This window comes from Bufo bufo, chromosome 7, assembly GCF_905171765.1.
Source record: "Bufo bufo chromosome 7, aBufBuf1.1, whole genome shotgun sequence".
In the NCBI taxonomy this organism is placed as follows: Eukaryota; Metazoa; Chordata; class Amphibia; order Anura; family Bufonidae; genus Bufo; species Bufo bufo.
In genome coordinates, this window is record NC_053395.1 from 4,709,762 (window position 1) to 4,781,850 (window position 72,089).

General features: G+C 48.5%; 1 protein-coding gene across 1 annotated transcript; it reads right to left on the reverse strand.

Moving 5' to 3' along the window:
- Positions 1–1,039: 1,039 nt before the first annotated feature.
- On the reverse strand, positions 1,040–28,744 carry LOC121008944. The gene is made up of 4 exons (XM_040441779.1): positions 28,349–28,744; positions 7,812–7,938; positions 5,105–5,178; positions 1,040–1,721 (listed from the first exon to the last, which is right to left on the reverse strand). Exons 1-4 carry the CDS (start codon positions 28,671–28,673, stop codon positions 1,264–1,266), a joined length of 984 nt encoding a protein of 327 aa, XP_040297713.1. The 5' UTR covers positions 28,674–28,744; the 3' UTR covers positions 1,040–1,263.
- Between the last annotated feature and the right edge of the window lie 43,345 nt (positions 28,745–72,089).

Here is a 72,089-nt window from a genome sequence, read left to right on the forward strand (position 1 = left end):
TACACTCACCACCAGTGTATTCCGCCATCCTCCAGCCTCAGTAAGCTCATTACCAGTATATACCGCCAACCTCCAGCATCAGTACACTCACCACCAGTGTATGCCGCCATCCTCCAGCATCAGTACACTAACCACCAGTGTATCCCGCCATCCTCCAGTATCAGTACACTCACCACCAGTGTATGCCGCCATCCTCCAGCATCAGTACATTTACCACCAGTGTATGCCGCCATCCTCCAGCATCAGTACACTCACCACCAGTGTATGCCACCATCCTCCAGCATCAGTACATTCACCACCAGTGTATGCCGCCATCCTCCAGTATCAGTACACTCACCACCAGTGTATTCCGCTATCCTCCAGTATCGGTACACTCATCACTAGTGTATGCAGCCATCCTACAGCATCAGTACACTCATCACCAGTGTATGCCGCCATCCTCCAGCATCAGTACACTTACCACCAGTGTATGCCGCCATCCTCCAGCATCAGTACACTCACCACCAGTGTATGCCGCCATCCTCCATCATCAGTACACTCAGCACCAGTGTATGCCGCCATCCTCCAGCATCAGTACACTCACCACCAGTGTATTCCGCCATCCTCCAGCATCAGTACACTCACCACCAGTGTATGCCGCCATCCTCCATCATCAGTACACTCACCACCAGTGTATGCCGCCATCCTCCAGCATCAGTACACTCAGCACCAGTGTATGCCGCCATCCTCCATCATCAGTACACTCAGCACCAGTGTATGCCGCCATCCTCCATCATCAGTACACTCACCACCAGTGTATGCCACCATCCTCCAGCATCAGTACACTTACCACCAGTGTATGCCGCCATCCTCCAGCATCAGTACACTTACCACCAGTGTATGCCACCATCCTCCAGCATCAGTACACTCACCCCCAGTGTATGCCGCCATCCTCCATCATCAGTACACTCACCACCAGTGTATTTTAAGAACCTGTTATAATGTTATAATTAGTCAGACTGAATCCAGTGCTCACAGTGTTGTCAGTTGTCAGTTTTAATCAGAGATCTCAGTAATACAGAATAGAACAGATCAGTGGAGACAGGAGCGGCCAGTCAGGGAGTCGGTGGCTTCTCTACTATTATATATAGATATAGCAGTGGTGGCGGGTAACTACAACCCCCAACATCCAATCTACAATTCACCAGAAACAGAAGAAAATGATGTGGAGGCGACGCCTCCTGCAGCCGTCATTTATGTAGTCGTATGAAGATAGTGCTGCTTCTACATTATTGAGCAAATTCCTTCATTTTTTTTCCGTTCTTCCTCTTTTATCCGTTCTTGCTCTCTTCCCCGTTCTTGCTCTCTTCCCCGTTCTTGCTCTCTTCTCCGTTCTTGCTCTCTTTTCCGTTCTTCATCTCTTTTCTTTACTTCCTCTTTTATCCGTTCTTGCTCTCTCTTCTCCAGGTCAGCGTTATATATGAACTCCAGCAGGAACGTCTTCCTTTCCACCCATTCTGTCTGGGCGTCTCTTCCTTGTCCCAGACGGTATCCGACTCCGTCCAGGGCTTTCTGAAGGATGGTCAGGATGTCCTTGGTTCTCCGCAGGGTTTTGATTTGGTCTTTCTCGGTGTAGTTCTCTATCGCTATAATCTCCTCGGCTCCCATCAGCCTGAACTTCTTGTCAAGTTCAATGAAATCTCCGCTCTCTTTTTTGGTGATGACAACGATGGGGACGACTCCTGCAAGAGACACAGAGGTGACCAGATGTTGTGTGTGACAACCTGACAACTACCATAACCAGTGCCACAGATTCCACAACAGAAGACTCTCCCCGATACGGCCGTCCTGTCTGGTTACTCAGACCTGTATACTGTATATACTGTATATTTACTGGAATTATTTTAGAAGCTTCCTGCCGTGCACTCCCCTCATAGGATAAGCTACATTCCACTTAATCGACTCCACATGTTCCCATAGGTGCCAGTAGATCTATGTATATATACTAATACATTCATTAGTGAGCATTTATTATCGTGATAAGTGTATACAAGTGCATATAATAAAGTGCAAGGTGCGCTGAATCAACTTAAAACCACTTTTCTGATACCTTGCTGAGGGTTTTCACGGAGATATATCAGGGGAGGACGTCTAAGCTTGTGTGGAAGCACGCTATTCTTCCGCGTCTCCTCCTCCTCAGTGCGCATGTGTCAGTCCTTCCCCCTCTATGACGCAGTACATATCTACAATGCGTCTATACTGGGCGGAGACCCAGCGTAGTGACGCGCGATCATCCAGGTCAGCACCCAAGGCGCACGTCATTCATGCGTCAGCGTACTACACCGGACGTCCGCACCACATCACCAGTCTATTCCACCATTTTACATTCGGGCGCTCATCAGGGCAATATATTCCATCTCTATTCCTCCCTATAGTCTCCATTACATAACCCCTTCAGCAAGTGCAGAAAAAAATCTAAATGACTATTCAGATAATACATGTATACAAACATCTCACATTTTGACGTGGATACATCCCTGTAACTTTCATTGGGTCCACCTCATACAACTAACGGGACATACATCAGACTACAGATCTCATGGACAGATATCAGCTGACCATTCCTCCTGTCACCCTAAATTCGACATTTAACCCTTTGGGTTTTAGAGTATCCAGCCGGAATATCCATCTAAGCTCAGTTTTTTTCAAAATATTCAGGCGATCCCCACCTCTATCCAATGGTTTAGCATGGTCTAAAATCATAAATCTCAGATCACTTTCTTTATGATTTCCTTCTACAAAGTGTTTTGACACAGGCAAGTCCCTTCTTTTATTACTAATGGACTGTCTATGGTTATTTAGCCTCGTTTTCATATCACAGGTGGTTTCACCCACATAGAGTTTTTTGCAAGGGCACCACAGAACATATATCACCCATGACGAATCACAAGTGAGATAATGCCTTATGTTAAAGATCTCGCCCGTGTCTGGATGTGCGAACACCGATCCTTTATCCATCAGTTTACAGTTCACACATCTGCTGATATCTGTCCATGAGATCTGTAGTCTGATGTATGTCCCGTTAGTTGTATGAGGTGGACCCAATGAAAGTTACAGGGATGTATCCACGTCAAAATGTGAGATGTTTGTATACATGTATTATCTGAATAGTCATTTAGATTTTTTTCTGCACTTGCTGAAGGGGTTATGTAATGGAGACTATAGGGAGGAATAGAGATGGAATATATTGCCCTGATGAGCGCCCGAATGTAAAATGGTGGAATAGACTGGTGATGTGGTGCGGACGTCCGGTGTAGTACGCTGACGCATGAATGACGTGCGCCTTGGGTGCTGACCTGGATGATCGCGCGTCACTACGCTGGGTCTCCGCCCAGTATAGACGCATTGTAGATATGTACTGCGTCATAGAGGGGGAAGGACTGACACATGCGCACTGAGGAGGAGGAGACGCGGAAGAATAGCGTGCTTCCACACAAGCTTAGACGTCCTCCCCTGATATATCTCCGTGAAAACCCTCAGCAAGGTATCAGAAAAGTGGTTTTAAGTTGATTCAGCGCACCTTGCACTTTATTATATGCACTTGTATACACTTATCACGATAATAAATGCTCACTAATGAATGTATTAGTATATATACATAGATCTACTGGCACCTATGGGAACATGTGGAGTCGATTAAGTGGAATGTAGCTTATCCTATGAGGGGAGTGCACGGCAGTTGTATTAGTTAATGAATTAATTGGACACAATGTGGAAATGTATTTAAACATGCACCATGCACTTTATGTTCACTTGACTTGAGAAAGGTTCTGTGAGAGAACTGAAACGTTGTCATTTTTCTGACATGTGTGAATAAACTGCACATTTTTTACTTCAAGGAATGCTGCAGACTTTCTTTATTTGTTTATCCGTCCTGTATCGAGGGACCACCGCATAACAGAGAAAAAGGAGTGCTGCCTGACCTTTGTTATGGATCTATATATATATATATAGATAGATAGATAAAAAAAATCATACTTCTGATATGTATGAATGCATAATATGTGGGAAACTACTACAGATGTTTTTAGCCATAATATATGTACATATATTATAATATATTATATATTCTAAATATATAATAATATATTATGGCTAAAAACTTATATTATAAATGGTTCTGCCAGGATTTGAACTCCCAACCTTGTACATTAGAGTTAGGATGTTAACCACTACACTATAGAGGTATTTGTTAACCTGCACAGAAATATAAAATAATTCTTCTGCTGAATAGGAATAGTCACTACATCAGAAACTACTATGAGGTTTTTCTGACACAGTTTTGCATTCAGCTTTATAGCTGAGTGGATAAGGTCCTTGCCTCTAATGTACAAGGGGTTGGGAGTTCAAATCCTGGCAGAAACCTTTCAGAAAGTGGTGTTTGGCCAAGCAGGCTCACCCAACAATATCCAGCATGCAATACCCTATTAGAAGGAGAGCCATTGTCAGAACATCTATTGGGCCCTCTGGGTCAGGGGCAGCCCGGTCTTCTCCCAGGGCTTTTAAATGGAAACCTTCTAGAACAGGGGTCAGCAACCTTCGGCACTCCAGCTGTTGTTAAACTACAATTCCCAGCATGCTCCATCCATTACTATGGGAATTCTGAGAACAGCAGAGCAAGTATGCATGCTGGGAGTTGTAGTTTCACAACAGCTGGAGTGCCGGAGGTTGCCGACTCCTGTTATAGAACATTGTCCTTACTGGATTGCACAGTTTATCAGGCTGCAGTGCATACATGAAGCCCCAGAGGAATCTGATAACACAGGGACTCTGAGGTCACCAGAGTGAGAGGACTCTGCCGCTTCTCTGGTCATGTTCATGAACCTCATAAGTCACCAGGAAATACATCTACATTAATACAGGACATGGAAGACGGGGCAAGAGGGGGATGCAGCTGCAGTCTGCCACTTAATGCTTTACTGGGAAATAAAATAGCACTGACGTCTTCATATTAGTCATTCCTGCACTGGATCAGGTCAGGAGGAGGATAGCAGCCTCAGAGCAAGAGAGAAGCAAGTTCTAGGAGCTCTACGTGAGAGTCCTCCACACACAGCACACCACGTACCTGTCATCTGCACACAGTTTTTCATAAATGTTTGCACTTCTTTTCTTTCACTGTCAGAAAACACAGATGCAGCGCTGTAGAAATAAAAGATAGATGATGATAGTGGTGACAGTGGTGTGAATGATGATCAGTGTGCTAATGATGATAGTGACCATGGTGGTGAATGTGAAGATGATGCTACTGTATGATGATGGTAACCACCATGATGGTGAGGGTTGAAATGATGATTATGCTGGTGATAGTGATGTTGATGGTCATGATGAAGGTTGTGGTGATGACGGTGTTCATGAAGATGAAGGACATAAATCCTGGCAGAAGATGTCTGATGTTCTCCATATCTGAGGTTTCTCTGTTGGTTTCTAGCTGTATCTTCTCTGCCTGTATTATCACATTTCTGGTACAGCCTCGTTGCAGTAGACACCATTATGAGGGATGCTGCTGTCAGCTGCCGGGCAGTCCTATAATCTGCCTCTCTCTTGGTTTCTGCCCTTATAATGCCCCAGAGGTGCATTACCACCTTTTACACCTCTTCACTATCTTCTATGGTTAATATAATGTCATTGTGAGGAATATGGATTATCATTTACTGGCAGCCCTGATTTTCATTTGATTCACCTTTTGCATGTACACAGTCAGTGTCACCTTCTGGCCTGGAGCTATGAACCCTAAAGGGTTTTGTGGGTCATTTGCTGCCAGCCCAGCAGAGGGAGGGGTGGACCTCTCCCAAAGGCCGGTAAGGGAGGGACCGACTACAGTTTAAAAGGCTTGTGCCAGCAAGCGGGCGTGACTTTTTCTGAAAGGGGATCACATCGTGCCATGTGTTTGGAGAGACCTGGAAACAGCTGACATCACTGCCCCCCACGTGACCGCAGCCAAGGACTTTTACACCATCCTAACCCAAAGGAACATTCATCTACCCGGTAACTGACTTGTACTCTGTGTAATCCTGTGTGTACCTGTATTTGTAACCTCAGACCACTGTGTATATTCTGTGTGTATATTGTGTTATATCTAGTGTTCCCTTAAGGCGATTAAATATATAATTTAATCTTGTGCTGTCTTGTATCTCGATCACGAATCCCCACGTCCGTGTTTAGGCCTAGTTATAAGCTACCGCGGGTTGGTTTTTTCACGCCATATAATCCCGTTAGCGGACCGGGCTTATATCAAACAAGAAGCTGGTGGCAGATACCCGGGCTGAGACAGCGCTGTTTGCACTGCGGCAGTAAAAAGGCTCTCTCATCTTGTTGTCTCTCTGTGCCCGCGTGGACCGGAGGTGTCTGTGTAAACTGTACCAAGCTGACCTTACCTGCTACTCTGGAGGGCGTAACGTCACGTCTTGGTAACGAGGGAATATACCGCGTCTCGTGAGCTTAACGTAGTTGACATCAAGTGGGCACGAGGGGTGGTATTCATCACAATCATCATCTATATTAATTTCCATATCCTGCAAAATGTGCATATTCTTTTCTGTGTAAATGTTATGTTAAATGTAATGTGTCTGGTTCACCAGCAGGTGGCGGCAACAATGGCAGAGCTACAGGGACAGAGGATGGAACCTTCTTTCCATCCTCTTCTCTCCCTCTAGGGAGGAGTTTAGTTAGTGAAGGTCAGAGTTTGGCCTACCCCCTGTCCCGGGAGGTTGTGCAGCGGGGAGCTCGTCCCGGTTGGGCGATCCCTGCCTTAGCCAGCAGAGCACCATCAGCTCTGTTGGACCTGGAGGCCCAAGATACAAGCCTCAGGAGCCAGGGAGAGAAAGGTCCCTTGGATAAAGCAAGACAGAGACAGACCAGATGACAAAGTTAAGTTACAGCATACAGCGAAGGAAACGTTCCTATATAATCCTTGTATGTCTCACTCTCCGGCGCCATCTTTGCTTCCCGCGCTGCGCAGATGGCAGCAGCTTTTTTAATAAACTTGTCCATTTCTCCACAATTGGTCGAATGCTTTTGGGAGAGGGACGAGTCCCCTGATTTCTGCTGGCCGATTTTGCCCATTTATATGCCAGGCAGCTAATGTATGGTGTGAAATAGCCGGGTCTGAGCAGCAGAGCTCAAGCACACACGTCCATGCCGGTCAGGCGCTAGCTCCGCCCCCCTTCCTATATAATCCTGACAGCACAGCAGAGCTAGAGAGCAACTGATGTAGCAAAGCTGAGTGTGTATCGCCTGCCAGAATTTATGCCAAAGCTTGCTGGTGACTAAGATAAAGTTGGAAGATTGTTCGCTGATGAAAATTTATTCAAGTAAAGCTGTTATCAAGTTCATCACAAGGTCTGGATTTATTTCATCATCTCATCATTCAACTACCATTTTTCTGCAGCAGACCGGTGTGTACAGGTGGGAGCACCGTGAAAAGTGCAACACCACTAAGGGACATTAGGCCACCCTACATCACTCTGGCATTCCTATCCTGGGTACCCATCACCAACCACCATCTACACAAAAGGGGGCCTTGTGCCCTCGTTGCTGAAATGCAACTGGCGTCACGACAAACTTTATTATAACACCTTAAGGGACCCATTGCCAGTGCCAGCTCTCCTTGCTGCACCCTCGTTATGGCCTCAGCATTGACCAGCAGTTGGTGGGACATGTCCACATGGATCTAAGCTAGGATGGGAATGAGCCTACGGGTCTTGTCAGGTTTGTTCTGTGATAACATTGGTACTTACATAACTAGAGAAATATTTCTATCTGCAGCCCCTCACCTGTGTACTAGGATGGGGACGATGAAGTCGGAGTAGTTGGGGTTCAGTTCAGCATCTTGCAGCCGGTTCATCATATCTGTGTAGTTCTCCATCCACTCCACCTTCTCACCGATGGGGATGAAGTTTCCTGGAGATAATCACATTTACATTATGTATTGATGAGGGTCACCATGAGTGGACAAGTTGTGCGCCCCTTAGGAAAGATGCATTTGAGGAAATAGTCCTCTGATGTGGTGTGAGGGGAGACGTTTTATATTGGCCAGCTAGTCTACTTTCCCGAGCTTCTCATTTCTGGTCTCTTTGTATAATGTACATTCATTAACTCCTTAATGAGGGAGGGAGGTTAGATAGGGTTAATTTTAAAGAAGGCAGTAGTTCGTGGGAGGAGTGGTAGTTATAGTAACGGAGGTGGGTGGGGTAAGGTTTTAAATTGGTGAGGAGGTGTGGGGAAATCGACATTTTGGGGTTCAGGCAGAAAACGAGCACCTGCGTGAGAGATGTCTGCCTTGGATCTGTCAGTGGAGGAGCTGTTGGTGTGACTACGCCGGGAGGCTGAGGTGCGTGGGGCTGGCTGCGTGAGCAAGTGGGGGAATTCATGGAGGAACCCGCAGCAGCTGAGTCTCCACCTAATGTGCGGGCTACCCGGCCGTGGCGGGGTCACCCACCAGAGCGACTGAGCCCGGAAAGCACCCCCAGGGTTCGGCGCCGTATTAGGAGCCCCTCAAGGGACCCTCCGCAGCGGGGAGTGCCGCACAACCTTTCGGTATGCGCTCTCGCCGCGGGAGGAATCCAGAGATGCGGCGGGACCCCGAGCAGAGTGGGACGCCCCTCCCCCACTCTCTGCGGTGATTTCAACTGGATTGGGACCAGGATCTGTGGGCCGGCCCAGCTTACCTGGAAAAGGGCGGTCCGCTCGGCGTGCTTAACAGGTCGGTCGGGCTGCACAGAGGGGAAGAGAAGACCTGTGCAGGCCCTCAACAGCGCAGAGTGAGGAGGGATCTGGTCACCACATGGCAGGAGCCATGTGTTCTTAGGTCGGAAGGGGGTCCAGTGTAGTCCAGACTGCATCCCCGGCTGTCCAAGAAGAGATGCCTGCCACATCAGGGAGCTCCATCCGAAAGGAGAGGCCTTCTACATCCAGGAGCTGGACATCGGGATCCAGGGATCTTCAGGATGCAGGACCTGCGGCAGCGGGAGTCACAGCGCCCGTGGTGCCTGGTGAGATTCCATGTGGTCCCATATTATCTCAGCTTAGCTCCCCTGGGGGTGGTATGCTCACTGAGGATCGGGGGAGGGGGTTAGGTCAGTTGTTGGGGGGATTGGCGGGTTGGTTGACTAGATTTGGGGCGAGTAGAGGGTCTCCGTTACCAGCCTGGGGGGGGGGGGGGGTGCAGGGGGCAGGTATAGGGGTTGGGCCTGTTGGGGGTGCGGTATCGTCGGTTTCTGTGGAGACTCAAGCGGGGGGGAGGAGGATAGGCCTAGGTTGGATGATAGGGCGCATGGGGAAGTGTATGTGTGTTTTGAGGGCCCACTGGGTGCCCATTTGAAGCAAGAGATTCATTTGAAGTGAAAAATTTGAAAGGGGGAGTATGTGGAAATTTTTTCACTACTCCCCTTGGAGCAGTTTAATCTGGATAAGAGTAGGAGGGAAGAAGGAAAAAAGGAGGAAGAAGAAAAACAACGCTACCGGTTGATTCTGTGGACTTTCGCCAATTAATTGCAAGCGTTTGCTATTTTGGCAAGCGTTATTGGTGAGAAGTCGCCGGAGTGCTGCTCAGCATTATTTTGTTATCAGGATGCCATAGGTGAGGCGTACCGGGTTTACGGCGGGGTGGGTTGGCTCTGGTATGACGAACAGTTTCGTCATCGTAAGGCGGTGAGGCCGGATATCCGGTGGGATCACAAGGATATTGGCCTGTGGTTAAAAGTTACGGCTCTGACCCGGCTAGTGCAGTTTGGTTTCCGTATCCCGTCCGTTAGACCGGCGGGACCGCTGGTTCACAAGAACCTGAGGTCCTCGCTTGATCACCCGGGGGTAGTTTGATCACCCGGGAGAAGTTGAAGGCAACAGAAAATTGCATTAGACTTGTCAGTAAAAGCAAAAAAAGGAGGAGACCAATGTGGTACTCAGCAGAAGTGGCCCAAATCATTAAAAATAAAAAGCTAGCATTTTGTAATTATAAAAAAACCCAGAGCAATGAAGATAAGGAAATCTACAAGATTAGGCAGAGAGAGGCCAAGCAAGTTATAAGAACTTCTAAAGCGCAGGCAGAAGAAAAACTAGCTCAGTCTATGAAAAAAGGGGATAAGACCTTCTTCAGATATATAAATGAAAAAAGGAAATTAAAACAAGGAATAACTAAATTAAAAACAAAGGACGGAAGGTATGTAGAAGAGAATAAAGGGCTAGCCGACTGCCTTAATGAATACTTCTGTTCAGTTTTTACAAAAGAAAAAGGAGAAGGACCTCCACTAGAAAGGATGACTATTAAATCGTTTGATGCATGTATCTTTACAGAGGAAGATGTTCTAAGTTTGCTGTCTAAGGTGAAGACAGATAAGTCACAGGGGCCTGATGAGATACACCCAAAATTATTAAAAGAGCTTAGTGGTGAGCTGGCAAAACCGTTAACAGATTTATTTAACCAATCATTAGTAACAGGAGTCGTCCCGGAAGATTGGAAATTGGCAAATGTCGTGCCCATTCACAAGAAAGGTAGTAGGGAGGAATCGAGCAACTATAGACCAGTGAGTCTGACATCAATAGTAGGCAAATTAATGGAAACCCTATTAAAGGATAGGATTGTGGAACATCTAAAATCCCATGGATTGCAAGATGAAAAACAACATGGGTTTACTTCAGGGAGATCATGTCAAACAAATCTTATAGATTTTTTTGACTGGGTGAATAAAATAATAGACGGTGGAGGTGCAGTAGACATCGCATATCTAGATTTTAGTAAGGCTTTTGACACTGTCCCACATAGAAGACTTATCAATAAACTGCAGTCATTGAGCATGGACTCCCATATTGTTGAGTGGATTAGGCAGTGGCTGAGTGACAGACAACAGAGGGTTGTAGTCAATGGAGAACATTCAAAACAAGGTAATGTTACCAGTGGGGTTCCACAGGGATCTGTACTGGGACCGATTTTGTTTAATATCTTCATAAGTGATATTGCAAAAGGCCTCGCTGGTAAGGTTTGTCTTTTTGCTGATGACACAAAGATATGTAACAGGGTTGATGTTCCTGGAGGGAAACGCCAAATGGAAAAGGATTTAGGAAAACTAGAAGAATGGTCAGAACTCTGGAAACTGAAATTTAATGTGGATAAGTGCAAGATAATGCACCTGGGGCGTAAAAACCCAAGGGCAGAATATAGAATATTTGACACAGTCCTGACCTCAGTATCTGAGGAAAGGGATTTAGGAGTAATTATTTCAGAAGACTTAAAGGTGGGAAGACAATGTAATAGAGCAGCACGAAATGCCAGCAGAATGCTTGGATGTATAGGGAGAGGTATAAGTAGTAGAAAGAGTGAAGTGCTTATGCCGCTGTACAGAACACTGGTGAGACCTCACTTGGAGTATTGTGCGCAGTACTGGAGGCCATATCTCCAGAAGGATATAGATACTCTAGAGAGAGTTCAGAGAAGAGCTACTAAACTAGTACATGGAAAGGTTAAAGGACCTTAATATGTATAGCTTGGAAGAAAGAAGAGACAGAGGGGATATGATAGAAACTTTTAAATACATAAAGGGAATCAACTCGGTAAAGGAAGAGAGCATATTTAAAAGAAGAAAAACTACCACAAGAGGACACAGTTTTAAATTAGAGGGGCAAAGGTTTAAAAGTAATATTGTAATGACCGACGACACGCACAGGGAGGAAAACAGGGAAAGCCCTGCCCAAGGGAGAGGGAAAGGTGGTGGCCCCTAACTCACCTTGCGGCTGGCACCTGACTGCCCTGACGTCCCTAGACGGGTTCCTCACCCGTGCGGCGATCGCGTGCCTAAACCCTGGCTTTCCCTAATATGAGCCCTGGATAGTGAACAGGCCGGTGGGATCGCTAGTCCACACCACTATCACTAAGAGGGAAACACCAGGGAGAGGACAGACAAAACATACAAACACATACACCCAGGTGGGTGACCACAATAGACCAAAAAGGTCCAACAGGGATCTGGAGGGTAGCGTACTGGACCAACTACCAGCGAACGCAGCAACACAGCTCCAGAAGGTCAGAATAGATGTCCAGGCAGGAAGCTCTATCTCTGGCAACCAGAGAAGTGTGAGAGAGAAATATAAGGAGGTCTGGGAGTGCTGGACAAGGAACAGCTGAGGAGAAGGAGCTACGGATCCCTGAGTGAGCCAAAAGGGTTTGCTAAGCAAACCCAGAAAGCTACCATAAGGAAAACAGCCCTATCTTAAATAGAGCGTGCAGCCAACCGCTGCGACTTCCTGACCCCGGGTATAACGGAGTCAGGCGTGGTCCTCGACACCCTCGTGACAGTACCCCCCTCTCTACGAGGGGCCTCCGGACACTCAGGACCAGGTCTCCCAGGATGAGAGGCATGAAAAACCCGAACTAACCTGTCGGCGTTTACCTCAGACGCAGGAACCCACATTCTTTCCTCGGGACCGTAACCTCTCCAATGCACCAGATATTGAAGAGAGCGGCGGACCCGACGAGAATTAACAATTTTGGATATCTGAAATTCTAGGTTACCATCCACGACAACAGGAGGAGGTGGCAGCGGTGATGGTTCTAGAGGTGGAACATATTTTTTGAGTAACGACTTATGAAAAACATTATGAATTTTAAAAGTCTGAGGTAACTCCAGGCGAAAAGCCACGGGGTTGATGATGGCTACAATTTTGTAAGGGCCAATAAACCTAGGACCCAGTTTCCAAGAGGGAACCTTCAATTTAATATTCCTAGTAGACAACCACACATAGTCATTCACTCCTAGGTCCGGACCTGGCGATCGTCTCTTATCAGCCATGCATTTGTATTTACCTCCCATATTTTTCAAGTTAGCTTGCACCTTCTGCCATACCGATGAAAGAGATGACGAAAACCGTTCCTCTTCGGGAGCCCCAGAAGACCCCCCCTCTTTGAAAGTACAGAATTGGGGATGAAAACCATATGCACCAAGAAATGGTGACTTGCCAGTGGATTCCTGACGACGATTATTTATGGCAAACTCGGCTAACGGTAAATATGATGACCACAACTCTTGGTTTTCAGACACAAAACATCTTAGATATGTCTCAAGGTTTTGGTTGGTACGCTCAGTCTGTCCATTCGACTGAGGATGGAAAGCTGAGGAAAAGGACAAGTGTACCCCCAAATGGGAACAAAAAGCTTTCCAAAATTTAGAAATAAACTGGGTACCCCGATCCGAAACAACATCGGAGGGGACTTTCACTGACGAATACCTGAGCAAGAGTCTTAGCATTAGGTAGTGCGGGTAACGCAATGAAGTGTACCATTTTGCTAAACCTGTCCACTACTACCAAAATAACTGTTTTACCCGCAGACAAAGGTAAGTCAGTGATAAAATCCATAGACAGATGTGTCCACGGTCTATTGGGAATGACGAGTGGTAATAGAGACCCTGCAGGACGTGTATGTGAAACTTTTGCGCGCGCACAGGTAGAACAAGAAGACACAAAATCCAATACATCCTGACGCAACCTTGGCCACCAAAAACGACGAGACAATAGCTCCAAGGTTGCTTTACTACCCGGGTGCCCAGCAAGTGCCGAATTATGATGTTCCTTTAATAATTCGAAACGTAAGTTCAACGGTACAAACAATTTCTCTGAGGGGCAAGAGACCGGGGCGTCCCCCTGGGCCTCTAACACCTTCCCCTCCAAAACAGAGTGTACCGCAGAAACAACCACTCCTCTTTGAAGAATGGGTACCGGATCACTCACATTACCCCCTCCAGGGAAACAACGAGATAGTGCATCAGCCTTGGTGTTCTTTGCCCCAGGACGATAGGTAATCACAAAGTTAAACCTGGTAAAAAATAGCGACCACCTAGCCTGTCTAGGGGTGAGACGCTTAGCTGATTCGAGGTACAGAAGATTTTTGTGGTCCGTAATTACAGTGACGGGGTGGACTGCCCCCTCTAAGAAATGACGCCACTCCTCAAACGCAAGTTTAATAGCTAATAGTTCCCTATTGCCAATATCGTAGTTCTTTTCTGCTGCAGATAGTTTTTTAGAAAAGAAAGCACAAGGACGCCATTTGCCAGGAGACGGACCCTGAGACAGCACAGCTCCCACTCCCACCTCTGATGCATCGACTTCAACAATAAAAGGCTGGGAGACATCAGGTTGGACTAGTACAGGTGCTGAGGTAAACCTCTCTTTTAGAGAGGAAAAAGCAACTTTAGCGGCGTCAGACCATTTAGAAAAATCAGTCCCCTTCCTAGTCATGTCGGTAAGCGGTTTTACAATAAGTGAATAATTTTTAATGAATTTTCTATAGAAATTCGCGAAGCCCAAGAACCGTTGTAGTGCTTTGAGGTTCTCAGGAAGATCCCAATCTAAAATTGCCTGGACCTTCCTAGGATCCATACGGAAACCTGAAGCAGATAAAAAATAACCCAGGAATTGTATCTCCTGAACGGCGAAGACACATTTTTCAATTTTAGCATATAATTAATTCGTCCGTAGGACCTGCAGTACTTGTCTGACATGCACCTCATGTGTTTTCAGATCCGACGAATAAATTAAAATATCATCTAGGTATATTACCACAAACCTGCCGATTAGATGACTAAAAATGTCATTAACGAAATGTTGAAAGACGGCAGGAGCATTGGTCAGACCGAAAGGCATAACTAGATTTTCATAATGCCCCTCAGGGGTGTTAAACGCTGTCTTCCACTCATCCCCCTCCTTAATACGAATCATATTGTAGGCCCCCCTAAGATCAAGTTTGGAGAACCACCTAGCACCCGCAATCTGATTAAACAGGTCAGGAATGAGAGGAAGAGGGTATGGGTCTCGGATGGTTATCTGATTTAATTTGCGAAAATCTAAGCAAGGACGCAGGCCCCCATCTTTCTTTTTAACGAAGAAAAACCCTGCAGCCACGGGTGAAGAAGAGGGTCTGATGTGTCCCTTAGCCAAGCTCTCGGAGATATAATCTTTCATGGCTTGTCTCTCTGGACCCGAAAGATTATATAACCTGGTCTTGGGTAATTTTGCGCCGGGAATAAGGTTAACTGGGCAATCATAAGGACGATGAGGTGGTAACTTCTGACAACCCATTTCAGAAAAAACATCCTCAAAGTCCGAAATAAATGTAGGTAGGGTAGTTATGGAGGCGACTAAGCAATTGCTATTTAAGCAATTTTCTCTGCACTGCTCACTCCACTCCAATATCTCCCTGGCCTGCCAATCCACCACTGGATTGTGCGCTACCAACCAGGGAAGACCCAGCACCAGGGATGGACTGGGACAATAAAGTGGCCCTGGACTTCAGCCAGACCGGCCCACTTTATTTTTCCCAAACACACTCAAAAAAAAACATAAGTAAAAACATTCCACTGTAAGTATAAACAGGTTTTTTATTTTTACTCTTAATTTAGAAAAAAAAAAATGCATGCCAACATTACAGATGCCTTTAGAATGACATGTGTAAGTTACACTCCATTCAATGGCGGGTGTCATAAATAAGGAAAACAGTTATAAATAACATCTTATTTTTAAATATAACAACAAGAAACAGTTCATCCACAGATCCCCCCATAACAGTGTCATCCACAGATCCCCCCCATAACAGTGTCATCCACAGATCCCCCCCCATAATAGTGTCATCCACAGATCCCCCCCATAATAGTGTCATCCACAGAACACTGTTATGGAGGGGGATCTGTGGATGACACTGTCATGGGGTGGATCTGTGGATGACACATATAGCATAAGATGTTATATACGGTATGTATCATCCACAAATTCCCCATAACGGTGCCATCCACAGATCCCCCTCCATAATGGTGCCATCCACAGATCCCCCTCCATAACGGTGCCATCCACAGATCCCCTTCCATAACGGTGCCATCCACAGATCCCCCTCCATAACAGTGTCATCCACAGATCCCCCTCCATAAGTGTCATCCACAGATCCCCCTCCATAACAGTGTCATCCACAGATCCCCCTCCATAATGGTGCCATCCACAGATCCCCCCCATAAGTGTCATCCACAGACCCCCCTCCATAACAGTGTCATCCACAGATCCCCCTCCATAATGGTGCCATCCACAGATCCCCCCCATAAGTGTCATCCACAGACCCCCCCCCCATAAGTGTCATCCACATGACAGACCCCCCCCATAACAGTGCCATCCACGGATCCCCCGCCCTCCCTATAACAGTGCCGTCATCCATAGATCCCCCTCCCCGCCACTCACAGTAGTATACATTAATAAATCGGTATCCTGCAGGCTGCAGACAGTAACTTTAATTTTAACACAGCGCTCATCTCTTTACTACCTTATATTCAGCTCCCTCCACCCTCCAGCCTCCAGTAACAAGTGCGGGCGGCAGCGCTCACTCACTGACGTCACGCGCCTGCGCCGCCTAGTGGGAGGAGCAGGCGTGTGACGTCAGTGAGTGAGCGCCGCCCCCACACTGCCTGCTGTTACTGGAGCTGAGTCAGTGTAAGATAGTAAAGAGATGAGCGCTGATTTTAAAGTTAACACACTGACAGCAAAAAAATTAAAATGGCTCGGGACCGGCCGGGCCCCCCCGGGGTCCGGGCCCCTTACTGGGGTATCGGCTTTACCCCCCTGATGGCGGCCCTGGCCGGCCCATAATTCGATCGGCCCACCGGGATTCTCCCGGTACTCCCGATGGCCAGTCCATCGCTGCCCAACACCACCGGAGTGGGAAGCCCCTCCAGAACATAACCTGAAAGCATCTCGTTATGGTGGTCCCCTACCCGAAGGTGTAAATTATGAACCATGTGCGTGAGGTTTCTCTGAGACAGAGGAGCAGAATCAATAGCGAATATGGGAATCGGTCTCTGTAAAGTACAGAGAGACAAACCCAAAGTGCGGGCAAAATGGGCATCTATCAAATTTACCCCTGCTCCACTGTCTAGAAAGAAAGAAATAGTCTCCGTCTTATCACCAAAAATAATAACCGCTGGCAACACAAATTGCGATGTACGTATGGAGGAAACGTATACCCCCCGGCTGACATCCTCCACACATCCTGGGGTTAGTAGTTTTTCCGACGGTCTTTTGTTTCTGAGGAAAGAAGGACAGACATTAATGAAATGACCCCTCTCCCCACAAAAAAAACAAACCCCACGCCTACGGCGAGCCTCAGGAGGACGGACCTGACGAGTAGTTCCGCCTAGCTGCATAGACTCGTCTAAGTCCGTACAGACTAACTGCTGCTTGGGAGGGGTTACCAATTGCTCCGTTTTTTTCAACCTGACCCTAAGGCGTCTGCAGTGTACTCAAGTTGTGCGTAGTAGGTGTTTCTGGGTGTAGTAGTGCAATATACACTAACCTGGTACAGCTGACTCTCTGCAAGGGCAGGTATAGAATTAGAAATAGTTCGTGACGCCAGTGCCAAGTAAACGGTGGCACGCCGTTTGCGGATGCAGGAATAAATTGAGGAAACGTAGGATTAAAACAGAACTCAAACTTTAGTAGGTTTTCCAAGCAGAGACAATAAAGGAAATGCAGTTCCTCAGCATACAGTCGATTTTGCAATTCGGTCGATGCAGGCAATTCAGTACAGCAGGGTAATTACAGAGTGTTGAACACAGGACTTGCAGCAAAGGAGCTTGCACTCTAACTCTGTCTGATCCTGGAATGTAGCAATTCTTCACCAAGGCCCATTAACCTAAGTCTGGCTTTATATCCTTGATTATGGCTTAAATAAGTACCTCCTCTGTCTTTCTTAGTACCTCTGGCTCCTCTGATCTTTGCCTCTGTCTCTCTTAGCTTCTGAATGGTTCCTCAGGCTCTTAGGCTAAGATATTCCTGCTTCTGCATATGGGAATTCAGGAGGGAATCTTCTCCTGGACAGCAGGCTTCAGGCCTGGACTTGTCTCTGACATTGTCTAAACTCCAACTGTAGATTACAGACACTAGACTCCGTCTGCCTTGCACTTCCCTGACTGGCCTTATATAAACTAGGGCTCCCTAGCTCCCTCTATGGACTAGAAGTAGGAATGACACCCCTAGCAGGCCTGTACATGCAAGTTTCAATGACAGGGAAATACACACATTACATTACATTTTATAAAACTGACATACACCAACTTCTCCATAATTAAGGAGGGACGACAGCACACCAAGTAACACTTTGGTAGTGACGGGTATTACAACTCCCGTACACTACACGTCTATCTATTCGGATAGAAAGGGACATAACCGCATCAAGGGAAAAGGGGGTCTCATATAATGCAAGCGCATCCTTAACCCTTTCGGATAACCCAGAGCAGAACTGACTCCTGAGAGCCGGGTCGTTCCATTGGGTATCCGTAGCCCACCTACGGAATTCAGAGCAATACTCCTCTACCGGCCGCTCTCCTTGTAAGAGTCTCCGTAATCTTGATTCAGCCAGGGCGACTCGGTCAGGGTCATCATATATAAGACCCAAGGCCCCAAAAAACTCATCCACTGACCGAAGAGCCTGGGAATCAGTAGGTAAAGAGAACGCCCAGGACTGCGGGTCCCCCTGCAGCAGGGAATTAACAACCCCCACCCACTGATCTTCATTACCAGAGGAGTAAGGGCGCAGTTTAAAATATAATTTACAGGCCTCACGGAATGTCAAAAACTTGTCCCTTCCCCCAGAAAATCTGTCAGGGAGAGGGACCTTGGGTTCCGCAACAACCTGGTTACCTGTAGCAACCGCTGGGCTTGCAGTTGTAATTGCTGCTGTTGCTGGAGGACCGACGCCTTCAATCCTGCCACATCCAAAGACAGGCCATGAAATTGTTTGGACAGAGCAGCAATTTGATCCATACTGGATTTTAAGTAGGTAAAATTTTTTTTTTTTTTTTTTTTTTTTTTTACCTACACAAAATAATGGCCAGAGATAATGTAATGACCGACAACACGCACAGGGAGGAAAACAGGGAAAGCCCTGCCCAAGGGAGAGGGAAAGGTGGTGACCCCTAACTCACCTTGCGGCTGGCACCTGACTGCCCTGACGTCCCTAGACGGGTTCCTCACCCGTGCGGCGATCGCGTGCCTAAACCCTGGCTTTCCCTAATATGAGCCCTAGATAGTGAACGGGGCGGTGGGATCGCTAGTCCACACCACTATCACTAAGAGGGAAACACCAGGGAGAGGACAGACAAAACATACAAACACATACACCCAGGTGGGCGACCACAATAGACCAAAAAGGTCCAACAGGGATCCGGAGGGTAGCGTTCTGGACCAACTACCAGAGAACGCAGCAACACAGCTCCAGAAGGTCAGAATAGATGTCCAGGCAGGAAGCTCTATCTCTGGCAACCAGAGAAGTGTGAGAGAGAAATATAAGGAGGTCTGGGAGTGCTGGACAAGGAACAGCTGAGGAGAAGGAGCTACGGATCCCTGAGTGAGTCAAAAGGGTTTGCTAAGCAAACCCAGAAAGCTACCATAAGGAAAACAGCCCTATCTTAAATAGAGCGTGCAGCCAACCGCTGCGACTTCCTGACCCCGGGTATAACGGAGTCAGGCGTGGTCCTCGACACCCTCGTGACAAATATAAGGAAGTATTACTTTACTGAGAGAGTAGTGGATGCATGGAATAGCCTTCCTGCAGAAGTGGTAGCTGCAAATACAGTGAAGGGGTTTAAGCATGCATGGGATAGGCATAAGGCCATCCTTCATATAAGATAGGGCCGGGGGCTATCCATAGTATTCAGTATATTGGGCAGACTAGATGGGCCAAATGGTTCTCATCTGCCGACACATTCTATGTTTCTATGTTTCTAAGTTGAGGAGGGAGGTGGAGTTGGGGCGGATGGCCAGCCCGTTCAGTGGGCCACCGTTGGCTGACTTCAGGGTTTCTCCGCTGGGGGTGATGCCAAAGAAGGAGCCAAACAAGTTTCGGCTCATTCATCATTTATCATTTCCGAAGGGTGCGTCGGTCAATAAGGGTATAGATCCGGATTTATGTTCAGTGGAATATACGTCATTTGATGCGGCTGTCCGTTGGGTTAGGCATTTGGGTCAGGAAACGTTGTTGGCAAAAATTGACATCGAGGCGGCATTTAGTTTGTTCCCGGTTCATGCAGATAGCATGCATTTGCTAGGTTGTTTTTGGGACGGGGGTTATTTTGTGGACAGATGTCTGCCCATGGGCTGTTCGGTTTCTTGTGCGTACTTCGAGACGTTTAGTTTCTTTTTAGAATGGGTCGTGGTTGAGGTGTCTGGTTGTTCATCAGTCATCCATTATTTGGATGATTTTTTATGCCTCGGGCCGTCGGGTTCTCGGGTTTGTTCTTTGTTGTTGCAGACGTTGTGGTCGGTTTTTGCGCGTTTTGGAGTGCCTTTAGCGGAGGAGAAGACAGTGGGCCCAGTGACGGAGTTGTGTTTTTTAGGCATCGACACGGTCAGAATGGAATGTAGGCTACTGAAGGACAAGCTTGAGAATTTAAGAGGGGAGGTTAGTCGGGCAAAAAGAAGGGAAAAGATTATGTTGAGGGATCTGCAGTCCTTGCTGGGCAAGCTTAACTTTGCCTGCAGGCTACTGCCGATGGGGCGAATTTTTTCCAGGCGGCTAGCGGTGGCTACGGCGGGGGTGACGGCGCCCTAACCATTTTATACGCTTGGGGAAAGAGTTAAAAGGGGATCTAAGTGTCACGGCCAGTGGTATGTTTTGTGACACTTTCCTTCACTTGGTTGCCCGTGGCAACGTGTGGTGTTGTGTGCATGTGCTGGCAGTGTCTCAGCCCTATGGCTGATCCCCAGGACATGATTGCCACGCATGTCGTTGCCCGCGGCAACAGGTGAAGTGTGTTTGTTTATGTGTGTATTCCCCTTTAGGAGTCCGTCTTCCCTTGCCTGGTGTTGGAAGGGTTAAATCCCTTCTGTGTGTGTGTACATTGGGTGTGTCTGTGTGGGTGTGGCTCCTTGGGCTATAAAGCCTCAGTGGATATCACTTGTCTGAGGGGTACTTCAGCCATGGTTAGCTGGAGCAGCCTCCTGTGTATTCCATCTGCCAGTGGGGGCCACCCTTGTGGTCATAGGTTTATGTATGGGGTTTAGTAGATGTTTGTTTGGTCTCTTTGTTTTTGCAGCATATGGTTTCCTGGGTTCCCGTGTGATGTCTGTGTGTGCGGTGTCCTTTGTGTTGTTCTGGACAGCAGCACTTGTACTTGGGTTCCAGGTTGTGTGTCTGTGGCAGGTAAGTGTGGTACTAGCCTCACTTACCTGTCATTGCCATATGTCTGTTCATGTTCCCCTTTCTATGTAGCTTGGCCACTTTAGACTCCTGTTTCTCCGTGTCCAGGAGGAACGGGCTGTCTACCCAGCTCCTAGTTCAGGGATCGACGGAGGGTCAGAAGGGATCCAAGGTTCCTGATCATGAGCCCTCCTACCTTCAAGGGCGGCTCATGCAGCTAGGAGTCAGGGTCAGATTAGGGAAGCTCTAGGAGGTGACCTGCTCCCTAATTCTGTGGCACTGGCCACGTAGCGACCTAACATCTCCTGATACCGCACGGCTGAGGGTTTTCCCCATCCTCAGCCGTGACACTAAGGGTGTGGGAGGAGTGTTTAGAGCGTTATAACGGTAGGTCGGTGGTGATGGGGGATTCACGAGACAATGTGGATTTTGATTTATACACGGACGCGGCTGGGGGGGTTGGTTTTGGTGCTTTCTGTCAGGGACGGTGACCAGAATCCTCGGTGATACGAGGATGGGTTAGGAATTTGGTTCTTTTGGAATTGTTTCCCATTGTCATGGCAGTGGTGTTGTGGGGGGATAGGTTTGGAAATAGGAAGGTGCGGTTCCACTGTGATAATTTAGGGATAGTACAGACTATCAATAGTTTATCAGCATCTTCCCCACCAGTGGTTCGGCTCTTGCAATTTTTGGTTTTGCGCTGCTTGTCGATTAATGCTTGGGTAGCTGCGGTACATGTGGCCGGTGTGTCAAATTCTGTGGCGGATGCTCTTTCTCGTTCACAGTTGGAGCGATTCCAGCTTCTGGCACCGGAAGCGGAGGACAAGGGTCTGGAGTGTCCGGATTGGCTTTGGGGGATCCTAGAAGAGCGATAATGGGGCTTTTGAGGGATTCGTTGAGCCCAGGTACTTGGTTGGCATATGGTAAGGCGTGGGAGCAGTGGGGTAGTCGGCTTCGCATGGGAGTTAATGATGGTGAGATGGCGTTATTGCTGTTGCAAGGGCATCTGAAGGAGGAAGGGTGATCAGTTTCGCGGTTGAACCGTTTCATGGCTGGTTTGGCGTTTGGTTTCAGGTCACGCGGTTCCGTCGATATTACTAAGACGTTTCTAGTTCGACAGGTTTTAAAGGGATGGCGCAGAGTGAAAAAGGTTGAGGATCAGAGGAGGCCAGTGTCTTTTAGATTGCTTTTGGGTTTGGGTGAGAAGGTGGGTTTCATATGTAGTTCAGTGTGGGAAGTGGGTTTGTTCAGGGCGGCGTTTGCATTAGCGTTCTTTGGGGCTTTTAGGTTAGGGGAGTTGGTGAGCAGCAGTGTGTCTAGAGCTGGTGGGATTAGGGGTGAGGATGTGGATTTGTATTCAGATAGGGTGGTTGTGTGGGTAAGACGGTCGAAAACCGATCCGAAAAGTAGAGGTTGTCAAATCGTTTTATTTGCGGTGCCGGGTTGTACCATGTGTCCGGTTCGCAGTGTGGTAGGGTACAATGGGGCAGGAGGGGGCGCCACTTCTCTGTAACGGGGAGCAGAAGGCACACTCAGTCTACCACCAGCCGCAGACCTGCTGCTTAGCTTCGGGAGCGAGGATCTGTGTTCAGCCTCGCTCCCAGGGCGGCTTTTGCTAGCTGGGAGGCTCCCTGCTCCTAGGTCTGCCTTGAGTGCCGAGCTGATCACTCGGTGTTCGACTTGTTTGTCTGTCGGTCATGTGACGCTGGCCACGTCACATGACCCTCACTCCCCACTATAAATACAGCCAACCTGCTGGCTACAGGTTGCCTGTGATTTTGGTCCCTTAGGCTGTGTATTATTATTGTTATTTAGCTTACCTTTGGATTTGACCCTTATTCTGCTTCCTGACACCTCTTCTACCTGCTCCCTTAATCTTGATGCTACCTCTTGGATTTTGACCTCGGCTTGCTTTTGGATTTTGTCTTTGCCTCTTCTCTTGTACTGACATGACCTCCTGGACTGACCCTGGCTAGTTGACCCGCCTCGCCCTTCCGTTTTTTGGTGGTACCTTGCTTGTTCCACCTCTGTCCGCTCTAGTGCTACCTCTCATTGGCTGTCCGCTTCCCTGCTGTCTCTATCTCTCTGCTTGCACTTACTCAGGTCAGGGACTGTCGCCCAGTTGCGCCCCGTCACCTAGGGCGGGTGGTGCAAGTAGGCAGGGACAGGGGACCGGGTGGCAGCTCAGGGGGTGCACCTCCGCTCTATCTTTATACCCGTGACTCTACCCCGTGACATTCTCCTTTTCTACGGCATGAGGACGGGTCGTTCCTTTCCTGGTTCCAGTTTTTGGCGGTGTTTAAAAAATGTTTGCAGGCCTTGGGTATAGTTGACAAGGGGTATTTGGGCCATTCCTTTTGGATAGGAGCAGCGACAGAGGTGGCCAGGTTGGGTTTAAACGAGCATGTCATAAAGAGGATTGGGAGGTGGGAGTCGCGCGGTTCCGGTTGTATATTAAGCTAGGGTTTTGTGATTAATATGTTGTTAATGATGTTGCAGGTTTACTACCTCTATCGTTCATTTTCAGGTTCATCGGCAGCCCTGATGTGGATTTTGGGGCACTCCTATGTTTTTTGGGGGGCGCTTAGGGCTGAGGTCAGAAACGGACGACAGCTTGGTTTTGGGGCTGAGGTAGCGGCTGTCCGGTGGATAGGGGTTAGAGGTATGTTGTGGGGAGGGGTGATGCGAGAAGTTCACTGTTTTGTTGAAGTTTGATCTGCTCAGGCTTTGGGCCTTATTTCCAGGTCTGGTCACAGTGTGGTCGGACATTGTTCCGAGGCAGTCCTGGAGGGGGGCTAGGTCGGTTGATGGAATTAACAGGGCCCGTATAAGAGTGAATAGGGCTGTCGGTAGGTTTATGGCAAGAAACGGGGCGATTGCGGTACGAATTTTTGGAGGTCGGACGGTGTACACCTCAATGCTGTGGGGATCGACTTATGGTCCTTGGGGATTCAGGGGGGGATTGAGACAGCTTTACGGATGTGGAGGGACGCGCATGCTTAAGTAGGTCAAGATGGGCGTTCATGGAGGCGGGGGAGGTCCTCGAAGTTGGAAAATATCGTGGTACTTGAGGATGGGAGGGCCCCGCGGGAGGGGCTGGACTCTCATGGAGGATCTGGAATTGAGGAATTAAAGGCGGCCATCAGTTGGTGCCTCTGAGCTGGGCTGAACGGCTGGGGGTAAGATGGAATCGCTGCTTTGGTTTGAGTTCTCTGGTTATTTGGGGCTTCTAGGACCTCCCTCGTCAGGGGTTAATTGTTTTGGTTATTTAACTGTTATGTTGTTATTTATTTATTTATTTAAATAAACAGCTGCTGTGGCCGATTATAATCCGAACTGTGGTCTGTGGTTATTTGGTATGGGATTGGGAAAGTCGGTGGTGGTAAAAAAGGGGGTTGTCGTATAGATAAAGGAGAAAACCCGAACAAGTGCCTAATACCATTTTCCAGAGCAGTAGAGTTCCCCCGTCAGATGGCAGGAACAGGACCACTATCACATTGCCTCCAGTAAGGGGCACATTTGGCCCCTGCCTCTCTCAGCTCTGTCTAACAGCTGTGGTGGAGGCAGGAGAGGGACTTACTAGGCCCAAGGAGCTGGTCCTCCGGGTCCTGCATTAAATGTCAGCTGGATAATTCTTCTTAGGAGGGTTCAGAGCAGAGAGGCCTAAATTGGGTTTACAAATGAATGGTGGAGAGAAGATCACAGCAGGGTATGCTGCGCATGGATCAGTCTGGTGTAAGGCATTCATGGACAAATGGAATCTAAGTGCGTCAGTAATCTGACACTACCCCAAAATTCAGTTAGCAGTAAGGTGATATGACCCAACACACTGAACACATACAGTACAGACCAAAAGTTTGGACACACCTTCTCATTCAAAGAGTTTTCTTTATTTTCATGACTATGAAAATTCTAGATTCACACTGAAGGCATCAAAACTATAAATTAACACATGTGGAATTATATACATAACAAACAAGTGTGAAACAACTGAAAATATGTCATATTCTAGGTTCTTCAAAGTAGCCACCTTTTGCTTTGATTACTGCTTTGCACACTATTGGCATTCACTTGATGAGCTTCAAGAGGTAGTCCCCTGAAATGGTTTTCCCTTCACAGGTGTGCCCTGTCAGGTTTAATAAGTAGGATTTCTTGCCTTATAAATGGGGTTGGGACCATCAGTGGCGTTGAGGAGAAGTCAGGTGGATACACAGCTGATAGTCCTACTGAATAGACTGTTAGAATTTGTATTATGGCAAGAAAAAAGCAGCTAAGTAAAGAAAAACGAGTGGCCATCATTACTTTAAGAAATGAAGGTCAGTCAGTCAGCTGAAAAATTGGGAAAACTTTGAAAGTAAGGGCTATTTGACCATGAAGGAGAGTGATGGGGTGCTGCGCCAGATGACCTGGCCTCCACAGTCACCGGACCTGAACCCAATCGAGATGGTTTGGGGTGAGCTGGAACGCAGAGTGAAGGCAAAAGGGCCAACAAGTGCTAAGCATCTCTGGGAACTCCTTCAAGACTGTTGGAAGACCATTTCAGGGGACTACCTCTTGAAGCTCATCAAGAGAATGCCAAGAGTGTGCAAAGCAGTAATCAAAGCAAAAGGTGGCTACTTTGAAGAACCTAGAATATGACATATTTTCAGTTGTTTCACACTTGTTTGTTATGTATATAATTCCACATGTGTTAATTCATAGTTTTGATGCCTTCATAGTCATGAAAATATAGAAAACTCTTTGAATGAGAAGGTGTGTCCAAACTTTTGGTCTGTACTGTATATAACATGGCTGCCTGTCTCTAAGTGATGTATATAACACAGCAGATGTTATGTTTGGATGGTCCATGGATGCATTATACAGGACTGCTCTGTGATCTATACCATTCTGGATGCACTGATATAGGAAACATATAGAACTGTGCACATATTCTAGAAGGTCTATATTTATATTAATAAACAGAAAAGAACAAAGATAAAAAGGGACAATGACATTAAATGCTGTAATCTTCTTCTGGTTATTTGTCCCTCCTGGTGTTTAAGTTTTTCTACAATGTCCAGCTGGTTACATGGAGGCAGTACTGGACCATACAGTGGTATAGTGAGAGTAATGACTCTAGAGCAGGCATCCTCAAACTGCGGCCCTCCAGCTGTGGTAAAACTACAATTCCCACCATGCCCTGCTGTAGGCTGATAGCTGTAAGCAGTCTAGGCATGCTGGGAGTTGTAGTTTTGCAACAGCTGGAGAGCCGCAGGTTGGCCAGCCCTGCTCTAGGGTATGCTCCATCTACACATAGAAAAGCTCTGAACGTCGAGATGAAGATTGCTGCATCTGTAGTTCCCTCAGCTGGTGATACTGTAGGTGCTAGGCCACAATCTACTCCTCCTTGAAAGTAATGTGTGTAAATGAGTGCATAATATACAATGGAATGATCCCTGTCTGCCCTGCTCCGGAGCACAGAGCTGCACTTAACGCAGCCCTCAGTTCGGAGACTTGTAGGGTAAGGCTTCTCAGAGACACAAAGTCACACAGGCAATATGGGGAGAAATCGACGATATGTCACCGTGTTTGAAGATCATTTCATACTTGGTTTCACATAGGAAACACTGGAGATGCATGTACGCCACAGAGGTGCGGCAATGTGAGGCATTCAGGATATGTGCACCGCTCACCTACCACCCTGCCCCTCGTGAAGCCATCGAGTATTCTTCTAGTCCTGAGTCATGTTCTGCTCATTAATCAGTACAGTATCAGTGCAGCCATATTCTGACCGCCGCACCGCAGTGCAGATACATAAATGGCCGCTTCCTGCTGTCGGCCATGACTGATTGGGGGAGTTTGTTGTCAAGTCTTTTCCACTGATTACGATGGTGGCCACTGTTACTGACCATTCACTGTCATAGGTGACCCCATAGAACGGGGTGTGGCAGCAGGGGCGTAGCTATAGGCTCATGGGCCCTGGTGCAAGAGTTCAGTTTGGGCCCCCCCTACCCTCAATACTGTTTCATAACACCACCAGACCCATGTACGCCTAATGGCAGAACAATGTGGTGTCTGAAGAATTTTTTCACTGCACATTTATCAAATTTATTTTGCCCTGATTTTAATTGCTAATATATTTACAAATTAAATTCAGGGCGAAATTTGATAGATGTGCAGTGAAAAAATTCTTCAGACAGCACATTGTGTGCAATAATGCTGGACTGACCCATCAACCGGCTGGTAATATCGTATATAGCCGATGTATGGGTCAGTCCAGCATTATTGCACACAAGGCTCACAGTCACTGCCTACCCCAGGGCCAGTGCCCGTGCCTGGCGCCGGCGCACACACTGCCTGCCTGTGGCCTGCCCCCTGGCACACACAGACTGTCATTAATTTAAGTGCCCAGCGCCAGTCAGCAACAGACAGTGGGCATCACGCTGGGGGCCTGGGCCGCTGCCTGCAGCCTGCCCCTGTGGCATGCACCCACACTTGCTTGCAGTGCACTGCTTCTCCTGGCTCACAGTAACAGCAGTCACTGCCTGGCCTGCGGCCTGAGTCTGACCCTTGGGCCTGGCACACACACACAGTAAGTAGTGTGTGTGCCCAGTAACCACTTCAGCCACAGAGACAGATTCCCACAGAATTCAGAGTCCCAGACTCCCACTGTCCCACTCACTCCATGATCCCATCCCATTCCATTCCCATCCCATCATCAAGCTGGGCCCTGGGCTGGGTTCTGCTCTGCCGCCGCCTGCCACACCGCTCTGCCAGCCACCGCACGTCCGCACTGCCGCCTGCTTCTGAGTGTCTAACTGGGAGCCGGAGATGCGCGGAAACCACGCCTCCGGCTCCTCCTCACTCAGTCAGACCTCACTCAATGTTGCGGCCGCCCCCTCTGACACGTGAGCTGCCAACAGCCTGCGCTGCGCCGTGCGCACTGCCCCCGGGGCCGGGCCCTATTAGATCACAACTTAGTGGCCTGGTTTTTGAATAGGAGGCGGTGGGGGGAGGCATGTTGAAAGGCTCAACCCTACAAATCCAGTATTTCTTTAACTTTATTTAGAAATATTTCATATATAAAAAGGATAAAACAATTCCAGGATATTTACCCCAATATGTCCCTAATCCAACCCCATTATAAGTCTAGTATTTGAGACTTTCACTCACCCAGTTGGGCGTAGATCTCTGCTCTCTCAAGGCTGTTAATCCTGTTATACCCTCTGTTGTCCACCATGGTGATGTTCTCGGTCAGCTCGTAGGATTTTCTCTCCATTGTCAGGGCTCCTCCGTCTGATCCTTCTCCAGCAACAGCGAATGGTGTGTATGTATCACTGTCCTCCAGCACGTACTTACAGGAGTTGATGAAGGAGGACTTCCCATTACCCATGTAACCAAAGAGCTGCAGGAGAACCCGGGAGTAGCCCTGATTACCACGAGGCCCATCATCCAGCCTGAAGCTGAGGACACTTTCTTTGAGCTGGGCAGGATCCATCTCTAAGGTTCCTTCTTCTCTGTGAGAACGATGGGTGTCTGGATCGGTGTCTGGAATTTATACCTCAGCACGCTTTCACTTTCGCAGGTGAATTACAGGAAACTAAGCTATGATTTCTGAGAAATAGAAGCAGGGAGTGACAGGACAGCAGAAGGTTGCTTTTCTGCATGAGTGATAATACAGAAATAGTGATGGACCAACATTGGCCGGGACAGTTCTTGAACTAGTTTACAAACTGCGCGTTTGCAGCAGGCCCCATTGACTTTAACAGCAGGTGTAAGGAATATTCTTATCTTTCCCTTATATTGTACCCCAGGTACAAGACTTCGGTATTCAGCTTGATTTGATCCTTATCTGGCCAGAGAGAGTGATAATGACGCAAGACACACTTCTGTGTAATTCAAAATTACTCTGAGTTTTTTTATTGATCTCGTGAGACATATATAGTCCAAAATGACATGATGTTTAAGTTAACCAGTAACACATGTTTTTAGCCAGCTACACATTTTAGTTATTTTATCTTCTACCAGAGTCCAAGGCTATATTGTGACATGTGAGCAAAACCTCGTAGTAGCAGCTTTTCTATGAACTTTTACCACTACGTGTTCCTGTGTGCGAGATGTATTAATGTATAGATCATGATGAAATATAAGCTTATATAAAAATAGGCTTTGGACTGTAATACAATCCTTCAGCTGGCGAACCTGAAAAACCTTCAGCTCATATTTGCAGCCACCAAATACAAACTATGAGTGCACAAGTCGTCCCACAACATGGACAGTGACATACAGGAGCAAAAATTCCCACATAAAATATGTATTTTAATCAGGGGCCATTTTTATGTGTCTTAAAGGGAAATTCTCTGAAATGTGGCCTGCTGGAGCCTAGAAATGTTTTATTTTAGGCCACTGGAGTACAGGCCCCAGACATTAGGCATTCACCGGACAGAAAAGAACTTGTGGTTATGTGGCTGGAGGTATATTAGGCTCCGGCCTGGTGCACCTGCCCAACCCCGACCACCAGGGCTGTTTCTACAGCCGGCGAGGGGTGCGACCGCACGGGGCACGTGTCTCCAGAAAGAAGAGGGGGGCGCCGTCGGCATCTATTTACAGGCTGGCAGGCTTAGGCTACTCTCACACCTGCGTTTTGGCTTTTTGTTTCTGAGATGCGTTCAGGGCTCTCACAAGCGTCCAAAACAGATCAGTTTTGCCCGAATGCATTCTGAATGGAGAAGGATCCGCTCAGAATGCGTCAGTTTGCCTCCGATCCGTATCCATTCCGCTCTGGAGGCGGACGCAGCGTTTTGGTGTCCGTCTGATGAAACTGAGCCAAACAAATCCGTCCTGACACACAATGTAATTAGCTAAAAGTGCTTCTGCGCTCCACTCGGACGGCGCTAATTCCTGGCTGCAGGCTGCCCCGGCTGTATGTGCGGAGGGGGGTTCAGGCGGTGTGGTGTGCGCAGCGTCAGGGCCTCACTGACTGCACAGTCTGGACCATTACTGTGGATGGGGCCGCTGCACATCTGTCACATCACTGCCGCTCCAACACAGGGGCCGCCTGCACAGTGTCAGCTACACTACACAGGCATTGCAGGCCTGGCGGACAGCACAGCAGGGGCCCCGGGCACACCGCCTGCACAATGTCAGCTACACTACACAGGCATTACAGGCCCGGAGGACAGCACAGCAGGGGCCCCGGGCACACCGCCTGCACAGTGTCAGCTACACTACACAGGCATTGCAGGCCTGGAGGACAGCACAGCAGGGGCCCCGGGCACACCGCCTTCACAGTGTCAGCTACACTACACAGGCATTGCAGGCCTGGAGGACAGCATAGCAGGGGCCCCGGGCACACCGCCTGCACAGTGTCAGCTACACTACACAGACACTGCAGGCCTGGAGGACAGCACAGCAGGGGCCCCCGAGCACACCGCCTGCACAGTGTCAGCTACACTACACAGACATTGCAGGCCCGGAGGACAGCACAGCAGGGGCCCCGGGCACACCGCCTGCACAATGTCAGCTACACTACACAGACATTGCAGGCCTGGAGGACAGCACAGCAGGGGCCCCGGGCACACCGCCTGCACAATGTCAGCTACACTACACAGACATTGCAGGCCTGGAGGACAGCACAGCAGGGGCCCCGGGCACACCGCCTGCACAGTGTCAGCTACACTACACAGACATTGCAGGCCTGGAGGACAGCACAGCAGGGGCCCCGGGCACACCGCCTGCACAATGTCAGCTACACTACACAGACATTGCAGGCCTGGAGGACAGCACAGCAGGGGCCCCGGGCACACCGCCTGCACAGTGTCAGCTACACTACACAGACATTGCAGGCCTGGAGGACAGCACAGCAGGGGCCCCGGGCACACCGCCTGCACAATGTCAGCTACACTACACAGACATTGCAGACCTGGAGGACAGCACAGCAGGGGCCCCGGGCACACCACCTGCACAGTGTCAGCTACACTACACAGACATTGCAGGCCTGGAGGACAGCACAGCAGGGGCCCCGGGCACACCGCCTGCACAGTGTCAGCTACACTACACAGACATTGCAGGCCTGGAGGACAGCACCGCAGGGGCCCCGGGCACACCGCCTGCACAGTGTCAGCTACACTACACAGACATTGCAGGCCCGGAGGACAGCACAGCAGGGGCCCCGGGCACACAGCCTGTACAGTGTCAGCTACACTACACAGACATTGCAGGCCTGGAGGACAGCACAGCAGGGGCCCCGGGCACACCGCCTGCACAGTGTCAGCTACACTACACAGGCATTGCGGGCCTGGAGGACAGCACAGCAGGGCCCCGGGCACACCGCCTGCACAGTGTCAGCTACACTACACAGGCATTGCAGGCCTGGAGGACAGCACAGCAGGGCCCCGGGCACACCGCCTGCACAGTGTCAGCTACACTACACAGACATTGCAGGCCCGGAGGACAGCACAGCAGGGGCCCCGGGCACACCGCCTGCACAGTGTCAGCTACACTACACAGACATTGCAGGCCTGGAGGACAGCACAGCAGGGGCCCGGGCACACCGCCTGCACAGTGTCAGCTACACTACACAGACATTGCAGGCCAGGAGGACAGCACAGCAGGGGCCCCAGGCACACAGCCTGCACAGTGTCAGCTACACTACACAGACATTGCAGGCCAGGAGGACAGCACAGCAGGGGCCCCAGGCACACAGCCTGCACAGTGTCAGCTACACTACACAGACATTGCAGGCCTGGAGGACAGCACAGCAGGGGCCCCGGGCACACCGCCTGCACAGTGTCAGCTACACTACACAGACATTGCAGGCCTGGAGGACAGCACAGCAGGGGCCCCGAGCACACAGCCTGCACAGTGTCAGCTACACTACACAGACATTGCAGGCCTGGAGGACAGCACAGCAGGGGCCCCGGGCACACCGCCTGCACAATGTCAGCTACACTACACAGACATTGCAGGCCTGGAGGACAGCACAGCAGGGGCCCCCGGGCACACCGCCTGCACAGTGTCAGCTACACTACACAGGCATTGCAGGCCTGGAGGACAGCACAGCAGGGGCCCCGGGCACACCGCCTGCACAATGTCAGCTACACTACACAGACATTGCAGGCCTGGAGGACAGCACAGCAGGGGCCCCGAGCACACCGCCTGCACAGTGTCAGCTACACTACACAGACATTGCAGGCCTGGAGGACAGCACAGCAGGGCCCCCGGGCACACCGCCTGCACAGTGTCAGCTACACTACACAGACATTGCAGGCCTGGAGGACAGCACAGCAGGGGCCCCCGGGCACACCGCCTGCACAGTGTCAGCTACACTACACAGACATTGCAGGCCTGGAGGACAGCACAGCAGGGCCCCCGGGCACACCGCCTGCACAGTGTCAGCTACACTACACAGACATTGCAGGCCAGGAGGACAGCACAGCAGGGGCCCCCGGGCACACCGCCTGCACAATGTCAGCTACACTACACAGACATTGCAGGCCCGGAGGACAGCACAGCAGGGGCCCCGGGCACACCGCCTGCACAGTGTCAGCTACACTACACAGGCATTGCAGGCCTGGAGGACAGCACAGCAGGGGCCCCGGGCACACCGCCTGCACAATGTCAGCTACACTACACAGACATTGCAGGCCTGGAGGACAGCACAGCAGGGGCCCCGGGCACACCGCCTGCACAGTGTCAGCTACACTACACAGACATTGCAGGCCTGGAGGACAGCACAGCAGGGGCCCTGGGCACACCGCCTGCACAGTGTCAGCTACACTACACAGACATTGCAGGCCTGGAGGACAGCACAGCAGGGGCCCCGGGCACACCGCCTGCACAGTGTCAGCTACACTACACAGGCATTGCAGGACTGGAGGACAGCACAGCAGGGGCCCCGGGCACACCGCCTGCACAATGTCAGCTACACTACACAGACATTACAAGCCTGGAGGACAGCACAGCAGGGGCCCCGGGCACACCGCCTGCACAGTGTCAGCTACACTACACAGACATTGCAGGCCTGGAGGACAGCACAGCAGGGGCCCCGGGCACACCGCCTGCACAGTGTCAGCTACACTACACAGACATTGCAGGCCTGGAGGACAGCACCGCAGGGGCCCCGGGCACACCGCCTGCACAGTGTCAGCTACACTACACAGACATTGCAGGCCTGGAGGACAGCACAGCAGGGGCCCCCGGGCACACCGCCTGCACAATGTCAGCTACACTACACAGACATTGCAGGCCCAGAGGACAGCACAGCAGGGGCCCCGGGCACACCGCCTGCACAGTGTCAGCTACACTACACAGGCATTGCAGGCCTGGAGGACAGCACAGCAGGGGCCCCGGGCACACCGCCTGCACAATGTCAGCTACACTACACAGACATTGCAGGCCCGGAGGACAGCACAGCAGGGGCCCCGGGCACACCGCCTGCACAGTGTCAGCTACACTACACAGACATTGCAGGCCTGGAGGACAGCACAGCAGGGGCCCCGGGCACACCGCCTGCACAATGTCAGCTACACTACACAGACATTGCAGGCCTGGAGGACAGCACAGCAGGGGCCCCGGGCACACCGCCTGCACAGTGTCAGCTACACTACACAGACATTGCAGGCCCGGAGGACAGCACAGCAGGGGCCCCCGGGCACACCGCCTGCACAATTTGGAAAGCGCCTGACTGTATAGGGAGGGTGCTTAGGGACTGATGGTCCTCCCCCTTCCCCCCTCCCCCCATTTAGGAATCTGGCCCCGTCTCAGTAATGGTTAAGTAGGTTGCAGATTAGGGTCATTGAGGGTTAATCCCTGGGGATCCTCCTTAGACAGGATGGGGGCGGTGCAGGAAATCCTGAAGGTCACATCTACCTCCTCTCTGTCCTGGGCATGTCCTCTTGCCAGTGGAAGCAGATTGGTATGGACATACCCCTTTGCTCTGTCCACACCAGGAGTCCACAGGTGGTTCTGCCCTTTGGCTGCTTCCTGGTGAGTTACATGAGGAGGGGAGGGTTCGCTGAGCTCCGCCATCCTCCTCCCCTGTGCCTGCTTCTGGGGCTTTGTGGAGCTGCTGCTGCGGTATACATGCAGCTCCAGCGCTTCAGCGAAGGTCCGGCGGTCTGCTCGCCGTTCCTCCTAACCCCCCCCTGACTTTTATTATCCCCCAGCTTCCCGCGTGTGTGCGCCGTTTCTTTTGACCCATCCTGTGATGTCTGTGGCGCTGCGCTGTGTCTCCCCCCCCCCCCCCCTTCCAGCTTCTGTTCCATGGCGTTAGGGCTAAGCATGCTGGGTGGGATTGTTGGTCTCCCCGGTAATGTAGGGCAATATGGGGTCCTCACCCCTCCCCCTGCTGCTTTGGACGGCCTCCTTTAGCTCCCATGGCGCAAGCTAGGTCGCTCCGCCTAACCCCCGCCCCCCCTCCCCCTGCAGCGTTTACCGGGTCCCGTACCGGGCTCCGCTGGGCAGGCGAGTTTTCATATGTAATTTATAAAAATAAAAAGGGATCCGCTCACCTATGTTTCCCTCAGGATATTTCATATGTGCTGCTTGTTTTAGCTTCCCCCAGTCTCCTGTCCAGTATTATAGATTAACCCCTCGTGCTTGCCATGTCCGATTGCGGTGCACCTGTGCCTATAGCTTCTAAGGGGTATTCCTACTGTCCCAGCTTTGCGATCAGAGCCCCTTCCGTACAATGAGACTCTCTGGGTCTTATTTGCAGCCATTATGGCGCCCCCCCCCCCCCCCCTCCTTCCTCCCCTTCACGCAGGCACAGGTGCATTTTTTTCTTCCCTTAGGTTGCCTGGAGGCATGGCCGTAATGGATTCCGCATGCGCCAGTCCTGTCGCCGTTCCTGGGTTTCCGGGAGAAATGGGCGCTCCAGATCCTCAGGTGGCGCTTATCATCGTCTTTAGGACGGATGTCAGGGCATCGGAGGAGTCTGGTTATACAATCACCGTATCGAGGCTGTTGCCTGACCGTCACTCCAGGGCTCGGCCTGGTCGCTGCAGCCCGTACCCGCTCCTTTGGAGGTGCCGTCCCTCTCTGTACTGGTGAGTACTGCGGGGAGGATGGTTCTTGTGCAGAATCACTGGTAGAGGCGGTGTCCCTGCCTTAATAAATAAAAAATAAAAAAACAATCTCGATGGTCGCTCAATGGCTTCAGGGTGGATTTACAGAGCCTGTAGGTTACCCGCACATATTTTCCTGGAAATTGGGCAACTCAGGTGCAGCCCTGAGGAACGGGATATCATTAGCATATATGGAGGTTTTTTCTGTCTATACGTTTAAAAAAAAAAATGAAAATTACTAACCGAATTAATATATTATAGGCATTAAAATATACAAATGAATAATAAAGGGTATTATAAAAAATAATAATAATGGAACTGAGTATATATATATATATATAGGTATTTAAAAAAAAAATTTAAATAAAACATGATTAAAAAGAATGAAATGATACTAATAATAAATGATTTAACAATGTAATTTTATGGATAAAAAAAAAAATTGAATATATATATTACGATAAATGTATATATAAAAAAAATAAAAAAATACATATATATATAAATAAACAGGTTTGATGTATATATTTATTATGTATGTTTAGATTCTCCTGCATGAGAAGCCTTGCTTCTATCTTGTGTCTTGTTTATTGGCTGCCGTTTTTGCGGATGTTTTTCAGGATAGATCAGTCCTGCCGGGTGTTCTCCCAATTTCCCTTTTAGCATGGAGTGTAGTATAAAAAAAAAAAAAAAAAAGTAGTACTGCCTGTTATGCTCCTATCTGCGGCACTAGGCCGTGTGTATATAAAAAATAAAATAAAATAAATAAATAAATAAATAAAAAATATATAAGCGTTTTATTTGGGCTTTCAACAGTGACATACAGGACATGGTCAGTCCATATATACGGAGGCGAGGCGCAGTAGTAGTAATCCCTCTAGCATTCAGCTCTATAGCTCGTGGCTATGGACCTTCCTTTAATGTAGATGGTTGTGAGTTCATATCATTACAGCCGCAATTACGGTCTTCTCTTTCTGCAGTCTACGGTACGGGTCACCGGCCCGAGGTTCCGTTGGTATGGTTGATACCTGGGCACTTCTGCTGAGCTTCTAGCATGTCTGTGCAGGCGGGCAGCTTGGTGGTGATGCACTCGCCTCATGTCTGTGCAGGCGGGCAGCTTGGTGGTGATGCACTCGCCTCATGTCTGTGCAGGCGGGCAGCTTGGTGGTGATGCACTCGCCTCATGTCTGTGCAGGCGGGCAGCTTGGTGGTGATGCACTTTCCACATGTCTGTGCAGGCGGGCAGCTTGGTGGTGATGCACTCGCCTCATGTCTGTGCAGGCGGGCAGCTTGGTGGTGATGCACTTTCCTCATGTCTGTGCAGGCGGGCAGCTTGGTGGTGATGCACTTTCCTCATGTCTGTGCAGGCGGGCAGCTTGGTGGTGATGCACTTGCCTCATGTCTGTGCAGGCGGGCAGCTTGGTGGTGATGCACTTTCCTCATGTCTGTGCAGGCGGGCAGCTTGGTGGTGATGCACTCGCCTCATGTCCACTGTTACAGGAGTTACAGTGCGGTGGGATCCAGTTGGGTCGGATCCAGGGGAGATGTCCACGATGTTAGCCGTACATGAGACTTTCTTCTAGTCCAGCTGGGTTGGTTGCCGTGAGGGCGGTATTAGTATACTGGTGCCACATGGTTTGTACGAAGCAGGGCGTTCCCCCTTGTTGAGTGGATATGGCGGAATCAGTAGTCGCAGGTATAACTAGATGGTAAGCCAGTAGCGGATAACCAGGTCCGTTCGTAGACATCGCTCAGGGTAGAGCCTTGATATAACACCATTCATGGAGTTACACTGTAAACTGCAGCCTTTCATTCCCCGTTCGGATCTATGTTGTGATGCGGGTCAGACCCACTGACTGGTCCTCTTGACAGGACTTCACAGGTCGGCATGGTGACCCTCCAGGCATTATTTGCATGTATCATTCCATTATATGGTAGGCGATACCGGTATAGTTAGGGAGTATTTAGTCTGGATAGTCACGTCCCGTCACCTTCAGCCTTCTGTTCTGGCTGATTGATATTTTCTCCAAGGTGTTTGTCTCTTCATTCAAGGCCGCACTGCGCGGGGGGTTGTTATTCCCGAATTTTTGTATGGGGTAATAGTACTCGGGATTGGGGTCCGTCTATACATGTCGATCCAGTTAATATAAAAGGGTGGGTACCTCCCCTCCGCCTGGTTTCGATCCGGCTGGTCGGTTCGTTTGGTATTCTGTAATGACTTCACGCATGGTGGGGCTCCAATTGTTTTTCCCTTTAGGTTAGGTTCCCCCAGGCGGTTTGACAATTTGTGTGTGATTTAGGCCGGCGCTCGGGGGGCGGGGGGGTGTACCCGGACTAGTTTGTTCGGGTACGGTAAAATAAAATAAATCTGGTTGCATTTATTATCTATGCCAGTCTGGATAGGCACAACCCTGTTCTCTATATAGAGCTTTCAGGATACAATTCTGATTACTCCGACTGGGACACAGCTTGTATCATCTCCACATGGACTCACCCATATGATATGGGCTTATTACACTGGGACTCACCCATATGATATGGGCTTATTACACTGGGACTCACCCGTATGATATGGGCTTATTACACTGGGACTCACCCATATGATATGGGCTTATTACACTGGGACTCACCCATATGATATGGGCTTATTACATTGGGACTCACCCATATGATATGGGTTTATTACACTGGGACTCACCCATGTGATATGGGCTTATTACACTGGGACTCACCCATATGATATGGGCTTATTACACTGGGACTCACCCATATGATATGGGCTTATTACACTGGGACTCACCCATGTGATATGGGCTTATTACACTGGGACTCACCCATGTGATATGGGCTTATTACACTGGGACTCACCCATGTGATATGGGCTTATTACACTGGGACTCACCCATATGATATGGGCTTATTACACTGAGACTCACCCATATGATATGGGCTTATTACACTGGGACTCACCCATATGATATGGGCTTATTACACTGGGACTCACCCATGTGATATGGGCTTATTACACTGGGACTCACCCATGTGATATGGGCTTATTACACTGGGACTCACCCATATGATATGGGCTTATTACACTGGGACTCACCCATGTGATATGGGCTTATTACACTGGGACTCACCCATATGATATGGGCTTATTACACTGGGACTCACCCATATGATATGGGCTTATTACACTGGGACTTTAATTGTGAGAAACATCTAGGTCTCCAGGAAAATCGAGTATTCATCGATTAAGGATATTGTTTTGTTAGTTGCTTTTTAATTTTCTGCATGTATCTTACCTTCTCCAGAGCGGGGGGGGGGGCTCTCTTCGTCCAGAGCACCCAGCGTGATCACTCACAGTGAGCCATCCGTTTACTCTTTCCAAGATTCACTATGGTTTGACAATTTACCTTGGTCTTTTAAAAAAAATTATAATAATAATAACAAAAAAGAAAATACTTTTTGGATGAAATATAACTATTCTGCGTCTAGTTGTGCGATCCTCTTTTGCGTGTTGTGGCTCGGGCTAATTGTTTTTTCTTTCAGATTTGTGGCGTTTAGCGGTTCGATGGCTGGCTTTCGTAAACCTTCTGTGTGGTGCGGAGAGAGGAACAGAGGCTGGTGGGCGCTCTTTGGTTTTTCGAGAGGTGGAAGTCTTTTGGACGGGGATCCTGGAATTCAGGTGGTCATAACTCCTTCCGGAGGTGGTTGGTATAGAGTTCCGCCGGAGGCGCGGTGATGCTGGTGACCCGCGCTGTGGTAATGCGCCTTTGTCTATTCCAGAGCTCTGGACCTCATGTGTCCTGACATATGATTATCCCTTTCTCACCCACCTCCTCAGGCAGAGTGTCCCATAGTCTCACTGCTCTTACTGTAAATAATCCTCTTCTATGTTGTGAAAATACATTCTTACCTCCAGACACAGAGAATGTTCCCCTTGTCACAGTCCTGGGGATAAATAGATGAGGGGAGGGATCTCTGTACTGACCCCTGATATATTTATACACAGTTATTAGATCTCGCCTTAGTCGTCTTTTTTCTACAGTGAATAAACCTTATTTTGCCAATCTTCCAGGGTACTGTAGTTGCCCCATTCCAGTCATTACTTTAGTTGCCCTCCTCTGAGCCCAGAGCTGTACACAGTACTCCATGTGTGGTCTGACTAGTGATTTGAAAAGTAGTTGGACTATGCTCTCATCACGGGCCTTATTGGCCTTGGTTTTTAATGGGACCTGATGGTGTCTTCCTTTTGGGTGTTAATTTGGACAATTCCTTTTCTGGCCTGTACGTGAGCTAAAACAGACTCGGTTCTGCTGGGTGGTGGTCGGAGCCCCGTTGGGAGAACGGGCCTCCTCCGTGGCGGCATTTGAGTACAGCGGAGATATGGTGGTTGCAGATGGAGTAACTGCCCGCTGGGAGTCCAGCGGTTGGCAGACAGCTCTGATGATTACGGTTTAACTTGCCCGCTGGGAGTCCAGCCTTTGGCATACCGTTCCGATATTATGGTTTATTAATGTTTGCCGCTTTAATAAAGAAGCTGTGGCCGATCACCACCCAGCAATAAAGTGATACAGTTGTCGGTGTCTTTTGTTATGGGTCAAGGTTGGGTAAAGGGGCCAAGGGTGAGTTAAAGGTGGTATCCCCTCCCCCTGTTACCCTGGATACCAGCAGTCTGGAAAGCGCCTGACTGTATAGGGAGGGTGCTTAGGGACTGATGGTCCTCCCCCTTCCCCCCTTTTCCCCTTAGGGGCATTTAGGAATCTGGCCCCGTCTCAGTAATGGTTAAGTAGGTTGCAGATTAGGGTCATTGAGGGTTAATCCCTGGGGAACCTCCTTAGACAGGATGGGGGCGGTGCAGGAAATCCTGAAGGTCACATATACCTCCTCTCTGTCCTGGTCACTTCCTCTTGCAAGTGGAAGCAGATTGGCCCTCCCTCCCTCCCTTTGCAGTTATTCTTGGGAGGCGGGTCGAAGTGCACGGTTCTGATCAGTTATGGATACTTGGTTATTCTGTTTTGTTTTTCTATTTTTAAGAGACCCGGTGTCACAGCCAGAAAGCTGAGAAGCGCTCACAGGAGCTTTTCAGATCCTCCTCCTTGAATTTCTTTGTTTTGGTTTAGTTTCTCATCTCGTTAGTCTATCTCAGCTGTCATGCAGTCGGACTGATTGCTGCCCTTTAAATTCCTCCCCATAATGCAGTAGTGTGCGGCTGATACAACTTCCTGGAGTGTGTGTGCATGCTGTTCCCAGTTCCCAGTTCCCAGTCCTCAGTCCTCAGTCGTCTGCAAGATAAGTGCTGTTTATGTATTTATGATTTTCTCTTTTCTGGATCCAGGTGACCCTGACTCCCTCCGTGTCAGTGTAGGGAGTCGGTGGTCGTGTCCCCTCACTATTGTAGGGTCTTCAGGTATAGATAGCCGAGGAACATGGATATGCGCCCATCCACCTTTGGGGTGTTCGCATAGGCTGAGCAGTGAGGGAGAGCGGCAGGTCTATTGCAGGGGTCTCCCTTTGTTCCTTAGTTGTGGATCCAGAGAGACATTGTTATATGGTATTGTCTTGTTTCCTGTACACCATCCGTGACATTATCAGCCGCCAAAACCGTCTCAAGCATGGATCCGGTTTCACTTTTGGCTGAACGCTTTCAGGGTCTTGTAAAATAGGATAGAACTGGCACTTAAACAATTCAGAATACACGTGGGATTCAAATAAAATAATTTATTAAACAATCAAAGTTATGTCCTGTGTGCACCAGGATAAAATTCTAAAAATCACATAAAACGTATATACAGCTTATATATAAGCCAGAGATAGATATCTCTAATATATCAAGTTCTGACTGCTGGCCGCAGCAAGCTGCATCCGTGTCCCTCCTATTAGGTAGGGCTATTGGATCGCAGTGGTCTGCGAGGCAAACAGAAACCGATATATATGGTGCTGCAAATAAATCCAATAATTATCTAATACAAATGTATTCAACACTTTGAGGTGTTATATAGGCCAGAGATGGATATCGCTGATGTATCAAGTTCTGACTGCTGGCCGCAGCAGGCTGCATCCGTGTCCCTCCTATCAGGTAGGGCTATTGGATCACAGTCGTCCGCAAGGCAAACAGAAGCTGACAAATACTGTGTTGCAAATAAATCCAATAATAATTATCTGATACAAATGTATTCAACACTTTGTACTCTCATATAAAGCCACACAGTCCTAAATGTGTCGATTGAGATCTTATGACGTCTTCTGGGATACAAAATATTGAATGGTCTAAGATGAAATGTTATTTTAGACCGAGAGCAGATTGTCCATCATCTATGGCAGTATCGAAGTCTCAGTACACTGCATATACAAAGTTAGTTATCCAGCACGTTTGGAATCTCGGTGCTGATACCGCTTTTCTTGTAGCGGTTCGGTATATTTCCACTTATGTTTAATATTACTCACTGCGTCCTCTATGGGCTCACTCAGGTCTGCGGGAGGACTTCTGCCGTGGCGTCCCACGCTTCAGCCTTTCTCCGCTACGCTTGTCCCGGGTCCGGTCTTTGTTAGGATCCCGTCTCAACTCTCGTGAGAGACCTGGATTGCCTACTGCGCTTGCGTGAGTCTCCCAACACTCCGTTTATCTTTCGTGGGTAAGTGGATATCGTCTCCGTCCTTTAGTACATGGCCATGTACCGCTGATATATTTTTCACAGGTAATACGACCAGACGCCTTTCGAGATACCTTATCTCTTCCTCAGTGGGTATATGCATGTACCGCTGATATATTTTTCACAGGTAATACGACCAGACGCGTTTCGAGATACCTTATCTCTTCCTCAGTGGGTATCCACTGAGGAAGAGATAAGGTATCTCGAAAGGCGTCTGGTCGTATTACCTGTGAAAAATATATCAGCGGTACATGGCCATGTACTAAAGGACGGAGACGATATCCACTTACCCACGAAAGATAAACGGAGTGTTGGGAGACTCACGCAAGCGCAGTAGGCAATCCAGGTCTCTCACGAGAGTTGAGACGGGATCCTAACAAAGACCGGACCCGGGACAAGCGTAGCGGAGAAAGGCTGAAGCGTGGGATGCCACGGCAGAAGTCCTCCCGCAGACCTGAGTGAGCCCATAGAGGACGCAGTGAGTAATATTAAACATAAGTGGAAATATACCGAACCGCTACAAGAAAAGCGGTATCAGCACCGAGATTCCAAACGTGCTGGATAACTAACTTTGTATATGCAGTGTACTGAGACTTCGATACTGCCATAGATGATGGACAATCTGCTCTCGGTCTAAAATAACATTTCATCTTAGACCATTCAATATTTTGTATCCCAGAAGACGTCATAAGATCTCAATCGACACATTTAGGACTGTGTGGCTTTATATGAGAGTACAAAGTGTTGAATACATTTGTATCAGATAATTATTATTGGATTTATTTGCAACACAGTATTTGTCAGCTTCTGTTTGCCTTGCGGACGACTGTGATCCAATAGCCCTACCTGATAGGAGGGACACGGATGCAGCCTGCTGCGGCCAGCAGTCAGAACTTGATATATTAGAGATATCTATCTCTGGCTTATATATAAGCTGTATATACGTTTTATGTGATTTTTAGAATTTTATCCTGGTGCACACAGGACATAACTTTGATTGTTTAATAAATTATTTTATTTGAATCCCACGTGTATTCTGAATTGTTTGAGTGCCGGTTCTATCCTATTTTACTATATCCACCAAACCTAGGGGGTGTTTTCTGAACCTGTGCACCTATCGTGACAAATCAGAGTGAGCCACCTGCTTATTACTCTTTGTATATCGCTTTCAGGGTCTTGCTTTGGAGGTAGCTGATCTCCGTAAGACTTTTTCTCAGTTTCAAGTGACCGGTTCAGCTTGCGTTCATGGAGTTTGTGCTGAGCCTAAGATCTCGCTCCCGGATACGTTCTCCGGGGGTAGTGAGAATTTTGTGCGTTTTAGAGAGGCTTGCAAACTCCATTTTCCCCTTCTTCCCCATTCTTCTGGTGATGAAGAACGTAGGGTGGGGATCATTATATCGCTGCTCAGGGGTAACGCTCAGTCCTGGGCCTTTTCCCTGCCGGAGGGGGCACGGCCCCTCCGTTCAGTGTATGAATTCTTTTTAGCCCTGGGTCAGATATATGATGATCCGGATCGTATTGCTCTGGCTGAGTCTAGACCACGTCTGTTATGCCAGGGTAAACAATCCGCAGAGATATACCGCTCAGAATTTCGGAGATGGGCAGCTGATACTGGTTGGAATGATGCTGCACTACGAAGTCAATTTTGCTATGGCCTTTCAGAGGGATTGAGAGATGCATTTGCCTTTCATGAAAGACCTACCTCTGGATTCTGCTATGTCTCAGGCTGTTCGTATTGACAGGCGTCTTAGAGAGAGAGGAGAGATCTCTCCTTCCTTTCATGCTCAGTCCCGGGACAGTGCAGCGGTCTCATTCTGTGCACAGGGGTCTCAGTCGCTGTCAGCCCCTTCTGAGCAGGAGTCCATGCAGCTGGGGTTGATTGCCTCTGACAATAGAAGATTCAGCCCGCATGGGAGGGTTTGTTTTTGTTGTGGAGGTATAAATCATCTGGCAAATGTTTGTCCCTCTAGGAGATTCAGGCAGTTTTCTGGGAGTAATAAAGAGACAAAAAGGAAAAAATCTTTTAAAAATGTTCCGTCTGTTACTATTGGCAGGGTTGAGGCGGAAATTGAAGGTTTTCCGTTTGCTTGTAGTTCCCGTTTTGTCCTGCCTGCTAGGGTGGCGCTAGAGAGCAAGAGCATTTTTTGTGAGATTTTTGTGGATAGTGGAGCAGCTGTCAACCTCATTGATAATCAATTTGCAATAACTCATGGTTTCCAGGTATGCACTTTGGGAAAAGATATTCCTGTTTTTGCTATTGATTCAGCTCCACTTTCTCAGAAATCATTAAAGGGCATAGTTCACAATATCCGTTTAATTGTGATGCTCATGTTGAGGATGTGTCATGTTTCGTCCTTAGCGGTTTGCCTACTCCTCTAGTGTTGGGGCTACCCTGGCTCACTAAACATAACCCCACCATTGATTGGCAAGCGAGGCAAATAAATGGTTGGAGTAACTTTTGCAGAGAGAATTGCCTCATAACATCTGTTTCTGAGGTTTCTACTAAGACTGTACCACCTTTCCTCTCTGAATTTTTGGATGTCTTCTCTGAGAGTGGAGTTCAGGATTTGCCCCCGCACAGGGAGTATGATTGCCCTATTAATCTCATCCCAGGCACCAAGCTGCCTAAATCTCATTTATACAATCTTTCCCAACCTGAGAGGGTCGCTATGCGTGCTTATATCTCTGAGAGTCTGAGAAAAGGACACATACGACCCTCGAAGTCACCTGTTGCCGCTGGTTTTTTCTTTGTTAAGAAAAAAGATGGTTCTTTAAGACCTTGTCTGGATTTCAGGGAGCTGAACAGTATCACTATTCGTGATCCTTATCCGTTTCCTCTGATCCCGGACCTGTTTAACCAGGTTGTTGGGGCGAAAGTCTTTTCCAAATTAGACCTAAGAGGGGCATACAACCTGGTTAGGGTCAGAGAAGGAGACGAATGGAAGACGGCTTTCAATACCCCTGAGGGACATTTTGAGAATTTGGTTATGCCTTTTGGTTTGATGAATGCCCCAGCTGTTTTTCAGCATTTCGTCAACAGCATTTTTTATCATTTAATGGGAAAATTTGTATTAGTGTATTTGGATGACATTTTGATTTTTTTCTCCTGATTTCAAGACTCATAAGGAACACTTACGTCAGGTCTTGCTCATCCTGCGGGAGAATAAATTATACGCGAAACTGGAAAAATGTGTGTTTGCGGTTCCAGAGATCCAATTTCTGGGGTTTCTTGTCTCCGCTTCTGGTTTTCGCATGGACCCCGAGAAGGTTCGCGCTGTGCTTGAGTGGGAGCTTCCTGAGAATCAGAAGGCGCTGATGCGTTTTTTGGGCTTTGCTAATTATTACAGGAAATTTATTTTGAATTATTCCTCTGTTGTTAAACCACTCACTGATATGACCAGAAAGGGGGTAGATTTTTCTTCCTGATCGATAGAGGCGCGTAAGGCCTTTTCTAATATCAAGGAGAGTTTTGCTTCCGCTCCCATCCTAGTACAACCTGATATTTCGTTACCCTTCATAGTTGAGGTTGATGCTTCTGAGGTAGGGGTGGGTGCGGTCTTGTCTCAGGGTTCCTCTCCTGCCAAATGGCAACCGCGTGCCTTTTTCTCGAAGAAACTCTCCTCCGCAGAGAGAAATTATGATGTGGGAGATAGGGAATTGTTGGCCATCAAGTTGGCTTTTGAGGAATGGCGCCATTGGCTAGAGGGAGCCAGACACCCTATTACCGTGTTTACTGACCATAAAAATCTGGCCTACTTGGAGTCAGCCAAGCGTCTGAACCCGAGACAGGCCAGATGGTCTTTGTTCTTTTAAAGGTTTAATTTTGTTGTTACGTTCCGCCCTGGGGTTAAGAATGTGAAGGCAGATGCCCTGTCACGTTGTTTTCCGGGAGGTGGGAATTTTGAAGACCCGGGTCCCATTTTGGCTGAAGGTGTGGTGGTCTCTGCTCTTTTTCCTGAATTGGAGGCAGAGGTGCAGGCAGCCCAGTCAGAAGCTCCTGATCTTTGTCCTCCTGGGAGGTTGTTTGTGCCTCTCGCTTTGAGACACAAGATTTTTAAAGAACACCACGATACGGTCCTTGCTGGGCACCCGGGGGCAAGAGCCACACTGGATCTCATTGCTCGGAGATTCTGGTGGCCTGCGCTTCGTAAGTCGGTTGAGGGTTTTGTGGCAGCTTGCGAGACTTGCGCTCGTGCCAAGGTCCCTCATTCACGGCCATCAGGTCCTCTCCTTCCTTTGCCCATTCCTTCCCATCCTTGGACACATCTGTCCATGGACTTCATAACGGACTTGCCTCGTTTCTCGGGGAAGTCTGTGATTCTGGTGGTGGTGGACCGTTTTAGCAAAATGGTGCATTTTATCCCTTTTCCTGGTTTGCCCAATGCTAAGACGCTGGCGCAGGCATTTATTGACCACATTGTCAAATTGCATGGGATTCCTTCAGACATAGTCTCTGATAGGGGCACGCAGTTTGTTTCCAGATTCTGGAAGGCTTTCTGTTCTCGCTTGGGGGTTCGGTTGTCATTCTCTTCTGCTTTCCATCCGCAGTCGAATGGCCAGACAGAGCGCGTCAATCAGAATCTGGAGACATATCTGCGCTGTTTTGTGGCAGAGAATCAGGAGGATTGGTGTTCTTTTTTGTCCCTTGCTGAGTTTGCTTTAAATAACCGTCGTCAGGAGTCCTCTGATAAGTCACCATTTTTTGGTGCATATGGGTTTCATCCGCAGTTTGGGACTTTCTCGGGAGAGGGCTCTTCTGGTTTGCCTGATGAGGACAGATTCTCCTCGTCTTTGTCATCTATTTGGCAAAAGATTCAGGATAATCTAAGGAGCATGAGTGAGAGATATAGGCGTGTGGCGGATAAGAGACGTGTGCCTGGTCCGGACCTGAATGTGGGTGATTTGGTGTGGTTGTCTACCAAGAATATCAAATTGAAGGTTCCCTCCTGGAAGTTGGGTCCTAGGTTTATTGGGCCTTACAAGATCCTGTCTGTCATCAATCCTGTTGCCTACCGTCTTGATCTTCCTCAGACTTGGAAGATCCATAATTTTTTTCATAAGTCCTTATTGAAACCTTATGTTCAACCTATTGTACCCTCGCCTTTGCCTCCTCCTCCGATTATGGTTGATGGAAATCTTGAATTTCAGGTCTCTAGGATTGTGGATTCTCGTCTTGTCCGCGGTTCCCTCCAGTACCTCGTTCATTGGGAGGGTTATGGTCCTGAGGAGAGGATGTGGGTCCCAGTGACGGACATTAAGGCCTCTTGTCTCATCAGGGCTTTCCATAGGTCCCATCCTGAGAAGGTGGGCTCTGAGTGTCCGGAGTCCACTCCTAGAGGGAGGGGTACTGTCACAGCCAGACAGCTGAGAAGCGCTCACAGGAGCTTTTCAGATCCTCCTCCTTGAATTTCTTTGTTTTGGTTTAGTTTCTCATCTCGTTAGTCTATCTCAGCTGTCATGCAGTCGGACTGATTGCTGCCCTTTAAATTCCTCCCCATAATGCAGTAGTGTGCGGCTGATACAACTTCCTGGAGTGTGTGTGCATGCTGTTCCCAGTTCCCAGTCCTCAGTCGTCAGTCGTCTGCAAGTTAAGTGCTGTTTATGTATTTATGATTTTCTCTTTTCTGGATCCAGGTGACCCTGACTCCCTCCGTGTCAGTGTAGGGAGCCGGTGGTCGTGTCCCCTCACTATTGTAGGGTCTTCAGGTAATAGATAGCCGAGGAACGTGGATATGCGCCCATCCACCTTTGGGGTGTTCGCATAGGCTGAGCAGTGAGGGAGAGCGGCAGGTCTATTGCATGGGTCTCCCTTTGTTCCTTAGTTGTGGATCCAGAGATACATTGTTATATGGTATTGTCTTGTTTCCTGTACACCCTGCTGGGAGTACAGCGGTTTTGGATATTGCTCCGATGATTACGGCTTTGGAGAGCTGCGAATTCTGGTCGAGTTTATGAAGTCACAGCTGGCGGCATTTGAGTACAGCGGAGATATGGTGGTAGCAGATGGAGTAACTGCCCCCTGGGAGTCCAGCGGTTGGCAGACAGCTCTGATGATTACGGTTTAACTTGCCCGCTGGGAGTCCAGCCTTTGGCATACATCCGATATTATGGTTTATTAATGTTTGCCGCTTTAATAAAGAAGCTGTGGCCAATCACCACCCAGCAATAAAGTGATACAGTTGTCGGTGTCTTTTGTTATGGATCAAGGTTGGGTAAAGGGGCCAAGGGTGAGTTAAAGGTGGTATCCCCTCCCCCTGTTACCCTGGATACCAGCAGTCTCAGTCGAATGGACAGACTGAGCGTACCAACCAAAACCTTGAGACATATCTAAGATGTTTTGTGTCTGAAAACCAAGAGGTGTGGGCATCATATTTACCGTTAGCCGAGTTTGCCATAATAATCGTTGTCAGGAATCCACTGGCAAGTCACCATTTCTTGGTGCATATGGTTTTCATCCCCAATTCTGTACTTTCAAAGAGGGGGGGTCTTCTGGGGTTCCCGAAGAGGAACGGTTTTCGTCATCTTTCATCGGTATGGCAGAAGGTGCAAGCTAAGGCTACTTTCACACCTGCGCTAGGTGCGGATCCGTCTGGTATCTGCACAGACGGATCCGCACCTATAATGCAAACGCTTAGATCCATTCAGAACGGATCCGTTTGCATTAGCATGAACCAAAAAAAATAATAAAATATATATTTTTTTTTTTGTTCATGATAATGCAAACGGATCCGTTTTGACTTTACATTGAAAGTCAATGGGGGACGGGTCAGTTTGAAAATTGAGCCATATAGTGTCAACTTCAAACGGACCCGTCCCCATTGACTTACATTGTAAGTCTGGACGGATCCTTTTGCCTCCACACGGCCAGGCGGACACCCGAACGCTGCAAGCAGCGTTCAGGTGTCCGCCTGCTGAGCGGAGCGGAGGACAAATGGTGCCAGACGGATGCATTCTGAGCGGATCCGCCTCCACTCAGAATGCATTAGGACTGGACGGATCAGTTCGGGGCCGCTTGTGAGAGCCTTCAAACGGAACTCACAAGCGGAGCCCCGAACGCTAGTGTGAAAGTAGCCTAACTTGAAAAATATGGGAGGTAAATATAAATGCATGGCTGATAAGAGACAGTCGCCAGGTCCGGACCTACAGTTGTGTTCAAAATTATTCAACCCCCACTGATATTGAGTGTTCTGGCCAGTTTGACATTGATTTTGATCATTTCAGTCATCTTGTTTACAATTAAATCTCAGAGGCCCTTGTAAGTCAGACAAACATAACATAACATTTATAATGAAATAACCACAAATCTCTTTTCTGTGCTCACATCATTATCAGTTTTATTCAACCCCCAAGTGACATTCAATCTTAGTACTTAGTACAACATCCTTTTCCAGTTATAGCAGCTTTTAAACGTGAAGCATAGCTTGACACAAGTGTCTTGCAGCGATCTGCGGGTATCTTCGCCCATTCTTCATGGGCAGAAGCCTCCAGTTCAGTCACATTCTTAGGCTTGCGCGCTGCAACTGCTTTCTTCAAGTCCCACCAGAGGTTCTCAATCGGATTTAAAGGGACACTGACAGGCCAAATCAGCATATATAGTTAGATATATCACATTACAGGTCTTATACAGTCTTTTAAAAGCATATAACTATCCCCCCTGTCCACCTTATAAAGAGCGAAATATAAAGTTTTATAACCTGCTTCTTCGGTCAGCAATCTGCCCAAGGGGCGGCGTTTCATGTGAAAATGCGCCCAGCCAGCCTTCCCAACTGCCGTTCTTAAGCCCCGCCCAGCTCATCAATATTCACTTCGCTGGGCGGCGGCTAGAACTCTCCCCAGTCCCGATCCTGCGCCTGCGCAATTCAATCCTCCGGGCATCGTTCATGCCGAATCTTCTGCGCCTGCGCCCCGCCGTGCCGTCGGACGCACTATAATTAACCCCTTATATGATGTGAGTGAGCGGCGCTCTGAAGCGCTGCTCTGAACAGTGCATGGCTGAGGCTGCAGCTGCCTCGAAGACGCAGGCTGGTGTGTGTACGCAGGCGCGATCTAACGGCACGGCGGGGCGCAGGCGCAGAAGATTCGGCATGAACGATGCCCGGAGGATTGAATTGCGCAGGCGCAGGATCGGGACTGGGGAGAGTTCTAGCCGCCGCCCAGCGAAGTGAATAATGATGAGCTGGGCGGGGCTTAAGAACGGCAGTTGGGAGCGGCTGGCTGGGCGCATTTTCACATGAAACGCCGCCCCTTGGGCAGATTGCTGACCGGAGAAGCAGGTTATAAAACTTTATATTTCGCTCTTTATAAGGTGGACAGGGGGATAGTTATATGCTTTTAAAAGACTCTATAAGACCTGTAATGTGATATATCTAACTATATATGCTGATTTGGCCTGTCAGTGTCCCTTTAAGTCTGGTGACTGCGATGGCCACTTCAAAATGTTCCAATGCCTTTAACCCCCTCAGCCCCCAGAGCTTAAACCCCCTTAATGACCAGGCCACTTTTTACACTTCTGACCTACACTACTTTCACCTTTTATTGCTCGGTCATACAACTTACCACCCAAATGAATTTTACCTCCTTTTCTTCTCACTAATAGAGCTTTCATTTGGTGGTATTTCTTTGCTGCTGACATTTTTACTTTTTTTGTTATAAATCGAAATTTAACGATTTTTTTGCAAAAAAATGACATTTTTCAATTTCAGTTGTAAAATTTTGCCAAAAAAACGACATCCATATATAAATTTTTCTCTAAATTTATTGTTCTACATGTCTTTGATAAAAAAAAGTTTGGGTAAAAAAAAAAATGGTTTGGGTAAAAGTTATAGCGTTTACAAAAATGTGAATTTCCGCTTTTTGAAGCAGCTCTGACTTTCTGAGCACCTGTCATGTTTCCTGAGGTTCTACAATGGCCAGACAGTACAAACACCCCACAAATGACCCCATTTCGGAAAGTAGACACCCTAAGGTATTCGCTGATGGGCATAGTGAGTTCATAGAACTTTTTATTTTGTCACAAGTTAGCGGAAAATGATGATTTTTTTTTTTTTTTTTTTCTTACAAAGTCTCATATTCCACTAACTTGTGACAAAAAATAAAAACTTCTATGAACTCACTATGCCCATCAGCGAATACCTTGGGGTGTCTTCTTTCCAAAAAAGTGTCACACATGTGGTATCTCCGTACTCAGGAGAAGTTGGGGAATGTGTTTTGGGGTGTCATTTTACATATACCCATGCTGGGTGAGATAAATATCTTGGTCAAATGCCAACTTTGTATAAAAAAATGGGAAAAGTTGTCTTTTACCGAGATATTTCTCTCACCCAGCATGGGTATATGTAAAAAGACACCCCAAAACACATTCCCCAACTTCTCCTGAATACAGAGATACCAGATGTGTGACACTTTTTTGCAGCCTAGGTGGGCAAAGGGGCCCATATTCCAAAGAGCACCTTTCGGATTTCTCAGGTCATTTTTTACACATTTTGATTTCAAACTTCTTACCACACATTTGGGCCCCTAGAATGCCAGGGCAGTATAACTACCCCACAAGTGACCCCATTTTGGAAAGAAGAGACCCCAAGGTATTTCGTGATGGGCATAGTGAGTTCATGGAAGTTTTTATTTTTTGTCACAAGTTAGTGGAATATGAGACTTTGTAAAAAAAAAATTAAAAAAAAATCATCATTTTCCACTAACTTGTGACAAAAAATAAAAAAATTCTAGGAACTCGCCATGCCCCTCACGGAATACCCTGGGGTGTCTTCTTTCCAAAATGGGGTCACTTGTGGGGTAGTTATACTGCCCTGGCATTTTCCAGGGGCCCTAATGTGTGGTAAGTAGGTAAATGACCTGTGAAATCCTAAAGGTGCTCTTTGGAATATGGGCCCCTTTGCCCACCTAGGCTGCAAAAAAGTGTCACACATGTGGTATCGCCGTATTCAGGAGAAGTTGGGGAATGTGTTTTGGGGTGTCTTTTTACATATACTCATGCTGGGTGAGAGAAATATCTCGGCAAAAGACAACTTTTCCCATTTTTTTATACAAAGTTGGCATTTGACCAAGATATTTATCTCACCCAGCATGGGTATATGTAAAATGACACCCCAAAACACATTGCCCAACTTCTCCTGAGTACGGCGATACCAGATGTGTGACACTTTTTTGCAGCCTAGATGCGCAAAGGGGCCCACATTATTTTATGAGGGCATTTTTAGACATTTGGATCCCAGACTTCTTCTCACGCTTTAGGGCCCCTAGACTGCCAGGGCAGTATAAATACCCCACATGTGACCCCATTTTGGAAAGAAGACACCCCAAGGTATTCAATGAGGGGCATGGCGAGTTCATAGAAATTATTTTTTTTTGGCACAAGTTAGCGGAAATTGATATATATTTTTTTTTCTCACAAAGTCTCCGCTAACTTGGGACAAAAATTTCAATCTTTCATGGACTCAATATGCCCCTCACGGAATACCTTGGGGTGTCTTCTTTCCGAAATGGGGTCACATGTGGGGTATTTATACTGCCCTGGCATTCTAGGGGCCCTAAAGCATGAGAAGAAGTCTGGAATATAAATGTCTAAAAATTTTACGCATTTGGATTCCGTGAGGGGTATAGTGAGTTCATGTGAGATTTTATTTTTTGACACAAGTTAGTGGAATATGAGACTTTGTAAGAAAAAAAAAATAATTTCCGCTAACTTGGGCCAAAAAAATGTCTGAATGGAGCCTTACAGAGGGGTGATCAATGACAGGGGGGTGATCAATGACAGGGGGGTAATCAATGACAGGGGGGTGATCAATGACAGGGGGGTGATCAGGGAGTCTATATGGGGTGATCACCCCCCCTGGAAGGCTCCATTCAGATGTCCGTATGTGTTTTGCGGATCCGATCCATGTATCAGTGGATCCGTAAAAATCATACGGACATCTGAATGCAGCCTTACAGGGGGGTGATCAATGACAGGGGGGTGATCAATGACAGGGGGGTGATCAGGGAGTCTATATGGGGTGATCACCCCCCTGTAAGGCTCCATTCAGATGTCCGTATGTGTTTTGCGGATCCGATCCATGTATCAGTGGATCCGTAAAAATCATACGGACATCTAAATGCAGCCTTATAGAAACATAGAAACATAGAATGTGTCGGCAGATAAGAACCATTTGGCCCATCTAGTCTGCCCAATATATCTGAATCCTATGAATAGCCCCTGGCCCTATCTTATATGAAGGATAGCCTTATGCCTATCCCATGCTTAAACTCCTCCACTGTATTTGCAGCTACCACTTCTGCAGGAAGGCTATTCCATGCATCCACTACTCTCTCAGTAAAGTAATACTTCCTGATATTACTTTTAAACCTTTGCCCCTCTAATTTAAAACTGTGTCCTCTTGTGGTAGTTTTTCTTCTTATAAATCTTCTCTCCTCCTTTACCGAGTTGATTCCCTTTATGTATTTAAAAGTTTCTATCATATCCCCTCTGTCTCGTCTTTCTTCCAAGCTATACATATTAAGGGCCTTTTACCTTTCCTGGTAAGTTTTATCCTGCAATCCATGTACTAGTTTAGTAGCTCTTCTCTGAACTCTCTCTAGAGTATCTATATCCTTCTGGAGATATGGCCTCCAGTACTGCGCACAATACTCCAAGTGAGGTCTCACCAGTGTTCTGTACAGCGGCATAAGCACTTCACTCTTTCTACTGCTTATACCTCTCCCTATACATCCAAGCATTCTGCTGGCATTTCGTGCAGCTCTATTACATTGTCTTCCCACCTTTAAGTCTTCTGAAATAATTACTCCTAAATCCCTTTCCTCAGATACTGAGGTCAGGACTGTGTCAAATATTCTATATTCTGCCCTTGGGTTTTTACGCCCCAGGTGCATTATCTTGCACTTATCCACATTAAATTTCAGTTTCCAGAGTTCTGACCATTCTTCTAGTTTTCCTAAATCCTTTTCCATTTGGCGTTTCCCTCCAGGAACATCAACCCTGTTACATATCTTTGTGTCATCAGCAAAAAGACAAACCTTACCATCGAGGCCTTTTGCAATATCACTTATGAAGATATTAAACAAAATCGGTCCCAGTACAGATCCCTGTGGAACCCCACTGGTAACATGACCTTGTTTTGAATGTCCTCCATTGACTACAACCCTCTGTTGTCTGTCACTCAGCCACTGCCTAATCCACTCAACAATATGGGAGTCCATGCTCAATGACTGCAGTTTATTGATAAGTCTTCTATGTGGGACAGTGTCAAAAGCCTTACTAAAATCCAGATATGCGATGTCCACTGCACCTCCACCGTCTATTATTTTAGTCACCCAGTCAAAAAAATCTATAAGATTTGTTTGACATGATCTCCCTGAAGTAAACCCATGTTGTTTTTCATCTTGCAATCCATGGGATTTTAGATGTTCCACAATCCTATCCTTTAATAGGGTTTCCATTAATTTGCCTACTATTGATGTCAGACTCACTGGCCTATAGTTGCTCGATTCCTCCCTACTACCTTTCTTGTGAATGGGCACGACATTTGCCAATTTCCAATCTTCCGGGACGACTCCTGTTACTAATGATTGGTTAAATAAATCTGTTAACGGTTTTGCCAGCTCACCACTAAGCTCTTTTAATAATTTTGGGTGTATCTCATCAGGCCCCTGTGACTTATTTGTCTTCACCTTAGACAGCAAACTTAGAACATCTTCCTCTGTAAAGACACATGCATCAAACGATTTATTAGTCATCCTTTCTAGTGGAGGTCCTTCTCCTTTTTCTTTTGTAAAAACTGAACAGAAGTATTCATTAAGGCAGTCGGCTAGCCCTTTATTCTCTTCTACATACCTTCCGTCCTTTGTTTTTAATTTAGTTATTCCTTGTTTCAATTTCCTTTTTTCATTTATATATCTGAAGAACGTCTTATCCCCTTTTTTCATAGACTGAGCTAGTTTTTCTTCTGCCTGCGCTTTAGAAGTTCTTATAACTTGCTTGACCTCTCTCTGCCTAATCTTGTAGATTTCCTTATCTTCATTGCTCTGGGTTTTTTTATAATTACAAAATGCTAGCTTTTTATTTTTAATGATTTGGGCCACTTCTGCTGAGTACCACAGTGGTCTCTTCCTTTTTTTGCTTTTACTGACAAGTCTAATGCAATTTTCTGTTGCCTTCAATAATGCACCTTTTAAGTAGTCCCATTTCTCCTGGACTCCATGTAATCCGTTCCAGTCTGATAAGGACTCATTTATGACTAATTTCATTTTTGAAAAGTCTGTTTTTCTAAAATCTAAAACTTTTGTTTTTGTGTGGTGGGACTCTTTCACAGTTCTTATATTAAACCACACTGACTGGTGATCACTAGATCCCAAGGTTTCGCCTACAATGACATCATATACCGAATCCCCATTTGTGAATACCAAATCCAAAAAATCATACGGACATCTGAATGCAGCCTTACAGGGGGGTGATCAATGACAGGGGGGTGATCAATGACAGGGGGGTGATCAGGGAGTCTATATGGGGTGATCACCCCCCTGTAAGGCTCCATTCAGATGTCCGTATGTGTTTTGCGGATCCGATCCATGTATCAGTGGATCCGTAAAAATCATACGGACATCTGAATGCAGCCTTACAGGGGGGTGATCAATGACAGGGGGGTGATCAATGACAGGGGGGGTGATCAATGACAGGGGGGGTGATCAGGGAGTCTATATGGGGTGATCACCTCCGTCATTGATCACTCCCCTGTAAGGCTCCATTCAGACGTCCGTATGCGTTTTGCGGATCCGATCCATCTATCAGTGGATCCGTAAAAATCATACGGACATCTGAATAGAGCCTTACAGGGGGGTGATCAATGACAGGGGGGTGATCAATGACAGGGGGGTGATCAGGGAGTCTATATGGGGTGATCAGGGGTTCATAAGGGGTTAATAAGTGACAGTGGGGGGGTGTAGTGTAGTGTGGTGATTCGTGCTACTTTACTGAGCTGCCTGTGTCCTCTGGTGGTCGATCCAAACAAAAGGGACCAGAGGACCAGGTAGCAGGTATATTAGACGCGGTTATCAAAACAGCGTCTAATATACCTGTTAGGGGTTAAAAAAATCACATCTCCAGCCTGCCAGCGAACGATCGCCGCTGGCAGGCTGGAGATCCACTTGCTTACCTTCCGATCCTGTGAACGCGCGCGCCTGTGTGCGCGTGTTCACAGGAAATCTCGCGTCTCGCGAGATGACGCATATATGCGTGACTGTGCGCAGGGCTGCCGCCTCCGGAACGCGATCCTGCGTTAGGCGGTCCGGAGGCGGTTAATCTGCAACCATGCTCTAGTGGACTTGGAGGTATGCTTGGGATCATTGTCCTGTTGAAAGGTCCAACGTCTCCCAAGCCTCAGGTTTGTGACGGACTGCATCACATTTTCATCCAATATCTCCTGGTACTGAAGAGAATTCATGGTACCTTGTACACGCTGAAGCTTCCCTGTACCTGTAGAAGCAGAACAGCCCCAAAGCATGATTGACCCCCCGCCATGCTTCGCAGTAGGCAAGGTGTTCTTCTCTTCATAGGCCTTGTTCTTACTCCTCCAAACATAGCGTTGATCCATGGGCCCAAACAATTCTAATTTTGTTTCATCAGTCCACAGAACACTTTTGTGGTTTGTCCACGTGACTTTTGGCATACTGCAGTCGACTTTTCTTATTCTTTGGAGACAGCAAGGGGGTGCGCCTGGGAGATCTGGCATGGAGGCCTTCATTACGCAGTGTGCGCCTTATTGTCTGAGCTGAAACTTCAGTACCCACATCTGACAAATCTTTTTTCAGTTCCTCAGCAGTCACACGGGGACTTTTCTCCACCTTGCTCTTCAGGTAGCGCACAGCAGTCGAAGTCAGCATCTTCTTTCTGCCACGACCAGATAGCGTCTCAACAGTGCCCTTTGCCTTGAATTTGCGAATGATGCTTCCTATGGTGTCTCTTGGTATGTTTAACATCTTTGCAATCTTCTTATAGCCATTGCCCTTCCTGTGAAGAGAAATCACCTCTTCTCTTGTCTTCCTGGACCATTCTCTTGACTTCACCATGTTTGTAAACACACCAGTAAATGTCTAGAAGAAGCTGAGTATCACAGTCCTTTTACATCGGCCTAATTGCTGCTTATTATGCTTGATTGCTGCTCCTTGACATCCACAGGTGTTTTCAATCCCTGATCGAAAACACTTGAATGAACCTCCGTTCTTAAGAGTGGTAGTCTTTAAGGGGTTGAATAATTGTGTCAATGAAGAAATCACAAAAAAAAAAACATTTAATACTGTATTACAAAAACAATTGATGTCATTTTAGTTGCATTTGGTTCTTTAAAAAGTCCTTGTAAGATTTCATTCTGAACACAATTACAAATGTACACTAAATTCCCTAAAACCCTTTACAGCATTGGGGGTTGGATAATTTTGAACACAACTGTAGGAGTGAATGACTATGTATGGTTATCTACTAGGAATATTAAATTGAAGGTTCCCTCTTGGAAACTGGGTCCTAGGTTTATTGGCCCTTACAAAATAGTAGCCATCATTAACCCCGTGGCTTTTCGCCTGGAGTTACCTCAGACTTTTAAAATCCATAACGTCTTCCATAAGTCGTTACTCAAGAAGTATGTTCCACCTCTAGAACCGTCACCGCTGCCACCCCCTCCTGTTGTTGTGGATGGTAATCTAGAGTTTCAAATATCCAAAATTGTTGATTCTCGTCGGGTCCGCCGCTCTCTTCAATATCTGGTGCATTGGAGAGGTTACGGTCCCGAGGAAAGAATGTGGGTTCCTGCGTCTGAGGTAAACGCCGACAGATTAGTTCGGGTTTTTCATGCCTCTCATCCTGAGAGACCTGGTCCTGAGTGTCTGGAGGCCCCTCGTAGAGAGGGGGGTACTGTCACGAGGGTGTCAAGAACCACGCCTGACTCCGTTATACCAGGGGTCAGGAAGTCGCAGCGGTTGCGCGCTCTATGTAAGATAGGGCTGTTTCCTTATGGTAGCTTTCTGGGTTTGCCTTGCAACCCTTTTTGGCTCACTCAGGGATCCGTAGCTCCTTCTCCTCAGCTGTTTCTTGTCCAGCACTCCCAACCTCCTTATATTCCCCTCTCACACTTCTCTGGTTGCCAGATATAGAGCTTCCTGCCTGGACTTCTATACTGACCCACTGGAGCTGTGTAGCTGTGTTCCCTGGTTGTTGTTCCAGAAAGTTACCCTCCGGATCCCTGTTGGGCCTTTGTGGTCCGCTGTTGTCGCCCACCTGGGTGTATGTGTTTGTCTGTATTGTCTGTCCTCTCCTTGGTGTTTTACTTTTAGTGTCAGTGGTGCGGACTAGTGATCCCACCGGCCCGTTCACTATGTAGGGCTCATCTTAGGGAAAGCCAGGGTTTAGGCACGTGATCGGCGTACGGGTGAGGAACCCGTCTAGGGACGTCAGGGCAGTCAGGTGCCAGCCGCAAGGTGAGTCAGGGGTCACCACCTTTCCCTCTCCCTTGGACAGGGCCTTCCCATTTCCCTCCCTTTGCATGACGCCGGTCATTACAGTGCCCATTAGAGACTGTAACTGTCAAGCTGTGTGCCCATTAGAGAGTATAACTGCCAAGCTGTGTGCCCATTAGAAACTGTAACTGTCAAGATGCGTGCCCATAAGGACTGTAACTGCCAAGCTCTGTGCCCATTAGAGACTGTAACTGCCAAGCTGTGTGCCCATTAGAGACTGTAACTGCCAAGCTGTGTGCCCATTAGAGACTGTAACTGCCAAGCTGTGTGCCCATTAGAGAATGTAACTGCCAAACTGTTTGCCCGTTTGTAAACATTATGCTTGTTGTCCTTTGATGTGTGACATGATCTTCAAGTAACATACCGTATTTGGGTCAATGGCAAAAGACCAAAAATGTACCCTCTTACAAGATGATGAAACTTCCGTGTCCATGTCCTGATGGAAAAGTAACACAGACTATGGGACTATGGCAGGAGGGAGCGCCCACTGCAGCCCCTTCAATAATATTGTCACGGCCTTCTGCTGCTCCAAACCATCCTCTTGTGTCCTTACCAGTCCTTAAACCAGTACGTGCACCTCTAGCTACTTTAATCCTTGGTTTTGGGACTAAGAAAGGAAAGCAATTGGATTTGTATGAATTTTCCTTTGTTGTCCTGTAAGTGGTCACTTATGGTATCCACACATGTTCAGGGATCCCGTCATAGGCTTTAGGGTTTGGAACTCATCAGCATAATGAAGGCAGTGGGATCGGGGGTCACATCCTGATTGAATCCAGGGACTGTGTTCTTCTACCAGGCTGTGGGGCACTTGCTGTTTATTCTTTGGAGGAAGGCAGGAGAGGCGCCACCCAGGGCAAAACTGCTCCCGACCTAAAGGGGCATTAAGATGTCTTATTAAAGGAAAGGAGCAGTCCCACCATTCTCCTGCAGATCAATGTGGTTACTGTGTGGTTGGCACTGTTATGTGGGGACTTACATGGACATTATGACTGGCAGTTAAACCCGCAGCCAGGTACTATCGCTGGGAGTCCGAGTGAGGCCACGTTCATGCAAGGTGGGTCCTGGGGTGACAGACAGAATAAGGCATGGGTGTGGGGCTGGAGGTCCGGGAAACCCTAATAGCTGGTTCTCCCACAGAACGGGGCCAAGATCCAACCCGGAGCTCTGCGAACGGAAACATTCTCACAGTAAAAGGCAACGAAATAGAAGCATGAAAGCAAAAAAACACAGTACCCCTCATAGTGTCAGCCTCAAAGTATTATCCATAGTGCCATCCTCATAGTACTGCCTACAGTGCCACCCTCATAATACCCCGCATAGTGCCATCCTCAGAGTACCCTCAAAGTGCCATCATCATAGTATCCTTCATAATGCATCCCCATTGTATTCCTTATAGTGCCATAGTGGATGATTTGTTAGTCGAAGATTTCCCTTCCCACTGAAAAGTAATATAATCCACCCTGACAGTACCCCCCGCACAGTGACACCCTGATAGTAACCCCCGCACAGTGACACCCTGATAGTAACCCCCGCACAGTGACACCCTGATAGTAACCCCCGCACAGTGACACCCTGATAGTAACCCCCGCACAGTGACACCCTGATAGTAACCCCCGCACAGTGACACCCTGATAGTAACCCCCGCACAGTGACACCCTGATAGTAACCCCCGCACAGTGACACCCTGATAGTAACCCCCGCACAGTGACACCCTGATAGTAACCCCCGCACAGTGACACCCTGATAGTAACCCCCGCACAGTGACACCCTGATAGTAACCCCCACACAGTGACACCCTGATAGTAACCCCCGCACAGTGACACCCTGATAGTACCCCCGCACAGTGACACCCTGATAGTAACCCCCACACAGTCACACCCTGATAGTAACCCCCCCACAGTGACACCCTGATAGTAACCCCCGCACAGTGACACCCTGATAGTAACCCCCGCACAGTGACACCCTGATAGTAACCCCCGCACAGTGACACCCTGATAGTAACCCCCGCACAGTGACACCCTGATAGTAACCCCCGCACAGTGACACCCTGATAGTAACCCCCGCACAGTGACACCCTGATAGTAACCCCCGCACAGTGACACCCTGATAGTAACCCCCGCACAGTGACACCCTGATAGTAACCCCCGCACAGTGACACCCTGATAGTAACCCCCACACAGTGACACCCCGACAGTAACCCCCCGCACAGTGACACCCTGATAGTAACCCCCGCACAGTGACACCCTGATAGTAACCCCCGCACAGTGACACCCTGATAGTAACCCCCGCACAGTGACACCCTGATAGTAACCCCCGCACAGTGACACCCTGATAGTAACCCCCGCACAGTGACACCCTGATAGTAACCCCCCCACAGTGACACCCTGATAGTAACCCCCGCACAGTGACACCCTGATAGTAACCCCCGCACAGTGACACCCTGATAGTAACCCCCGCACAGTGACACCCTGATAGTAACCCCCGCACAGTGACACCCTGATAGTAACCCCCGCACAGTGACACCCTGATAGTAACCCCCGCACTGTGACACCCTGATAGTAACCCTCGCACAGTGACACCCTGATAGTAACCCCCGCACAGTGACACCCTGATAGTAACCCCCGCACAGTGCCACCCTGATAGTAACCCCCGCACAGTGACACCCTGATAGTAACCCCCGCACAGTGACACCCTGATAGTAACCCCCGCACAGTGACACCCTGATAGTAACCCCCGCACAGTGACACCCTGATAGTAACCCTCGCACAGTGACACCCTGATAGTAACCCCCGCACAGTGACACCCTGATAGTAACCCCCACACAGTCACACCCTGATAGTAACCCCCACACAGTCACACCCTGATAGTAACCCCCACACAGTCACACCCTGATAGTAACCCCCACACAGTCACACCCTGATAGTAACCCCCACACAGTCACACCCTGATAGTAACCCCCACACAGTCACACCCTGATAGTAACCCCCACACAGTCACACCCTGATAGTAACCCCCACACAGTCACACCCTGATAGTAACCCCCGCACAGTGACACCCTGATAGTAACCCCACCACAGTGCCACCCTGATAGTGACACCCTGATAAAAACCCCCACACAGTCACACCCTGATAGTAACCCCCACACAGTCACACCCTGATAGTAACCCCCGCACAGTCACACCCTGATAGTAACCCCCGCACAGTCACACCCTGATAGTAACCCCCACACAGTCACACCCTGATAGTAACCCCCACACAGTGACACCCTGATAAAAACCCCCACACAGTCACACCCTGATAGTAACCCCCACACAGTCACACCCTGATAGTAACCCCCACACAGTCACACCCTGATAGTAACCCCCGCACAGTCACACCCTGACAGTAACCCCCGCACAGTGACACCCTGATAGTAACCCCCGCACAGTGACACCCTGAGAGTAACCCCCGCACAGTGACACCCTGAGAGTAACCCCCGCACAGTGACACCCTGAGAGTAACCCCCGCACAGTGACACCCTGATAGTAACCCCCGCACAGTGACACCCTGATAGTAACCCCCACACAGTGACACCCTGATAGTAACCCCCACACAGTGACACCCTGATAGTAACCCCCACACAGTGACACCCTGATAGTAACCCCCACACAGTGACACCCTGATAGTAACTCCCACACAGTGACACCCTGATAGTAACCCCCCCACAGTGACACCCTGATAGTAACCCCCGCACAGTGACACCCTGATAGTAACCCCCGCACAGTGACACCCTGATAGTAACCCCCGCACAGTGACACCCTGATAGTAACCCCCGCACAGTGACACCCTGATAGTAACCCCCGCACAGTGACACCCTGATAGTAACCCCCGCACAGTGACACCCTGATAGTAACCCCCGCACAGTGACACCCTGATAGTAACCCCCGCACAGTGACACCCTGATAGTAACCCCCACACAGTCACACCCTGATAGTAACCCCCGCACAGTCACACCCTGATAGTAACCCCCGCACAGTCACACCCTGATAGTAACCCCCACACAGTCACACCCTGATAGTAACCCCCACACAGTGACACCCTGATAAAAACCCCCACACAGTGACACCCTGATAAAAACCCCCACACAGTCACACCCTGATAGTAACCCCCACACAGTCACACCCTGATAGTAACCCCCACACAGTCACACCCTGACAGTAACCCCCGCACAGTCACACCCTGACAGTAACCCCCGCACAGTGACACCCTGATAGTAACCCCCGCACAGTGACACCCTGAGAGTAACCCCCGCACAGTGACACCCTGAGAGTAACCCCCGCACAGTGACACCCTGAGAGTAACCCCCGCACAGTGACACCCTGATAGTAACCCCCACACAGTGACACCCTGATAGTAACCCCCACACAGTGACACCCTGATAGTAACCCCCGCACAGTGACACCCTGATAGTAACCCCCGCACAGTGACACCCTGATAGTAACCCCCGCACAGTGACACCCTGATAGTAACCCCCACACAGTCACACCCTGATAGTAACCCCCACACAGTCACACCCTGATAGTAACCCCCGCACAGTCACACCCTGATAGTAACCCCCGCACAGTCACACCCTGATAGTAACCCCCACACAGTCACACCCTGATAGTAACCCCCACACAGTGACACCCTGATAAAAACCCCCACACAGTCACACCCTGATAGTAACCCCCACACAGTCACACCCTGATAGTAACCCCCACACAGTCACACCCTGATAGTAACCCCCGCACAGTCACACCCTGACAGTAACCCCCGCACAGTGACACCCTGATAGTAACCCCCGCACAGTGACACCCTGAGAGTAACCCCCGCACAGTGACACCCTGAGAGTAACCCCCGCACAGTGACACCCTGAGAGTAACCCCCGCACAGTGACACCCTGATAGTAACCCCCACACAGTGACACCCTGATAGTAACCCCCACACAGTGACACCCTGATAGTAACCCCCACACAGTGACACCCTGATAGTAACCCCCACACAGTGACACCCTGATAGTAACCCCCACACAGTGACACCCTGATAGTAACTCCCACACAGTGACACCCTGATAGTAACCCCCACACAGTGACACCCTGATAGTAACCCCCACACAGTGACACCCTGATAGTAACACCCACACAGTGACACCCTGATAGTAACACCCACACAGCGACACCCTGATAGTAACCCCCACACAGTGACACCCTGATAGTAACCCCCACACAGTGACACCCTGATAGTGACACCCTGATAGTACCCCCACACAGTGACACCCTGATAGTGACACCCTGATAGTAACCCCCACACAGTCACACCCTGATAGTAACCCCCACACAGTGACACCCTGATAGTAACCCCCACACAGTGACACCCTGATAGTAACCCCCACACAGCGACACCCTGATAGTAACCCCCACACAGTGACACCCTGATAGTAACCCCCACACAGTGACACCCTGATAGTAACCCCCACACAGTGACACCCTGATAGTAACCCCCACACAGTGACACCCTGATAGTAACACCCACACAGTGACACCCTGATAGTAACACCCACACAGCGACACCCTGATAGTAACCCCCACACAGTGACACCCTGATAGTAACCCCCACACAGTGACACCCTGATAGTGACACCCTGATAGTACCCCCACACAGTGACACCCTGATAGTGACACCCTGATAGTAACCCCCACACAGTCACACCCTGATAGTAACCCCCACACAGTGACACCCTGATAGTAACCCCCACACAGTCACACCCTGATAGTAACCCCCGCACAGTGACACCCTGATAGTAACCCCCACACAGTGACACCCTGATAGTAACCCCCACACAGCGACACCCTGATAGTAACCCCCACACAGTGACACCCTGATAGTAACCCCCACACAGTGACACCCTGATAGTAACCCCCACACAGCGACACCCTGATAGTAACCCCCACACAGTGACACCCTGATAGTAACCCCCACACAGTGACACCCTCATAGTAACCCCCACACAGTGACACCCTGATAGTAACCCCCACACAGCGACACCCTGATAGTAACCCCCACACAGTGACACCCTGATAGTAACCCCCACACAGTGACACCCTGATAGTACCCCCACACAGTGACACCCTGATAGTGACACCCTGATAGTACCCCCACACAGTGACACCCTGATAGTGACACCCTGACAGTACCCCCCCACAGTGACACCCTGATAGTAACCCCCACACAGTCACACCCTGATAGTAACCCCCACACAGTCACACCCTGATAGTAACCCCCACACAGTCACACCCTGATAGTAACCCCCACACAGTCACACCCTGATAGTAACCCCCACACAGTCACACCCTGATAGTAACCCCCACACAGTCACACCCTGATAGTAACCCCCGCACAGTGACACCCTGATAGTAACCCCCGCACAGTGCCACCCTGATAGTAACCCCACCACAGTGCCACCCTGATAGTGACACCCTGATAAAAACCCCCACACAGTCACACCCTGATAGTAACCCCCACACAGTCACACCCTGATAGTAACCCCCGCACAGTCACACCCTGATAGTAACCCCCACACAGTCACACCCTGATAGTAACCCCCACACAGTGACACCCTGATAAAAACCCCCACACAGTCACACCCTGATAGTAACCCCCGCACAGTCACACCCTGATAGTAACCCCCGCACAGTCACACCCTGATAGTAACCCCCACACAGTCACACCCTGATAGTAACCCCCACACAGTGACACCCTGATAAAAACCCCCACACAGTCACACCCTGATAGTAACCCCCACACAGTCACACCCTGATAGTAACCCCCACACAGTCACACCCTGATAGTAACCCCCGCACAGTGACACCCTGATAGTAACCCCCGCACAGTGACACCCTGATAGTAACCCCCGCACAGTGACACCCTGAGAGTAACCCCCGCACAGTGACACCCTGAGAGTAACCCCCGCACAGTGACACCCTGAGAGTAACCCCCGCACAGTGACACCCTGATAGTAACCCCCACACAGTGACACCCTGATAGTAACCCCCACACAGTGACACCCTGATAGTAACCCCCACACAGTGACACCCTGATAGTAACCCCCACACAGTGACACCCTGATAGTAACCCCCACACAGTGACACCCTGATAGTAACTCCCACACAGTGACACCCTGATAGTAACCCCCACACAGTGACACCCTGATAGTAACCCCCACACAGTGACACCCTGATAGTAACACCCACACAGTGACACCCTGATAGTAACACCCACACAGCGACACCCTGATAGTAACCCCCACACAGTGACACCCTGATAGTAACCCCCACACAGTGACACCCTGATAGTGACACCCTGATAGTACCCCCACACAGTGACACCCTGATAGTGACACCCTGATAGTAACCCCCACACAGTCACACCCTGATAGTAACCCCCACACAGTGACACCCTGATAGTAACCCCCACACAGTCACACCCTGATAGTAACCCCCGCACAGTGACACCCTGATAGTAACCCCCACACAGTGACACCCTGATAGTAACCCCCACACAGCGACACCCTGATAGTAACCCCCACACAGTGACACCCTGATAGTAACCCCCACACAGTGACACCCTGATAGTAACCCCCACACAGTGACACCCTGATAGTAACCCCCACACAGTGACACCCTGATAGTAACACCCACACAGTGACACCCTGATAGTAACACCCACACAGCGACACCCTGATAGTAACCCCCACACAGTGACACCCTGATAGTAACCCCCACACAGTCACACCCTGATAGTAACCCCCACACACTGCCATCCTGATAGTAACCCCCACACAGTGACACCCTGACAGTAACCACCACACAGTGACACCCTGATAGTAACCCCCACACATTGACACCCTGATAGTAACCCCCACACAGTGCCATCCTAATAGTACCACCACACAGTGACACCCTGATAGTAACCCCCACACAGTGACACCCTGATAGTAACCCCCACACAGTGACACCCTGATAGTAACCCCCACACAGTGCCATCCTAATAGTACCACCACACAGTGACACCCTGATAGTAACCCCCACACAGTGACACCCTGATAGTAACCCCCACACAGTGACACCCTGATAGTAACCCCCACACAGTGACACCCTGATAGTACCCCCCACACAGTGACACCCTGATAGTAACCTCCACACAGTGACACCCTGATAGTAACCCCCACACAGTGACACCCTGATAGTAACCTCCACACAGTGACACCCTGATAGTACCCCCGCACAGTGACACCCTGATAGTAACCACCACACAGTGACACCCTCATAGTAACCCCCACACAGTGCCATCCTAATAGTACCCCCACACAGTGACACCCTGATAGTTACCCCCACACAGTGTTTCTCAGGTAGAAATGTGACTTTTTTCTCTGATTTTATTTATTTCATGAATCGGACCGGATCAATTCTGTGCTACAAAAGAAGTTGAAAACGGAGACACGGTTCTTCTGCAGGAGGATGATGAAGGCGTCACATGATCAGCAGCGCTGAAAGCCAATGGCTGATATTAAATGCCTGTAGCCGCCATGGTCATCGGGGAGCGGAGGACATCCCGAAACATCTGCTGTAAGGTCTAGAATAAGAAATTCCTCATCATTATAAGATAATTATATATGTGTACATTATCCTGACAGCCAATAGGAAAGAGGAGAAATGGTGGACCATACCATTACTGCGGGAGAAAACGGGGGAGAAGACAAAGTAATTACCATGTAGATATACTATATATGTGTACTATGTATAATAATGTAGGTATACTATATATGTGTACTATGTATAATAACCATGTAGATATACTATATATGTGTACTACGTATAATAACCATGTAGATATACTATATATGTGTACTATGTATAATAGCCATGTAGATATACTATATATGTGTACTATGTATAATAACCCTGTAGATATACTATATATGTGTACTACGTATAATAACCCTGTAGATATACTATATATGTGTACTACGTATAATAACCCTGTAGATATACTATATATGTGTACTACGTATAATAACCCTGTAGATATACTATATATGTGTACTACGTATAATAACCATGTAGATATACTATATATGTGTACTACGTATAATAACCATGTAGATATACTATATATGTGTACTACGTATAATAACCATGTAGATATACTATATATGTGTACTATGTATAATAACCATGTAGATATACTATATATGTGTACTATGTATAATAACCCTGTAGATATACTATATATGTGTACTACGTATAATAACCATGTAGATATACTATATATGTGTACTATGTATAATAACCCTGTAGATATACTATATATGTGTACTACGTATAATAACCATGTAGATATACTATATATGTGTACTACATATAATAACCCTGTAGATATACTATATATGTGTACTATGTATAATAACCCTGTAGATATACTATATATGTGTACTATGTATAATAACCCTGTAGATATACTATATATGTGTACTACGTATAATAACCCTGTAGATATACTATATATGTGTACTACGTATAATAACCCTGTAGATATACTATATATGTGTACTATGTATAATAACCCTGTAGATATACTATATATGCGTACTACGTATAATAACCCTGTGTATATGTTCTGTAACCGTGTCACATACTCACAGTTTCAGCATCTGATTGTTGCCATCCCTTCGAAAAGGAATACAGCACCAGTCCGTAAGATATCGCTTTCCAGCTTAATCTGCCCTATAAGACGACAGAGACATCGGTCAGCAGGAAAGGAGGGCGGGTGACAAGTGACCTCCAGGATCGCAGACAGACAGGAGCCCCGTACTCTGCAGGCAGGAGGCCCGTACTCTGCAGGCAGGAGGCCCGTACTCTGCAGGCAGGAGGCCCGTACTCTGCAGGCAGGAGGCCCGTACTCTGCAGACAGGAGCCCCGTACTCTGCAGACAGGAGCCCCGTACTCTGCAGGCAGGAGCCCCGTACTCTGCAGGCAGGAGCCCCGTACTCTGCAGGCAGGAGCCCCGTACTCTGCAGGCAGGAGCCCCGCACTCTGCAGGCCGGAGCCCCGCACTCTGCAGGCCGGAGCCCCGCACTCTGCAGGCAGGAGCCCCGCACTCTGCAGGCAGGAGCCCCGCACTCTGCAGGCAGGAGACCCGTACTCTGCAGGCAGGAGCCCCGTACACTAGAGTAAAGCACTGTTCAGACAATATGAGCAGCTATAAGTTTACTCACTACATTTCGCTGATTTCTGGGCCAGAAATATCTGAAGCAGGATGTAGCCCACAGGGCGCTGCTGACAACCTGGAAGTAACCATAAGATGCACATTCATGTCGGATGTAGAGACAATCTGAGAGAAGACGTGGACGTGCGGTCATAATGAGAAGTGTAGTATCAGCATCTTATTACTCACATTGGAGTCGCTGGGTCTATGGTAAGTCTCACAGATGATAAGCAAGGTGATGGCGCAGGACATGGTGAAGGACCCCCAGGAGCTCTGCCGTACAGGAATCAGTTATAGACTTGTAATACAATACGACCACCATTATTATTAGGTGTTCTCCAATGGACACTCACCAGCAGCAACATAGGTTTAGAGGCAGGAATGGAGAAGACCCTCCACGTCCCTGCAGCCTAGAGGACGGAGAGGAGAACCTGCCGTAAGGAGAAATGTATGATCCTCAGCATCAAGGCAGGAGACAAAGAGGTTCATCTGTGGACCCAAATTTATCAAAATGGAGCACGTGGCAACCTACATATCACGGTCGGCGTGGCTATCACATACGTGACACAGAGGGAGGGAACGAGGAAGGCCCTGCCCAAGTGAGAGGAAAGATGGTGACCCCTGACTCACCTGGCGGCTGGCACCTGGCTGCCCTGACGTCCCTAGACGGGTTCCTCACCTGTACGCCGATCACGTGCCTAAAGCCCTGGCTTTCCCTGAGCTGAGCCCTAGGTAGTGAATAGGGCGATGGGAACACTAGTCCGCACCACTAACTCTAAGGGAAAACACCAAGGGGAGGACAGACAACACGGACTCAACATATATTCCCAGGTGGGCGACGACAGGAGACAACAATAAGCCCAACAGGGATCCGGAGGGTAGCTCTCAGGAACGACAACCAGGATAACCACTCCAGTGGGTCAGTATAGATGTCCAGGCAGGAAGCTCTATAACTGGCAACTAGAGAAGTGTGAGGGGAGAATATAAGGAGGTTGGGAGTGGCAGACAAGAAACAGCTGAGGAGGAGAAGCTACGGATCCCTGAGAGAGACAAAAAGGATAGCAAGGCAAACACAGAAAACAATCACAAAGAAACCACGTGATCTTTCGATATAGAGCGCGCAGCCACCCGCTGCGACTTCCTGACCCCGGGTCTAACGGAGTCAGACGTGGCTCTTGATACCCTCGTGACAGTACCCCCCCCTTTCACGAGGGGCCTCCGGACACTCAGGACCAGGTCTCTCCGGATGAGAGGCATGGAAAGTCTGAATTAACTTGTTGGCGTTTACCTCTGACGCTGGAACCCACATTCTTTCCTCGGGACCGTAACCCCTCCAATGCACCAGATACTGAAGAGAACGGCGGACCCGACGAGAATCAACAATTCTGGCTATTTGAAACTCCAGATTACCAGCCACAATGACAGGAGGAGGTGGCAGCGGCGATGGTTCTAGAGGTGGAACATACTTCTTGAGTAACGATTTATGGAAGACGTTATGGATCTTAAAAGTCTGAGGTAGCTCCAGGCGAAAAGCCACAGGGTTAATGACGGCTACTATTTTATAGGGACCAATGAACCTAGGACCCAGTTTCCAAGAAGGAACCTTCAACTTAATATTCCTAGTAGACAACCACACATAGTCATTCACTCCTAGGTCCGGACCTGGCGACCGTTTCTTATCGGCCATGCATTTATATTTACCACTCATCTTTTTCAAGTTAACTTGCACCTTCTGCCATACTGATGAGAGATGAAGAAAACCTTTCCTCTTCGGGAACCCCAGAAGACCCCCCCTCTTTGAAAGTACAAAATTGGGGATGAAAACCGTATGCACCAAGGAATGGTGACTTGCCAGTGGACACCTGATAATGATTATTTATGGCAAACTCAGCTAACGGTAAATATGATGACCACAACTCTTGGTTTTCAGACACAAAACACCTTAAATATGTTTCTAGGTTTTGGTTGGTACGCTCAGTCTGTCCATTCGACTGAGGATGGAAAGCTGAGGAAAAGGACAAGTGAACCCCCAAACGGGAACAAAAAGCTTTCCAAAACTTAGAAATAAACTGGGTTCCCCGATCCGAAACCACATCGGAAGGGACCCCGTGAAGCTTCACGATTTCACTGATAAACACCTGAGCGAGAGTTTTAGCATTAGGAAGTGCGGGTAGCGCAATAAAGTGTACCATTTTGCTAAACCTGTCTACTACTTCCAAGATAACAGTTTTACCCGCCGACAACGGTATGTCAGTGATGAAATCCATTGACAGATGTGTCCATGGCCTATTGGGGATGAAAAGTGGCAATAAAGACCCTGCTGGACGTGTATGAGAGACTTTCGCGCGTGCACAAGTAGAACAAGTAGACACGAAATCCATTACATCCTGACGCAACCTTGGCCACCAAAAACGACGAGATAATAGCTCCAAGGTTGCTTTACTACCCGGGTGTCCAGCAAGTGCCGAATTATGATGTTCTTTTAATAATTCAAGACGCAGGTTTAACGGTACAAACAATTTCTCTGAGGGGCAAGAGGCCGGGGGCGTCCCCCTGAGCCTCTAACACCTTTCCCTCTAGAACAGAGTGTACAGCAGAGACAACCACTCCTCTTTGTAAAATAGGTACCGGATCACAAACATTACCCCCTCCAGGGAAACTACGAGATAATGCGTCTGCCTTGGTATTTTTTGCCCCAGGACGATAGGTAATTACAAAGTTAAATCTGGTAAAGAATAGCGACCACCTAGCTTGTCTAGGGGTGAGACGCTTAGCCGATTCTAGGTACAGAAGGTTCTTGTGATCCGTAATCACCGTGACGGGGTGGATTGCTCCCTCTAAGAAGTGACGCCACTCTTCAAGCGCCAGTTTAATCGCCAACAATTCCCTATTTCCAATATCATAATTCTTCTCCGCAGAAGATAATTTTTTGGAAAAGAAAGCGCAAGGACGCCATTTGCCAGGAGACGGACCCTGAGACAATACAGCTCCCACTCCCACCTCTGACGCATCTACCTCGACAATAAAAGGCTGGGAGACATCAGGTTGAATTAGAACAGGTGCCGAGGTAAACCTCTCCTTTAGAGAGGAAAATGCATCTTTAGCGGCGTCAGACCATTTGGAAATATCCGTCCCCTTCCTAGTCATATCGGTAAGGGGTTTAACGATCACTGAATAATTTTTAATGAACTTTCTATAGAAATTAGCGAAACCCAAAAACCGTTGTAGGGCTTTAAGGTTCTCAGGAAGATCCCAATCTACAATTGCCTGGACCTTCCCAGGATCCATGCGGAAACCTGAAGCAGATAATAGATATCCCAGGAACTGTAATTCCTGAACAGCGAAGACACATTTTTCAATTTTCGCATATAATTTATTCGTCCGTAGGACCTGCAG

Coding starts and splice junctions, on each gene's coding strand:
- LOC121008944 (XM_040441779.1), bottom strand. CDS start 28,673: ATGGATCCTGCCCAGCTCAAAGAAAGTGTCCTCAGCTTCAGGCTGGAT. Junction 7,939..28,348: donor AGAGATCTACGCCCAACTGG/GTGAGTGAAAGT, acceptor GATTATCTCCAG/GAAACTTCATCCCCATCGGT. Junction 5,179..7,811: donor GTCCCCATCCTAGTACACAG/GTGAGGGGCTGC, acceptor TTATTTCTACAG/CGCTGCATCTGTGTTTTCTG.